A 53,768-nucleotide genomic window follows, 5' to 3' on the forward strand; every position below is an offset into this window, starting at 1 on the left:
TAGGGGTTCATGTGCTTGTTTTTAAACTATCAGCATTTTTATTAGAGCAAATGTGCTTTTTAAAACACCAAAAATACGCCGAATGCTTAGTATCTATGTGAAGAAAAAATCAAAACCACTATACCATTTATTCAAACTCGGGGTAATATTCGTGATTCTTGGCAGCACTGCAGAGTGAAGTATTGTAAAATTGTAGAGAATATTTTTTTGAATGGTTCATGGAATAATTCAATTTTTTAGCTTCATGAAATAACGCATCGGATCTGCAGTTAAAGTGCAAAAGATGAGAAAAATCAGCTCATACCCACAGCTAATTAATCACCTGTTCATCCATTGTGACGTCAGCGCGCAGAGTGTAAACTATGCGCAGATCATAATGCGCACAAACATAACTGTGCAATGTCCTTAAATTGCCTTTTCATATTCGATGAGTTTTTACCTTAATGGCCCTGCATATTTCTTTACATGGAGGGACCCTTCCCAGTCTACGGTTATTGTCAATATTTTTTGACCAAAAATTTTACATGATTTAATAGAGCGTTGTGTTTTATATTGTCTCTAACACCAAGTAATACTGCAAGCCATTGTACATCAAGGAATTAAAAATATGTATATTTGTTTTCTATTTCAGTCTAAATCTTATACACTTCAGCATATCAAAGAACTGGGAATTAGAAACGCCCTCTATCTTTTACGTGTGACGCATGCGCAGTTCATAAATTCCTCTATCTTCGTCGTCGTCTTGGTGAATTGAAAGACGCGTTTACCGTGCAACGTCTGCTATCGAATTTTGTCGTTTCTTTCATTTTACAAGGGAAAATAACATTGCGCATTCTGTGTGAAGATGGCAGCACAAAACATAAAAGATGGAGAGTATACAGCAACAGTATATACGATGGTAAGAACTGCAAATGTGTAGTCTGGACTCTGGAGTGGAGAGCACGACAGCTGACTTCGGCCGCTGGCCGCTGCCCCGGGTCGAAGGCATTGAGCGCAGCTCGGGCACCGCTGCATTAGCCGCGCTCAAGTCAAGTCAATGATCATGCGCATACTGATGATACTGCTGTTGATGATGATTGATGCTTCGTTAGATCTAATCGTAGTCTGAAATTGAACAATTTCTTTGACAATGGCTGGTGATGTGTCATTGTGTGTGTGTGTGTATTTATTAATTGACGGCATTATCGTGGTCAATGTCAAAGACATGACTAAAATTAGGGCCTAACTTTAACGTTAGTCCATTCACTGCCGTTTAACGTTAGGTTTATTCGTCAACGACAACGGCGGTGACTTCTTTCAACTCCCGTTGACTTTGTACACAACGAGCGCATACACAAAAGAAGAGAGGTGAAAAATTTCACGATAAGGTCGATTAAGACATGTCATAGGATGGGGGGTCGGGTGTCTGGGCCGGACACTTTATATTTTTGAAGCCTTCTTTTTTGTCTATGGATTACACTACTATTAATATGAATTCAATATTTGTAGCCATCTTCTATTTTGTTCTTTATAATATTTCCTAACATTTTGTACTAAAAATTGCTCAAACTTCGCATGTAAATTTGTCCAAATGACTTTCTAAAATTGATCGTCCGGACACACAACCCGTCCGGACACACAACAACTGGGTAGGGGAGACCGGGGTTAGTTGGAACATTTTTGACAAAAATGGCTGTAAAATCCAAATAGATTTTATTCGAGAAACAATCAATATATCAGCTTGAAGCATATATCTAAGGGCTTCAAATGTACCCCATAAAATTTTTTACTCTATTATGGTTACTGAAAAAATCCACCTTGAACAAGACCATCGCAAACGTTCCAACTTACCCCAATACGGGGTAAGTTGGAACATGGTATGGGGTAAGTTGGAACACTGCATGGTCAATTAAGAATTATACTAAAACTACTTAAAACTGTAATATTACATGGTTTTAGCCTATTTGCTTTATTTTATTCAAGTTCAAAATATTTAAGTGTGGATTCATTGAACTTTATGTTTTCTATTATACAGCCACTCACGCAAGCAGACTGTGTAGTAGAATTCCACATATTTGGGTGCGTTTGATTTTACATGCAATTAATTGTATATGTCAGCAATTTCATGTACTTCTGCATCAAATTTATAAGACAAAAATTAATTGTTTATACTTTTTTCATTAATTATGCAAATAAGCATATGAAATTTGCCCTTTAACTCTATTTATTAAGCTAGTAGAATGCTAATTTTTGGTTAGAGTATCATTTTTCACATTTATAACAAATATCCACAAAAAATTGAAAAAAATATAATTATTATTTTATGTTTTTTGTTTTTTCGAACCTTTGTTTTTTCTGATGAACTTTGTCGGGACTCTTTTCCGATCATAAATAGCATAAAATGAATCTATTTGAACCAACAAAAGTAAAAGAATAATCATACATTTATGACTTTTGGTTGAAAAACACAATTTGCATTGACATTGTACATGGAATCACGTTTTTTAAACAATTTTGGGTCCGAACATGCACATACAAAATGTTGCGTAATTTCAAAATCGCACTCACGGGCATCGCAAATTTGGTCTCAAATGATGCGCAAGACTTGAAAGTAAAAAGTCAGCGAGCAGTGTAGTCAAAACATTTCGTGCAACGGCGTAGTGACAATTTTCTCGGGGGGGGTGCTCAAATTGACCCCCCCAGTTTGATAAGGGTTAATATTGCATCAGGGGCCTACAATAGGCCTTAAATGCACACTCAGACCTAACTGATAAACAAAACAAGCATGGTATACAATACATGTTCAGAAGAGTGTGAAATACTTTATATATTTTTTTCTCATATCCAATGTTTTTATTCATAATTATGTTTGGGGTAAGTTGGAACATGTTCCAACTAGCCCCTTCAATTTTGTTCCAACTAACCCCGGAGGCCCATTTGACGTTTATAAGCTTACAGCTCAAAAAAGGGACTTCACCATGGCATATTAATAACCTCATTTTGTAGCTTGGTATAAGTGTCTATTATACCCCTAAACTGGCCAACTTGATCTATAAACTTCTCTGAGATAATCAAACATTTCTGAAAGAGAAAAAAATTACTCAGAAGGTCAAAAAACAAAAATTCCTTTCTAACTTCACCAGGCTTGTTGCACATGTGTTGTCTGTAATATGGTGGATGGCTGTTGATAATGACAATAAATTGAGGGCAGTATTGCAGAAATTTATTTAAAGACGTTAAAGAAAATTACAATGTTTCAACTTACCCCATGTTCCAACAAACCCCGGTCTCCCCTATACATAACTCTAGTGTTAGCCCTACGTTTCTAGAAATTCTACTTGAATTTCTAGACTCTGTATTAATGTCAATGTGCGCGTAGACCCTAATAGATCCACTCAAGGGTTCATAACATGCTGCCGCTCACGGAAAAATCAAGCCATAGAAGTTGTGTGTTGTGGACGCCAGAAGTGGCGTCGCAGCACGTGAGACGCAGAAACACACTAATTAAAAATCCACTGCGAAACGCGTTTCTGTGTGTGAGGTAGTACTATACTATAGTAGGTAACGTTAATAGTTTTGTGTACTAACCTTGCACTAATGTGAGTGGACAAGATGATAAGGTCTAACATGAGAGTAAAAAGTTAGAGTACCTAGGTAGAACAACAAAATGTAGAAAGCTCGTAGTCTTATTTTGTCATTAAAAAACACAGTTGGACCATGGTCTAAGTAAAACCCAACTTTAGAACTTTGGTCGATATGTTTTGATTGATATCTTTTCAGATCAAAGAAGGGAAGTATATAGATGCTATCCACATCCTCTCTCAGGAATTACAGAATCATCCAAGGGTAAGAATAAGATTCTATCCTCTTATTTTTCTTCCTCCTTTTTCATCTTTCACTTATATTCTATTCCCTTTTCTCTTTCTTTTTATGTTCACTTTTCATCTTTTTGCTTTTCAATTTTCTTCTCCATTCATCTTCTCTTTAATTTTCTTTTAAAATATTTTTTTTCCTTTTGTCCATTCCTGTTCCTTTTTCTTATTCTTTTACCTTTCCTCTGCCTCTTACTTTCCTAGTTCCTTTCCATTTTTCTTTGTCTCTTCCCCTTTCCCTTTTTATCCTTTAGAAATTCCCCTTTTGTTTGTTCCTCCTACCTCCCCCCTCCCCATCTCAAGAGGTTTGTTCAGTTTGATATTTATGCCCAAGGTCCAAGTAACTAATAATTATTAATTCCAATCATCTCACCTAGAATACATTACAATGTAGTTATTATAAATATATTATCAGTAGGGAATAATGTTGCTTAACAAAATTCATTTGATTCACATTTTTCTTTTGTTATAAAATAAAAGCTTTCCAGGGGCCACAGAATCGGTTTGGGAGGGGGCGGGGGGCTGACCATGCAAAAATCACAATCATCAATCATATGGTCAATTTTTAGTTTTTATACACGGATTTGATAAATAAAGGGGGCTTCTCCCCTCCTGGTTGTTTTCGCGGCCTCTTTATGTGTATTTTTTTTTTCTTTACATAGGACAGCATGAAAATATGGAGCAAATTGCTATGCAATATCAGGAAAATTATTCCTTGATCAGTACAAAGGACAATCAATTTTACTTTTTGGTTCAAATAGTATTTACTGACATAACTTTGCCTCGACTCTTATAAGAAAATGAAAAAACTATGACACTTATCATCAATTTTTTCTTCCTTCGTTTGCAGTCCCGTGCAGCTCTGTCTTTGCTGGGCTATTGCTATTTTCATGTCCAAGACTATGCCAATGCAGCTGAATGCTATGAGCAGCTGAGTCAGTTTTTCCCAGAGGTTGATAACTACCGGCTGTACTACGCCCAGGCCCTCTATCATGCCTGTGCCTATCCGGAGGCCATGAAGGCCACGTTTCAAGTGGAAAACCAGGAGTACCAGCCTAAGGTGAATTTAGGGACTAACTGGGTGTTGCAAAAAAACGTGCAATTGATTGCAAGAAATGTGCAATTGATCACAAGTCAAGTTTAGGTCCCATAATCAGTTGAGAGTAAAGCATTTCATTGCAAATTTTAAATGAATTGATAGTCTGTTTCTTGCATGCATAAACAAGTATAAATTGATTTGATTTAGTTAAGATTTATATCTCAATTGTAATTACCCCTGTTTTTATTTATGGTGTAACTATTGATAGCCACGCGTGACTTTACTCTCAGACAGTGCATGGTGGATTTATCAGTGTTATTTTTCTAAAAACTAGGCCTGAAAATATTAGAATAAATGGATTATTGAGAAAGCTTACCATTAATAAGAAATAGAGCATCACTTTATTTTCTAATTGAGTATTTTAGGAACAGGAACTAAATATAACTGGATACATATATAGCAAGGTTTTGACAAATGACTAGACATGCATTAAACCATTCATGGTATTGAATTGGAAGTTTAAGATATGTTGCAGGTCCATATTCTCTGTGTTATATGCAACCTACTCATCAGCTAATTGTTACAATCAAGTTTTATTTTATTTTAGAGCGACAGAAAATGTGATAATATCCTCTTTTTGTATTACTTTTTAAATTGATTCCTCTTTTTTTTATAGTAAATTTGTGTTTTTGTTATTTATATTTTCAACTTGGATTGTACATTTATTCCTTTGATTTAACCAGATCACCAAGCTACAAGCTGCTATAAAGTATGGAGAAGAAGATCTGCCGGGAGCTAAGGTATATACCTAGTTCATGATAACTTAAATGAAGCAATGGTAACACTTTCAATATGAGTTTTTACAAAATCCACTAAAATGTTCACCCAAGTGTATGCATGTATGGATAAAAATGTGCCCTGAAGGATTCTGGAAGACATTGTGATATTGCTGAGAAATTAGCAAAATAACATAGCATTCCAGCCAGATTTCAGTTCTTTTCCAATGAATAATGCACTCACTAACTTTCGCACAAGTGTAGGTCATGATAACAATGGCAATGTACAATGTAGTATCTTTTCCTATATAGCCAAAGATAAACTAGGTCTCTGATGGGCGACACCAGCAGAAAATCATTTGAAAATTTAATCAAAATCTCATTCTAAATGCTACCATATATTACATTATTTAAATTCCATTCCAGTACATGTATATTATATTTGCTGATACCATTTGTTGAGATATTTTAAAGTTATACAGGTAGCTGTGGTAAACATTTATGTTCAAATGCATTTTGTTTTCTTTATGACATCAGAGTCTTGTTGAGCAGTGTCCTAGCGATGACCCCGACACAGAGGTTAACCTTGGTTGTCTACTCTTCAAAGAAGGTCGCTATGAGCAAGCATGTCAGAAGTTTACTGCAGCCATGCAGATACTTGGTTATAGAGCTGGTGAGTCAATTGGTCTAGATGCTTTACAAGCAGTTGATCTATTTTCAGTTAGTCTTATACTACATGGGCTAAACCCATTTGGTCTACTATTAATATTGTCTCATTGTCATTTGGTCTACACTTCACTTTTTTTGTCTAATACCCACTGGGATTCCACTTTACAGACTGAAGTCTGAATGAAGTCTGAATTAAGACTTCTACATATTTTTTGCCATAGAAAACAATCTTTCCATGCAGCAAAGAGATTATTATACTGTAGATGATTTTCAGACTTTTTAATCCATTATAAGTGGCATCCTTGCTCATATTGTAATTCAACTTTAGTCTTATGCCCAAATGTTTTAATTTCCACTTCTACTAATTACTTTTTTTTTCTTCAAATGATGATTTGATTCATATACATTTGTGTAACCATATACATGTAGAATAAAATGTATTAGACCAAGTGGATATGAGACAAAATTGTTAATGTGCTAAACGGTGATATTTAATGTCTATGATAATCATGAAATGGAGAGGTTGCACCAGAATTGCAGGATTTTGGAGAATATTTGCTTTTCTCAGTTGTAAATGTATCATGTATCTTTTTCAAGCAAAAAAAATATTTGTTCATGTCCATGTAAAAATCTGTGAAACTGCGAGATTTTTGGTATTATCCTACATGTATGTTTCGATAAGATTAGTTTTGTTTTTATTAAGTGTTTAATCTTTAACTTCTTTCATTTTCATTTGGATAGAGTGTATTGGTAAGTTCGTTAATGACTTAAAACTTCTTTGCATCCTTCTCATTATACACTTGGTAGTAACTTGAGTGGATCATTTAACAGGGGTCTGTTTCACAAAGACATCACCATGATAACAGGGCTCAGCAGCCAATCAGAATGATGGCTAGTCTGTAGTCACCATAGTGGCAAAGTTACATTATCATAAGTTCTTTGTGAAAGTTGCCCCTGATGTGGCTACGTACTTGTTTCTCTATCTGGGAATACTTTTTTCCTTCTTTGATTTATAAAGGAATTTAGTGTGATTGGTGAATTGATTCTGCAGTTATTTTGATTAACAAATTACAGGGACGTCACCAACATGAAATAGCTTGGACTTGCCAAACTCTGATTGTATTGAGATTGCACTAAGATTGCATAGAGATGCACTGAGGAAATCTTCATGTGATGGTGCTAGTTAAGGTCAAAGGTCATATGAGGTCATACGTTACCATTTATCTGAATGATATTCTTATTTATCCCCAATAAGAATAAGATGTGATTTAAGAAGGTATCAAAGTAAAGGAGTCTGGATCTGTATTTCTTAAAGTGGAGGAGACATATGGCTAATACACCTGTGTACCTTGCTTTACACATGTATACATGAATATGCAAAAAATGGTTCATTATCGATGGTTTGCTGACCTCTTGACCTTTTTAAAGTGTGACCTTTCTTGATGCTATCAAAAGCTGTTTTCATATATGTTTATTACATCCCATGACTATCAATGACATTCAGTGGCTATTTTTACAAGTGAATGTAACTTCTAAAAGTATTTTGATTATTAACTAAACTTCATGAAACAGCCAACAGAGGTGATTCAGCTTTGAATCAAGTATGTGTACTTGTACAACCAGTAAATAATGCACTGTTATAACAGTGTCCATGTACATGTAAGTAAGTACATTAGAGAAATTATCCATAATTTTGTTCTTTTATAAAATTGCTGCCAAACCATCATTAATTTGTTTCTCAATTTTTTATATATCTTATTTGAATCAATTTGTTTTCATAACTGGTCAGATTACTATTATTATTATTGTAATGGGGGGGGGGGGATAATCTTGAAATGAAAATCATCACTACTTATACTTTTCTGGTGCCATTGGCTTTGCCCCTGTGAATATACATGTATGGATATAATGACAAATTTTTCCCTTTTTCTTTCTTGATAACCAGATTTGGCATACAATATTGCCCTGTGTTACTACAGTATGAAGCAGTATGCTCCAGCCCTCCGTAACATTGCAGAGATCATTGAACGCGGTATACGAGAACATCCAGGTGAGGGGTCATAATTTTTTTTCCTTTCAGAAAGTAATGAGATAATTGTGTAAGTCCTGTTTTGTACATTACTAATCTCATGTTACTGGGTAATTCCATAAAATGATCAATCTCTTTGTACATCTGACCCCCATTTTTCTCAAGTTTTAATTCACTTCATAAACTGACCAATTCATGGTCATTTGAGAGCAATACAGACTGTCAAAAGAACCAGAAATCTGAACCAGAAATTTTCATGAAGGTTCTACATATAGGGGGTGTGACATTCATGTTTTATGGAATTGCCCTACAGTATGAGTGATAGTCTTGATGTTTATACCTGAGTGGGAAATTCTATCCAATAATCAGCGATTTCATTCCTTTATATTTCTGACCCCTTCTTCCTCCATTCCTATTTCCTTCCATTTAGGTTTCCTCAGGAGCTTTTTATAAGCAGCCTTATTGATATGTTTAAAATATTCACTTTGAATTTTTTGTATTCCTTGGTTCTTTATTCCATCTATCTGAACATGATAATGAGACAATATGAAAATTCATATTCAGTAAGTCGACACACACCCTTCAATGAAATGTTTGATTTGTTGATTTGTACAGAGTTGAGTGTGGGAATGACCACTGAAGGTATTGATGTACGTAGTGTTGGCAACACCCTGGTACTACACGAGACCGCTCTCATAGAAGCTTTCAATCTCAAGGCTGCTATTGAGTACCAACTTAAGAACCGTGAGTATACTTATCAGACTATTTATTTGAAAGGCTCTGTTACATATTGTTGTGTAACATCTGCATATTGACAGTGAGCTGCAAAGTGCATGTCTTAAGTATTCACATCCACAAGTATAATACAGCCTGCTGAAAAACACGTTTTAAAAAGTCAAATAATCATACTAGTGCTGAGTCATAACATTTAAATGCTGTTCAAACGAATGTAAAAATCAGAGACGTTTTCCTAGTATTTTGACAACCATTTACCTAGGGGGAAAAAAACTCCTTGAAGTGATGCTGAAATTTCACATTTTACATCTTTTATGTTCAAGAAATGGCAATTTATTTTCCATATTTGCGTGAGATTGTTTTTATTTAGTTGGAAACTACTCCAAAAATGAAGAATGTTCACCTCTTTCTGTACGCTGAAAGATTGTTCTATGTTACACTCGGTACATATTGGAATCCCACATGATGACTTTCATGATGACAATAAGAATAATAAAGTGATCAATGATCGTTTTCAGTTGATGTTAGACTCTTGTTTTTAATGATTTATTGCTTCATTTACAGTGGATGCATCCCAAGAAGCACTGACAGATATGCCACCGAGAGCAGAAGAGGTATTCATATCACTCTTTAAAGTTATTGAAACCCAGTTGATATTGTTCAATCTATAGATTGTTTCATGCAGCAAATAGTAGGTGATTTTCAGTGACTAATTTTCTTCTTAGCCAATCAGATGCATGGATTTCCGTAGCTTATAACAATTGTCAGTAAAAGTCACCGACTATTAAGCTTCATGAAATGCTCCCCAGATGACTAGTAGTGTGTCTTAACAATCCATTTTTGGCACGTCACATGGATGCTGAGATCTGTTTTTTAAAAACTACTCTTCGCTATCTCCTGTAATGAATTAGAGCTCACTGGGTTTATCTTGCAACCTTGAAGGTATATTCTAAATCAATTTTCCATGATTATTTTGGAGTTTTTTATGTTTATTTGGCTCTAAGGGGGTTTGACTTCTAAGAATAGGGTTCTGGTAATAAGGCCACCCTGGAAGAGATCGCTTCAGTAGAGTACACTGTCTCCCTTCAGTTTAAACATGACATGTGATTGTGCAAGTGGCTTGTCTGAGCGCACACCATTTAGCAGTGAGAACAAGCTGTTAGTTTCTAATTGAGTATATCACAAGACTCTGGAGCTCATTCACATGTACGTCTTCTGATCTTAACAAATGCCGTAATCTGCAAGATGGATAAAGTGTACGTTGTCTGAAATTCATCCAATTTTATTCAGGCTGGGAATCAAATTGAACTCTTCATCTAACCTGAATTATATTTCTTTCTTTTCCTGTTTGCCATTTACATTTTATTCATTAAAATGGTCATTAAAAAGGAAAATACCTGCAAATAATGCCTAAATCTACTTACTTCCAAGATAAACACCAAGTTGATCCAATATGTATTGTATTATTATTTTTTCCCTCATAACAGGAGCTTGACCCTGTAACCTTACACAACCAGGCCCTCATGAACATGGAAGCTCAACCAACACAAGGATTTGAAAAACTTCAATTCCTTCTTCAGCAAAACCCATTCCCACCAGAGACATTCGGCAACTTGCTTCTTCTTTATGTGAAGTATGAGGTAAATAAATTCTTTCATGTTTTTTTTCATAATTTATTATCTGATGGATGAAATTTGCTAAAAGCGCTGACAAGTAATTTAAACTTTGCTCTACACTCGATGACACGACATATTGTATGCTTTGCGTCATTTGCTCCTGTCTTAATATCTCAGAGGGCATAGGGTTAGAGTTAGGATTGTAATAGAATTAGTAATAATGTAAAGATACGTATTAGGGTTTATTTAGGTTTGGAGAATTGGTTTTATGTTTGGCATAATGTTCAGATTTTCTATCGCAGCAATTGTCATGTAACCTTACACTATCCATACTTGTCAAAAAAGTGAAATGTTATGAGATGTATCGTACACAAAATGCACAAAGTGATGATTCTATATCTTGTGACTCAATGATTGAACACAGAATTTTAAACAACAGTTGCAGTAAACTGTTGTAGATTGATATGGTGGCTTGTGGAATATAAATAAATTTCTTACTTCAAGGCTTTTATATACCACACACACGCACTATTTATTTATTGTGAATTAATTTTACTGATAATTCCACCTAATGTAAAAACTATTGACCTTAATAGGCAATTATGATATATACAAACTCTTTTCATATAGAGATAACTACTGCATATAAAATGCAATCAAAGATGTTTTAGAAATACGTGTTGAAAGTCAACAGTAATTTTTTTAAACCATGAAAAGAACAAAAGAGTTGTACATTTCAGAATCCATTTTTACCACATTTCATTAAATAAAATGACAGAAATAAAAGGATGTGTTTGTAATTCCTCGCATCTATTGTTAGAATTGATTGATTAAGTGATGTATTTATAGGCACTGTATAAAAGCATGCTATCATTACTGTAACTATATATTGTTATTTTTCTTGACTTTCTCCATTCATGCAGTACTATGACCTGGCTGCTGATGTACTAGCCGAGAATGCTCATCTGACCTTCAAATACCTCACTCAATACCTCTATGATTTCCTGGACGCTGTCATCACCATGCAAACATCCAAGGAAGAGGCGTATCGCAAGCTAGACGAGATGGCAACGAAACACACCGAACAGCTGCGTAAGCTCACCAAACAGGTTCAGGAATCTCGCCAGGTGAGGGACGATGATTCCGTCAAGAAGACTGTCATAGAGTATGATGAAGGGTTGGAGAGGTAGGTGGATTTTCAATGCGTTTTCTAGCTTGATAGTGATCATGGTAACACTGTACTTTGCAATTCATGGGACACCAAAGATGAAAATTGAATTAAAAAAGACAAGTAATTTTTTTAATGAATTTGAAAACAATTAAAATTTGTTTAACTTTGATTGCTCTTACCTCCATTCATCTAAAGGCAAATTAAGGATAGTGATAGGTTTTATACATTTATTTAGTTTGGTTTAATCTGCATTTTCTCCACAGAGCAATTGAGTGTCATAGATTTGTATATTTCATGTAACATACATTGTCCCTCATTGGATATTTTTGAATTCTTGAAAAGTGTTTCACTTTGGTGTTCGGTTCCAGTTGGAACCCTCCAGATCTCTTGAAAAAATATTTCACTTTGGTAGTCGGTGGCGATTGGAACCTTTCGTCACTCAAACTTTCCAACCGTCACTCAAGCAATCGCACACCTGCCTGTCTGTTACAGATTTCCCCACTGAAAAGACACTGATGAAAAAGTAATTTCCCATGTTTAGTCCTAAAAACCAACCAGACTGATTTCCCCCGAACCCTTTTGCAAGGTGTTAGGCAATAGAATTTGCACCATTAAAAAGTGCTTGGTGACGACCCTACTCAAGAACCAAACTATTTCCTCTCTTCCTGTCAGATACATCCCAGTTCTAATGCAGCAAGCGAAGATCTACTGGGATATGGAGAACTATACTCAGGTGGAGAAGATCTTCCGCAAGTCTGTGGAGTTCTGCAACGAGCACGAGATCTGGAAGCTCAATGTCTCCCATGTACTCTTCATGCAAGGCAAGTACAAGGAGGCCATTGGATTCTATGAGCCAATCGTCAAGAAGAACTACGACAATGTGAGTATTTATCAGTACACCATGTGTAAAGTCCAGGAGGGACTGAGATAAAAGTGGATAGAAATAGAGGTGAAATGGAAAGGTGAGAAAGTAGAGGTTTGGAAGTAGAGTATTCTTTTCGAAATGAGTGTAGTCCTTAAAAGGACTAAACCAGAAGGAGTGGAAAGCTTACTAGTAGGCAGGGTGAGAGGCTTGAGTAGATGAGAGAAGGCTGGCTTGAGTCTGTGAATGAAGTAATAGCAGTAGCATGAGAGTATTGTTTTGTGAGACCTTTTTTTCCATGAATGGACCTTGAACATCGAACAGTGCAAAGATTTCCATTTCCGGGCCCTGTCTCATAATTTATGACATCAGTATTAAGTTTTAAGAATTCAATGACAGCTTTGCTCCTAGCTATTCAAATTGCAGCAGTCAAACAACACTATCTCATTTCATTTCATTTAACTTACATTAAAAACCATACAGATAAATTACAGAAAATCACAAACTTACAAATACAAAAGTGTTACATGTACATATAAAAGAAGTGAACATACATGTTCATAGTTACAGCATAATTAAGTTACACTGGTAAAGTAACTTGCCATTCATGTATGGCCCGGATATTGTTTGGCTTTTGTGGTTTTTTATCATGATGTAGAAAGAAAAATCAATAATATACAAATGTTCATTTCTTAGAACTATTTTAGGGGGTTTGACATTCAAAGAAGGGGGATATTTATTGAGCAACCAGAGGTATGATTCAATAAGTGAAATTGAAAATGGAATGTTCTTTGTATGGGCAACGTTTTGTAATGCATCTATCAGAATGTACAAACAGTGTTACTCCAAAGTTAGTGAACCCCACCAGAAAATGAACATCTTTAAAGTTCTGCCATGTTTGAGATATTTCATGATGAAGACCTGTGATTAAATATTACATTCGATAAAGTTTGTTTCTCTGAACTCACTAAACATTGCAGTGTTGTTGACTACATTCAACACTCGGCATGAAGGAATTGTCTTTTGTGGTGGGATTCACTAACTTTTGAGCACAACTGTACATATGGTTTATTTTTATATACAATGATATTCTTATTTTTTAAATTATTTTGTCTGTCACTGATATGTGCATTTCCTTTCAATATTTTAGATACTGAGTGTGAGTGCAATTGTTCTCGCCAACATCTGCGTCTCCTACATCATGAACACAACAAATGAAGAGGTTAGTTTTAACAATTATGATGGTGTTGCAGGAAACTCATGATCAATTGCAAGTCAATTAGGGGTTCTCAAACCTATCATATCTTGAAACAAATTGCAAATTTGTGATTGATTGCTCATCTGCATTTTTCAACAAGAAGTTTAAACTGATTTGCTGCAGTTATTAATCTCTCAATTGTAAAATTCCAACAGAAATTTACAATTGATTGGAAACAGTTTCTTGCAGCATCCTCAGTGTAAATCTGTTGCTTTTCTCAGATAATTGATTTTTACTACTAATGGTGCACACAAAAATGATTATGAAGAAACAGCCCTGTAACACTTGGATGGTTTGTAATCAATTGCATAATGACACTTGCCATTCAAGATTGCTGTTGCATCAATATGTTGTTTATCATATTCACCTTGAACCAATCAGAGTTGTTGTTTGCAATTGAATGCAGATCTTTATGTCACTGGAGTATGGTTCTCAAAACTGCTTTAATGTAACCCTAACTCAGCAAGACTATTAAATCAAAATGCTCTCTCTATTCAAGGAATAGTCAAGCAAAATTTTGGTTCTCCTATCATCCCACATGTCATTTATTTGTTATACATACATTGTATTTGTTATTGCCTTATGAGCAAATCTTCCTCTCTGTTGCAGAGGGGGTTGCATTTAATAAACTCTTAACAATCAAATCTTATCTGCAAATGTGTTATTGATTGCAAAATGAAATACTAATGAGCATACTTTCTGTTGACTATGTGAAATACATTGGATTTTGTTAAGGGTTTCCTGGTAGTAATTTGAATGAACATTTTTATCCATAAAATTTTTGGTAAAATGAGAGCTACTTCAACCACAAAATTGTATCTCTTTCTTTCTAAAACAGAATTGATATATCTGTACTAGTGTATAGTAAACCCTGCAATATCCTGATTTTCAGCAACTGCCTTCCCATGTGTCCCGCTTACTTGGGTTAGGGATGCCACTATTCAGACTCAAGTCTGAATTCAGAATGTTTAGACTTATTTTCAGTCATAGAAAACACATTTTGTGTATGAAATTGCTAAATTCCAGTTCATTTTCAGAATTAAAAGAAAATCAATTCTAAATGGCATCCCTGTTGGGTTTTCGTGGTTGGCAGGTATGATGAAAAAGAAACTGACAATTACACCCTTTTGCTGACTCTCTTACAGGCTGAAGAGCTGATGAGGAAGATAGAGAAAGAGGAAGAGCAGATAGCTTATGATGAACCTGATAAGAAGATCTACCATCTTTGTATCGTAAACCTTGTGATAGGAACCCTGTACTGTGCCAAGGGAAACTATGAGTTTGGCATCTCAAGGGTTATGAAGAGCTTGGAACCTTACCAGAAGAAGGTACGGAAGCAAGAAATCTTTGAGACAGTCAAAACTCTATCGATAGAGGCCACCCAAGGAAATTGGCAACTATTGATAGGTGGCCTCTAAAGACAAGTTCTTTAACACATATTCCTTTCAAATAGGAGACATTTTTGTTGTCACTAAAACCCCCATTCCACAGAGAACAAGACCGCTGAAAGACCTTTGAAAGACCATGAATCTTGGTCTCCGTTCTGTGGTATGGGGGCCTAAAGAAAGGTTTTCTCTAAAGAGATGCAGCTACTATGATAGGTTTGATTTTTTTGGTTTTTAGAGCTCTAGTTGGTCCACAACCACAGCTTGGCTGTGGCATGTGACATTTACTCATTGAAAATGTCTGAAACATAAACAATTATGATTTAAATATGTCTTGGTATAAAAATTGGTGTAAGTTTGAATCCACATTGACCGACTATTTCAGGAACAGCTATCGGATCAAGCTTGTACTTGTTAAATAATTTCATCAAATCTTGAGAGGCCAAAAATGTGCTGAGGTCTGACACCAAATCATTTCCCTTTTTTTGTCGTGGTGAAATTATAAGAAGCCACATGAAAAGTATTCTCCTAGTGATATATTCTTCTTTCTTTTCAGTTGGGTACAGACACCTGGTTCTATGCCAAGCGTTGTTTCCTGAGTCTCCTAGAGAACATGGCCAAGCATATGATCATGTTGAGGGATGCTGTCATTGAGGAATGCATTCACTTCCTGGAACACTGTGAAGGTAAGAACATTCCCTTTCCCAAAATAAATAAATCAGAATTGGGTTTTGTTCATGAAGGCATAATTGCAAAATTTATCTTATTGGGTCATGAAAGTTTGTAATTATTTAGGAGTTAAGTGTAATATCTTTCTGATCTGACATTGGTAGAAGCAAATTTTTTACTGCGCCAAGTTCATTTAATTTTGTTTAACCCCGCCAACAAAGATTGAAGGGGGTATATAAGAATCCGCATCTGGTCGGTTACAAATCTTGCAGGTTGAACTACCTCCTTAGTTTTTAATCAATTCTCGGGAAATTTGGCTCACACATTGGTCTTGCGCTAAAGATTTGCCAAACATATTTTTTGCATGTGTCGAAAATCGCGTTGCCATGTTAACAACATATTATATGGTGAAAATTAGGTCTTGCGATTCGAACTACTTCACCAGTTTTCAACAAATTCTCATGCAATTTGGTTCACACATTGAATAGGCCATGTGTTGGGAACTGTGTTGCCATGGTAACAATTACACTTAATGAGTAATTATCATGCGGATTGAATTACTTCTTCATTTTATGGCTCTATCTAATGTATTCTGCATATTCATGAACCAATGCTGAGATTAATCTCTTTATGTTTCGCATTGAAGAATCAAGATTAAATGAAAAAATTCTTGTTTCTTTTATATTTTCATTAACCAGTGTATGGAAGAGATGTAGTGGCAATTGTTGAGCAGCCCCTTGAGGAAGACCCTCTACATGAAGGAAAGAACACGGTCACATATGAGGCAAGGCTTCTCAAACACTTACTTCAAGAGGTCATTTAGATTAGAATGTCAAGGTGGTGTTTCGTAAAGCTATTTATGAAATACGAACGACTTTACACACGACTTTCTTGGGTGCTGAATCAGATTATCGATTGTTTTGATTGCAATCATCTTCAGTTGAAATCCTATCTTCCCAGAATTCAGATCGTTGTCAGCAAACATGTGAATGCAGCAAAATTTACCTGTCAAAGAGCGCAATGCACTCTTCTGGGGCCTGGTGGAACAAATTGAACCTGATATGGGGGATTTCCCTGCTTGTAAAAGAGCGATTTGACTGATTAAGATGACAGAGATTTTATTCTTTGTTGAAATACCAGGGGCCCGTCTTACAAAGAGTTACGATTGATCCGATCAGTCGCAACTATGGAAAGCCAGCAAAGTCAACATATAAAATGCATGTTCAAAAGTTTTTCTAGTTATGAATGTATATCCATAAATTCATTGACTTCTTGACAACTTGGTGTGTTCTCCTTTGTTTACAAAGGACATTTTGCAAATTTCCTGTAGAAATAATTATGACACTGATGGATTTCCATATATTTACGATTAATTGGATCAATCGTAACACTTTGTAAGACGGGGTCCAGGGGAAGCTAGGAATGTCACTGGTTGTTCATGAGATGTTCATGAGTGGTTAAAAGGGGATCAACCTGACCAACATTGTGTATGGTCTCTCATCGACTTGTTTGTTATGGATAGCTACTCTTAAACTGTACCCTTTGAGATAACTATTCATACAGAAAATAAATTATCCTAAAATTTTATCTGTAAAGAGAGGTTTACTGATATTCTTGCATTATACTAACAGCATATAAGGTCAGTAATGTTCACTTAGGTATATTGTACATCTAGTGAATGACTTCTGTTATTATAATTGAGTATATGATTATTGATATAAGATGAACATGATTTTGAAATGTTACCATAAATCACAGGTTTGATGATAAAAGCTCACAGAGGTCTGGCTGATTTTGATATGTATGAAAAAGGTAATTTAAATGTATTATTTTAATTGGACAAACGGCCATTAAAGAAGGAAGTAAAGAATTATTGATATCCAAACATTTAATATTTGGGACTTTTCAATGCATATTCACTAATGGACTGCTATGTTAGTGCATCATATATGTTTTGTGTTTGCAGCGTACATCTATATATTTTGACCAAAATAATTTCCATTGTGAACAATTCAATCATAATCCTGATATTTTTTATAGCAGTTGGAATGTGTTCTATCAAATGGGGTTATTCTTCACTTATTTTGGGGTTAAATTTTAATGAAATTCTTAAAAAGTATGTTAAATGTGTGTAGATGTACTAAATTAGTGATCAGGGTCCTGTAACACAAAGGTTAGCGATTAATCATAAGTTTGATTTTCACGATTAGTTGTACATCAATCGTAGAAACATTTTCACCAATTTTGTAAATTTTGTCTTAGTGGATTAGAAAAATGTAAAACAAAAGAAAAGAATGTTCTTAATCCATTTATTTTATAGAGCTTTAAAATACACTACCTTGAATCGTTATATTATTGATATATCATGGATATATGGAATAAATATACAAAGCCACAATGCAATACAGATGGTAGCAGTTTCCTTTCAGTTTGTCCGATTCAAGATATGAATAGTTGAAAATACATCTTAAGAAAATTTTAAACAAAATTTAAGTTAATTGATTAATGATATTGTCCATAATTGTGAGGGGGGGGGGTGTAATAGAGAAGGAGAAATAATGGCAGCAGGAGATATAGGGAGGAGAAAACTGGGCAGAAGGGATTATTTAATCATATTATTCAAATAGTAACCAAAACATTTGGGAACATGCAAAATAATATATCATTGTAAGAAGCTCACTGACCTTAATTGTTGATATAAAACGAACATGATAATAATCAAGTTCATTATTAACATAATATTTTTCTGTGTTGCATTCCTCAGTCTATGCAGAATGAATAATACTCGATGCAGTACATGTAGTTTGATTTGATTTGATTTCCACATTTCATTCGCAAAGTACTAGTATAATCAGTTTTTAGCATTTAATAACAATAAACGTAATGAAAATGTAATAAAATAGTTGTACTGTTCTAAGCAAGATATAAATTATACATGGAAAATTTCATCTTAAAAAAATGTTGAAACATGTCTGAAACAATACATATAATATCGTTAATTGAAATGTTGGAGACCGCCATTTTAAGCTTGGAGCCTCTAAAGGAAAGGTGAGAGAAAACCAGACTATATACAGCGCAATGGTTCACTGTTATTACTTCACAATGCTTATGTCGCTATTCTTACATAGATTTAATTTCATTTGAACTTTGCAATATTTTCCATGATAAAAGTTTTAATGTATGTTGCAAAATAATGAGTATGACATTGGCTCTTCTTTTGTCATACATGCATTGCATCACATTTCATTTATGAAAATTGCACTTGTCTACGATTATTGAAATATTTGCAAGCTCAATGCAAAACATCTACTCTGCCAGTCCAAGGCACCCAATAAATTTTACATCTTTCAAATATGTATTCACTCTGAAAACAAATTCGACCCGAAATCGGGTAAAAAGGTAATGTGCATATTTGATGGGTAATGCACCAAGTCCTGTGTAGAATTTTCAAAAGTTGTTCAGATTGTATTCAAGGTTTATACATTTCAAAAACTTACATGTATACAATAATGTTACATATACTGAGGCCAAGGGCTGAAAGGTATGTGTTTACAAATTACATGGGTACATACATAAACAAGATGACAAGAATTAAAAAAAACACTGACATGCATTTTCAACAAAAGGCCGCATCAGTGGCACTATGGAGTTGTCCCCATCCTCATTGCCCTGTGAAGAAGGTCCGGGGGGGGGGGGGTGGATTTCTGGGGGTGAAGCACACCATTAAGATTTGTCAAGGGGGTGTTGCATATGTTATATATACCATATGCAACACCTCTTGGAAATCAGGTTGGTGTAATTCTACTACTACTAATAATTGTATGTAATATGCATGTATATAGCGCCATTTATTTAGAAATGATCTATTCTGAGCGCGCATTGTTAGCTCGAGCTGCCTTTCAACCATTCAATAAATTAATCCTGTCGGGTACCCATTATCACCTCACCTGGGTTGAGTGCAGCACAATGTGGGATAATTTCTTGCTGAAGGAAAACACGCCTCTTCAAAAATCTTTCCCAGGCCCCTGCCTCCGCTTCTACGCTTCTTCTCTTTCACTCTTCCGTTTAAAGTAGCCTATTTTATGGCTTTGCTTGCCTAGTGCATCAAACGTGATCAAGCTAAATAACATTTCGTCAATGTGTGTTTTTATTGGTAACAAAACTTAAAGAGAAAAGAAAGGGGTATCACTGAATTTTTAATGCTGTATCTAATATCTATAAATCAGTCGCCATCAATAATTACGGCCGTGGTCACAGATACCATGGACCTACTACTAGGTTCATGGTGATACAGATAATTTGTCATGTATTTTTCTGAGATTCATTTACTTGGATTTCCCCATCACTTTCCGGGCCCACCTGGAAATACCAGCGTTCCCAGGAAAATTGGCAATCGTGACATTCACATACTTCGACGATTGGTGATTATTAGGCACGTTGTCGTAGCTTTGATCACGTCGATTAGATTCTGGAGTCGGTGTTGAATGAAGTATAATTTCTTCGTACTGATGACTTGACACTGTTACTGCTGTCCTCTCTCGCGTGCTGGGATCGTGATATTCGTGGTGGATACCATCGGGATTTCCCGCTTCTAGATTTGAAGAATTATCAGAATTGCCGGCCATCTCCATCGTATTATTAGCTTTCTTCAACTTATTATTCCTGTTCATATGAATAATAACATAAAAAATAGGGGTGGGCAAGTGACAATTTTTTTCGAAACGGGTGGATTCTATGGTGATTTTGACTGCTGAACACAAAATACGACAACCATTTTTACCTACGATGTTGTTTTATATTGGTTCCCGCCAGTAATTTCGTGAAAAATGGCAGGAAAATATGGCATTTTTTGCCCCCTTTCACATCAAACAAAATGAAAAGGGGTGTGCAATATGTCATTTTATATATTGTCAAGGGTGCTGAGTTCAAATATTAGCATATCTAAGAGAATAGAAGCACTTCATTATAAAAAACTTTTTTTTTAAGGAAAAATCATACAGACTACTTTGAGCCTATAGCATGAACGTAAATGATGATCATTATTTACTTTTATGAATTAAAATTATGCACAAAAGAGCAATGATTTATTTATCTGCAAGCCAGCTACATTATCATCTGATATTGTATTAATAATGCAAAATATTTTTACCTTTTCCTTCTTCAAGCCAAGTAGTAATAAAAATGCCTTATGGAATGAAAAGTTATGTTAGAACACAGCTTTATTACATAAACGTGATATACATGTGCTTAAAGAATTTTTACTTTTAACGTAGACCCAAAGCATATGCTTTTAACTTATCTTTAGAAAGATATTTTTGTTACAGATATTCTCTGTCTTCAGAAGGGGCATCATCTCCCCCTTAAAGGCCATAGATTTAATCCTTCCAGGGTTAAATCCTGGGGAGCGTTTCATCAACATTCTCATCCGACAAGTTGTTTAATAGGGTTCCTAGCCAATAGATTAGTACTTACTTATGAATTTCTGTTGCCATTGTTACGACATGATTCAACCAAATTGTCATCAATTTTGTTACTGACATGTACATGTATATATCAACAAAATCACAGTCTCTATATTTATTCTGAATTAATGTTTCTCATGCTGTTTTTATAATCAACACAATGATGTGCTATCTCGTCATATTCACCTGATAATGATGATAGAACTGCTGGGCATCAATGGAAATGGGTGATCAGGATACGAGACAAAATAATGAATAAGAATGAAGATTTTCATTGTTTTTTATTTTGTTGAGTTTAAGAAGATATAGATATAATGTATGCAGGCTCATATATATAAGAGATTGATTTGCTGCTTTAAAAAAAGAATAATATTGATGCAGTAAAGAGGCAGATGCCCAAAAGTATGTCAGACAATGATCATGACAATGGTTTAGGCTTGATTTTCGTTTTGTTAATCATGGTCAATCTTGGGAAATGTGTAAAGAAGCAAGTATTCAATGATATATGAAATGTAAACCCACTTCAAATGATAAAAACTTCGCAAAAGAATGTTGGAGATGTCTGATATAAACTTTCGTTTACATTCAGTTATGTCCTCAGAATCAGATCCATCTGGCACAAAAAAGTAAGGTTGTGCTTACAAAGGGTTAAAATGTAAATTTGGGTGGCAAAGTTGTTACAAAATGTTTCTGTTTTATTTCAAGTGGCTAGAAAGAGAAATCATGAGAAATGTTCCTCTCGGTCAGTATGTTTTCGCCCTTTTTTCCTTGACACAGCGTGAAAATGAGCATTTCTGCGAGCTTTACAAAAAAATGGACAGTGCTCACTCAAGCGTAACATTCTGTCATTTTTTTTAACTTTCATATGATAGATGAGACCCAAGTCCAAGAATATATGTGAAAAATTATTCCCGTAATTCATAATTTTCAATTCCCAGGACTTTTTCAAAGTGTAAACTTTTTATCGATACGCACTGTAGAATCAGAATTTCTTGCAACTGTTCTTTTGAACACGTTCTAACGAAATAGCACTGAACAAGAAGGAGGAAAATCTATAAGAATCTGATCATTTGGCTCACTGACTATGAAATTTGTTTTTCCTAAATTGTACAACATTAAATATGTACATTAGTCCTCGGATATTTTACATTATTATTCATTTTGTCTCTGAAGCACTGAAAATATCAATATATATACAGCAATTATAGCAATAGTTGCAAGAACTGTATGCGTCTGAGATCCTGCATAGAAAGGATTTTTTTTTTTTGGGGGGAGGGAATATTTATTAAATACAGATTCTTTTAATTCAGACAGTACAACTGATATATTTCCAACTGTCTATCACCCCCCCCCCCCAAAAAAAAAGGGTAGACAAATTACAAGCAGTAGTTGCATGAATATTTGCAGTCCATTTTCAGTCATTTTTTAAAAAAAATACAGAAAATGTTATTTTTCACTGAAAATAGACACTACTAAAGTCCAAACATGTCTGTTTTATCTATAGTTGGACTCAGTGGCCATGAAAACATATATTTAGACATATAACAAACTACAGATGAATGATTAAGGTACTTTTATGTACAAAAAAGTTGGGGGCAAAAAGGAAAAAAAAATGACCCCAAAATGTTGTTTTTCACACAGTCCTCTGGCCGTATCTCGCCCGAAAATTCCACGAACATTAGGTATGGATGTGGGCTTTTTAAAAATCTGACTGACAGGGGTGGATGTCATGGGTTAGTAGAAAGGTGTACAGTTGAATTTTATATTATTTTGTAAGGTGATCACGGTAAAAGAATAGAAAATGAAAGTGCTCTCATGGAAAGGCAAGATATTATCTAATCTATTTGGTATTTTATTATTAATAGGAGAACCATGGGCGGAAATCCCAGGGGGACGCGTCCCCCTACCCAAAATAGTAGGGGGGGACACAATATCAAATGTCCCCCTACTATTTTTGGCCTTTTATGATGGAAAGAAATGCGTCATTCAAAATCGAAATAAAACATGTATTTTGGACGATATGAGCTTTCATTAACCTTTTTTTTTTGGCTTTTCAAATTTCTATTTAGAAATGACTTTACATTTGGGGTGATGTCCTTTTTTTTTGCTTGTCAAATTTATTTTGGTCGAAATGACCTTACACTTGGGGTGATAACCTTTCTTTCTGCTTGTCAGCCCCTGGTCCCCCTACCTTTGGGGAGAGATTTCCGCCCTTGAGGAGAACCGTCCTTTTTCTTTGGGTTACGAGTATAGGACCCTATATTCCAGTATGATTAGAGAGAGCATTTCGGATATGCTCTCTCTAATCATGCAGGGTTAAAATGATTCCTCACCTCGCTTCTCTTGATTTTACACCTACAGACCTTTTCTACTGCATATTAACATTTTTTTGAAATATATTCTTGTCAAGTTATGCTCATTCTTGTGTTCATCATTCTTCTCAATAATTGCTAACATACTTCAAGATACAAAAAGGATAGAAAACTCACTTGATGTGTAGCCTGAATATATACCCAAATAGAGCGACAATTAGCGAAACAATGACAGCAAAAGCGATGCCAATATATGGTAAAACTGAAAAGTAAATCATAAGATATATTGCGCTTGTTACAATAACTTTTCATTTGAAGAAAGTCAATAAATTCGAAGGCACAAAAATTACTCTTAACTAATCTAAGGTCAGTAATATTAGTATTAATGCTATCACAAATACCGTTTTCAATTCCAGACATATTCTAGCCCCGAAACATGCCACCTGTAGTCATGATTCAAACAATTCAATATGATCATAAAAATTACAGAAATTGCACAATAATTTATACTTTCAGGCAGGTTTATCCTCCCGATTTATCATTACTTTGAGAAAAAAATGTGATTATTTTTATCATTATAATTTTCTTATTGGCGGTGGTGAGGGTCTTTTTCTATAGTTTTAATTTGAATACACTATAGAGAGATAAATTATCTACGAGCATTCATTTTAGTGAACAATGTTAAACATTAGAAGAATGAAATCTCCAATAAACATGGGAAATTGATATTTTGTTTGGAGCAAATTTTACGATTGTACCATTTAAATACTTAACAGTTTGGGGAAGGGGATTCCGTAATCCTTGAAAAAGATTCTGATGTCATCACACCTGGAAAATAAATAACAAAAGAGCACATTAATTCACGAAAAAGTTGACTTAAACCGGCTAAAAACCCCTTTAGCAGATAGCGAAAACGAATTCATAACAATACATTGCTCGAGAAAATTGTCATTATAAGCTCTATTACTCATTCCATCTAAATAAAAGAATAATGAGTCATTTTTGCACGTTCAATTTGATCACTTATCTGTTAAATTGTATATCTGTTCAATGAAAAGTATTACTTTTGGGGACTGACATATTTTATGCAATAACTACGTTTCCATTAATTAAGTGAAACCAACAATTCCGGCCTTATGGTTAGTGAGATTTCTTCAAATGTAAAGTTTCTACATTTTATAAATTCATTATGAAGAATATGATTAAAATCACACAAATCTTACCATATATAAATGTATATAAAAATAATGAATAACTAGTATGAATGTAAATAATCACACAACTTGCATTCATGCAACAAATCTGGTTCGGTAAAGATTGAATAAATCATATTTGTTTATAAAATCAAATATTTCATTTGATCTTTAAGTTTTAATCGAGATATCCAACTATCAATTATTAAACATCCCCGAATTCGAATTCGATAAGAAAATTCAACAACATCTATTTTATGATCATCAGAGCATCGGAAAACAATATCTATATGACCCCCTCCCCACACACACACACACCCTCATGTACACCACTAATTACATTTCTTTAAGACAATAATACTCAACTGCTTGGAGTCGAAGGGTTTGGATCAGTTGAAAATGTAACCGAGGTAGACGATTCTATCAACGAGAGAATATAAAATACAATAATAAAAGGATTTTAAAAGAAGCATGTTCTGATTTTTGCATGTTCGATTGTACATAAAATTTGATCAAATAGCTGTAAAATTTATTGTCAATACTATTTTGGACTCAGACATGTTTTATGTAATAATGTTATTAAATGAAACAAACAATCCCTGCCTTTAGGTGAGTGAGATTTCTTTAGAATAGATACACTTTCTATATCTTAAAATAATTACAAACTTGAAATATTACAATAAAATTCACATTATCAAACTATTACAATAATAATTATTAATAAACATTAATTCAATAACAACTATCTTGTGGATGAAACCTTAATTATTACAGCTTCTAAATCAGGTTCCCAAAATATTGAATTATCACATTTTCTCATAAAACAAAATATTTCATTTGATCTTGAGGTATTAATCAAGGAATCCAATTATTGACCATTAAACTTCCCCTAATTCGACTTCTATAAAAAAAAAAGTGAACAATATCTTTTTTATGATTATTAGAGCATCGAAAAACAATATCTAGTACGACCCCCCCCCCCACACACACACACAGAAACACAATCATACCCGCATCATCTATTACGTTTTGTAAATAAAATGATTTATACTCAACTGCTTGGAGTCGAAGGGTTTGATTCAGTTGCGGATGGAGATGAATCTACCAGCAAGGGAATTAAAAAAATAAGAAAGAATGCAACAAAAAAGCACTTTCTGTTAATTTTTGCACAGTTGATTATTTGATCTCAGAATTGTAAAATTGTATATTATTTTTTGTTCAATAATTTTCAATACTATTAGGGACTCAAACATTTTTTATGTAATACCTTTTTCCTATTGATTAGGTGAAACAAACAATCCTGGTATATATTAACATAATAGTATGAACAATGTTCTCCAAATACGACTTCAAAAAATCTATAGCCCCCCCCCCCATTTAACAATCCTCGATCCGCCACTGACTTATATAAAGAAATCATATTTGGATGCGGTTTCTATTCTTTGCACTGGCGTTCAGATGGTGGGCATGGGGCCATGCAGCCCTCCAAAATAGTTACTCGACCAAGAAAAAAAGGAGAAAAGGAAAAAAAAAAAGAATGATACCTTTCTCTTGATATTACGTCGAAATCTAGCCCAAATTCGATAATTGTATTTTTAAAAAGTCACAAAAATTTACTCGCTCGCTTCGCTCCCTTGTATTTTTGCAGAAATCGGCTGAATTGTCTGACCCCCTCAATTTTTTTTTTTTTTTTTGGGGGGGCTGATTACGCTACCGATTCTTTTGTATAATAATACTTAACTGCTTGGAGTCGAAGGGTTTGGGTCAGTTGAAAATGCAACCGAGTTAGACGATTCTATCAACGAGAGAATAAAAAATATAATAATAAAAAGATTTTCAAAGAAGCATTTTCTGATTTTTTGCATGGTCGATTGTACATAAAATTTGATCAAATAGCTGTAAAATTGTGTATTTTGTCAATAATAATATTGTCAATACTATTTCGGACTCAAACATGTTTTATGTAATAATGTTTTCCTATTCATTAAATGAAACAAACAATCCCTGCCTTGAGTTAAGTGAGATTTCTTTAAAACAGATACACTTTCTATATCTTATAGATAAACATTAATTCATTAACAACTATGAACTATCTTGTAGATGAAACCTTAAATAATACAGCTTCTAAATCAGGTTCCCAAAATATTGAATTGTCACATTTTCTCATAAAACAAAATATTTAATTTGATCTTGAGGTATTAATCAAGGAATCTAAATATTGACCATTAAACTTCCCCGAATTCGAGTTCGATAAGAAAAGTGAACAATTTTTTTAATGATCATTAGAGCATCGAAAAACAATATATACTATGACCCCTCCCCAAACACACACACACCCTCACCCTCATGCACACCACTAATTATGTTTCTTTAAGACAATAATATGCGATCCCATGCGACGCCATTTTTGTATCGCCTGCATAGCAGAGCGAGACTATAGGCGCCGCTTTTCCGACGGCGGCGGCGGCGTCAACATCAAATCTTAACCTAAGGTTAAGTTTTTGAAATGACATCATAACTTAGAAATTATATAGACCTACTTCATGAAACTTGGACATAAGGTTAATAAAGTATTAATGAACATCCTGCCTGAGTTTCAGGTCACATGACCAAGGTCAAAGGTCATTTAGGGTCAATGAACTTAGACCATGTTGGGAAAATTATTTTCAAAATCTTAACCGTAGGTTAAGTTTTTGAAATGACATCATAACTTAGAAAGTATATGGACCTAGCTCATGAAACTTGGGCATAAGGTTAATCAAGTATTAGTGGACATTCTGATTGAGTTTCAGGTCACGTGACTAAGGTCAAAGGTCATTTAGGGTCAATGAACTTTGGTCAAGTTGGGGGTATTTGTTGAATTACTATCATAACTTTGAAAATTTATGGATCTAGTCCATGAAACTTGGACATAAGGTTAATCAAGTATTAGTGAACATCCTGCCTGAGTTTCAGGTCACATGACCATGGTCAAAGGTCATTAAAGGTCAATGAACTTTGGCCGTGTTGGGGGTATTTGTTTTATTACTATCCTAACTGTGAAAGTTTATGGATCTAGTTCATAAAACTTGGGATATAAGAGTAATCAAGCCTCACTGAACATCCCCTGTGAGTTTCAGGTCACAAAACCAAGTCAAAGGTCAGTTAAGGTCAATAAACTTAGGCCATGTTGGGGTAATTGTTGAAGTGCCATCATAACTTTGAAAGTTTATGGATAGAGTGAATGAAATGTGGACATGGGTGTAGTTGACAGTCTTAAGTCTCCGTTCAAATGTCATTTATGGTCAATGAACGTGGTATTATGTCATTATATGAATGATGTTTTTTGTGAATGATTTGTTTATAGTAGTTTTCAAAGTTAGCACTGCTGCTATATTAAATTGCGTAATGCAGGCGAGACTGCCAGAGGCGTTCCACTTGTTTTAAATTTAAATAAATTGCATGTTGCATTTAAAACATGTGTCATGAAGTTCGGCATGCCCTATGTTTGGAGTAAAGTCCAATTCGGCTTCAAGCGATGATGATGTCATTACGATTTGAAATTGATTTGCTTTTATTCTACCATGTCTACAGGGAGGCTGTGAATTCAGATAGGAGTCCTATCACAATTCTACATGGTTGGAAAGTTCATGTCAAATCATTGCAATTTCTTTGAAATTCGGATTGCAACGAATCGCATCGTGAGTGATATTACATGGGTTTACCTTTACATGAGGGCGTAGTGGATGGATTCCAGGTCCCGCTTGATTCACAAACGGCCTCATCTGGGCCTTCCAATGAGTACCCGTCGTCGCAGGCGTAGTTGATTCGCGTATAGAGGTCATATTGAGACTGAGTCGGAATGAGACTGCCGTCAGTTGGTACCGTTGGTTGGGCGCATGAGGTAATAGCTATACAAAACAAAGCCGGATAATGGGAAAGGTCAAGGTGTGTAAGATTTCGGGGATGTCGGGGGCGCCACATGGTGCTAACCACTAGCGTACCTAAGGGGGTGCAGGGGGCAGACTGCCCCCCTGACGAGTCACAAGCACACAAAAAAAGAAGCGAAAAAAGGGAAAGAAAAAGAAAAGAAGAAAAAGGAAAGAGAGAAAAAGGGGGAAGGGGAAAAAGAAGAAAGAGTTGAAGAGAAAGAGGAAAACAAAAACTGGACTGCAGACTGTCGGAAAAAAATATAAACTGTCGGGCACACGGGGCTGTTTCAACTGATTCGGTTTATTAGTTCCGCCATCTTTGTCTGTAAATGTCAATTAAACTGTACACTTTTATCGGTAAATTGTGATTTTTACGCAATGCGACTTTTAGAGCTCTCTGTATACCGATAGTGAGGACGGACTGGGCTGACCAGGGACAGGAAAAAGTTAGAGAACAACTTTAAGGTAACATAATTATAACAATAAAATTTCGCGCGTAGCGCTCGCATAATTTTTTTAGTTGGTTAGCTAAGATAAATGTCTAGTTTTCAGGTGGAAATATCAAAAAATTTCAGCTCGCACTTCGCGCTCGCGTCAATTGATTAGTTAGAAACCAATTTAGTCACGGTTACAAAAAGTGCTTATAATATCCAGTTCTTAGGCCGGAATATCAAAAATTTCAGCTCGCGCTTCGTGCTCATATATAACTGTTCAGATATATCCATCCTGTTCATAGTTAAATGAAGTGCTTAGAATGTCCGGTTTTCAAGTCGGAATATAAAAAATATATCATTAGAAACCAATTTGTTCAGGGTTACAAAAATTGCTTAGAATATCAAGTTCTTAGGTCGGAATATCAAAAATTTCAGCTCGAGCTTCGCACTCGCATAAAATTCCATCCTGTTCATAATTAAATGAAGTGCTCAGAATGTAAAAATTTGTTCACGGTTACAAAAATTGCTTAGAATATCAAGTTCTTAGGTCGGAATATCAAAAATTTCAGCTCGAACTTCGCACTCGCATAAAATTCCATCCTGTTCATAATTAAATGAAGTGCTCTGAATGTAAAAATTTTGGGTCGAAATATATAACAAAGAATTAGCTCGCGCTTCGCGCTCACACCAATTAATTGTTAGAATGTCCACTTTTCAGGGGGGAATATTTCGAACTTTCAGCTCGCTCTTCGCGCTCGCATCAATTAATTATTCAGTTAGAGACCACTTTGTTCATGGTTACTAAAAGTCCTTTGAATGTCCAATTCTTAAGTCGGAATATCAAAAGTTTTAGCTTGCGCTTCGTGCCCGCACGACTGTTCAGAAACCCATCCTGTAACTGCTTAAAATGTCTAGTGTCCAGTTAGGAATATCAAAATTGTTAGCTCGCGCTTCGCGCTCGCATGATTAATTAAGGAAGATACCCATCCTATTCATAATCAAGTGCACAAAATATATCGTTTTAGGTCAAATTTTTTTTAAAAAATTCAGCTCGCGCTTCGCGCTTGCAATTATTAGTTTTATATTATTATTCTTAACTGATTTCAATGTCAAATACCTCTTTTACAACGTCTCCAAATGAGCAGAATTGGGTACATAATGTAAACACCTTTAAAGAGGAATAAAAGAAGTATTTTAATATAAACATTGCAATTACCACTTGATTAGAAATATATTGATCACGATCCAATACATTTCGGAGGTGCCGTGGCCGAGTGGTCTAAGGCGCCTGGCTATACATGAAAAAAGTCCGGGGTTCGATCCCCGGCCGCGGCAGCTATGCCCGTGAGCAAGGCTTTTAATCTACAATGCTCTTTTATCCTACTTTCAAATAAATGGAAATGCTATATGCATTATTGGTAACTAGGTGTGAACTTGTTTAAAAAAAAAAAAAAATCATTTCTGGAATGATATACAAAATTTTTTTTTTTCTACAATAAAGTGCAATCGCCCGATAGCAAATATCAGTAGAAGCAAGGTCCAGACTGTTTTATTGTGGGCACCCCCTGGGTAACTTTTCCCACCTTCAGTGCCACTGCCAGACCTACACATCTAAACGTGTATGGGGGGGGGGGGGTGGGCTGCAAAATGCAGGACAACGAGGTGCCCAAATATCCTCGAGTATTGGTAATTTCATGACCGAATTTATAATTTCTGCACGTTTCACATCATGTAAAAAGGCTAAATAATAATTGAAAACAAATTCGCTCGCTTCGCTCGTTTGAAAATTAAAAACTGTAAATTTGGTATTTGGGCAATGATTATCAGCCCCCCTTGAAATGTTTTGCCTACATACGTCCATGCCTACTACCTCCCCCCACCTTGCTCATCCTTGTCGCTTGCACCCCCCCCCCCCCCCTGACGAAATATGCCAGGTAAGCCACTGGTGCTAACATTGCATGGCCAGCCCGATGGCCAGCTGGGCCTGCTCGTCCACATCACGGAAAGCGAAAATTGTCAACCCCGTGTGCACGAAATTATTGTAAAAGTCATGAACTGGGATCATGAACATGTAAATGCATTATGGCATTACGTAGTTGCTGCTCCTTGTGACCATTATATAGATTAATGGAATTGTTGTTAGGCTATTTTTACCCCCATCGTGGTGCATTCATAAATTAGTTCGAAATTCCCTTCAGTTCAATTTTCGTCCGATTTCAATCAGTGGCGTAAAGCAGTTATATTTGGGGGGGGGGCGGCAGCTAGGTAAGGCTGAAGGATATATTTTTACTAAATACACGTTTTACAAAAAAAAAGTTTTCTTGTATGTAGGCCTATGTACGTTTGTATGTGAGTGTGTGTGTGAGGGTGTATGTTGGGGTATGCAGAGGTGCCGTGGCCGAGTGGTCTAAGGCGCCTGGCTATATACATGAAAAAGTCCGGGGTTCGATCCCCGGCTGCGGCAGCTATGCCCGTGAGCAAGGCATTTAATCTACAATGCTCTTTTATCCTGCTTTCAAATAAATGGAAAATGCTATATGCATTATTGGTAACTAGGTGTGAACTTGTTTTAAAAAAAAATGTATGTATGTCTCTCTCTCTGAGTGCCATATCCTGAGACGTAGGCGATCATGGCATACCACAAATCTTTGTTTCCTTGCTGTTTGAATCAGCTCCACCTCCTGTGACCCTCACCTCTCTCTCTGTAATCCATGCATTCCAACAGACTGGTCATCCAATTCAATTATTCCTTCCTCGACCCTTCCTATCTTTTATCTTCCCCATCAATGCTAAATTTTCAAGACTGTCCTTTCAAATAACATGTCCTACAAAACTCATTTGCCTTATTCTTACATCTATCATTGTCTATAATGAGCTTTCAACACCAGCTCTTCTTGGGACCTTTCATTGGTTACTCTGTCAGTCCATGGAATACTCATCGTGGAACCATACTCACCATGCGTCGGAGGAATCACGTTTCACATCTCTCCAAACGCTTTCTCATTTCTGATGTTATTGACCATGCTTCACTTCCATTCATCAGCACGGGGTATAGATGTAACAAATTAGTACTCGCAATTGGGTCTCCATTTTGAGTACCCTGTTTCTAAGGATTTTCTCCAACTTTGAGAAAGCTAATTTTGCTAGGGCAATTCTACTTTTAGTCTCCCTTGCACTTATGGAGTCGTCTGTTATGGTACTACCAAGATAATCGAAAGCAGATCCCTGTTTGATGTTGTTGTCCCTTAATATTTTTTGGAACTTCCTTCTTCTTTGACGTAACCATACATTCTGTATTTCTTAAAATGTCTAAATCAATGAAATAGGGCCTATCAGTGGTGGATCCAGGGGGGGGGGGGGCATCCGGCCCGTATGTGCCCCCCCCCCCTTTGAGAGCCATGATAAAAACATTAATGAAAATACTCAAGTGCCCCCCCCCCCCTTTGAAAAAACTGGATCCGCCCATTGGGGCCTATGACAGTGAAATATTAAGAATCAGAAGACAAATACAGTTATGAGTCGAGAATAAAAGAAGAATGAATTAACCCATTGCCAACTAGAACATGATGATACCTGTACAAAGTCTATGTGAATTCCAGAATTCAGTATTCAAAGGGTTAATCAATTAACTAAATAGAATACATACCTTCGCAAGTTGGGGCAAATGGGTAACTCCACACCCCGTTGTTGCAAATTTGGTTTGGGGGACCTCTTAGATTCCCTGGGCATGTATAGTTTACTGTCATTCCACTTGGATAACAGTCTTGTATCAAGCTTATTCCACCTCCTTCGCCGAGTGCCTTGGGTATATCATCGTAACAGCATGCTTAATGAAGATAAAGTTGTAAGCCGACACGTAAGAAATGCAAATGATTTAATAATAATAATAATGATAATAATAATGGTGGTTAATTATATAGCGCACAGGTCCACCTTTCGGTGCTCATGGCGCTTCAAGGAAAATAAACACAAAACACAACAACAATAGAAAACAAAAAGAATAGAATTTGAATTATCCTGAATAAACACAATATTAAACTGTTAATGGGAGATTAAATAAGTTTTCAACTGGGACTTGAATGTTTCTGTTGATGAAATTTGGCGTAATTGGATAGGCAGTTGATTCCATAGCTTTGGTCCTATAACAGAGAATGCATGGCCCCCCTTTTGTGTTTGTTCTGGGTGTCTGGAGCAATATAGCATCAGATGATGAGCGAAGACTACGTGAAGGCTGATATTTTGAGATAGAGCTGCTGAGATATGTGGGGAAGAGAGAATAAATTGAATGATGTATTAATAAAATAATTTTGAAGGTGATTCTTTTACCAACAGGCAGCCAATGTAAGGACTGGAGGATTGGCGAAATGGAGTCATACTTTTTAGTGTAGGTTAGGAGACGGGCAGCAGAGTTTTGTAGACGTTGAAGTTTTGTCAAATCTTTTTGTGGGAGGTTACAGAACAATGAGTTTGAAAAATTTAAACGGGAGGAAATTAAAGCATGGATAAGTATCTCGTCTGCAGGTTTAGACAGTGACTTTCTGATGAAACTCAAATTACGTAGTTGATATCTGACATTTTGTTGGACTTGAGTGATATGGTTGTGAAAAGTCATTTCCTGATCAAATATAATCCCAAGATTACGGGCTGTTTTAGACGGAGTGATACAAGAGCTACCAAGATGGACATGACATGACTGAAAGTCAATTTTACTGTCATTCCACTTGGATAACAGTCTTGTATCAAGCTTATTCCACCTCCTTCGCCGAGTGCATTGGGTATATCATCGTAACAGCATGCTTAATGGAGTTATAAGCCGACCCGTAGGAAATGCAAATGATTTCACTTGTGTTAATAACATTATTTGAATGAAATAAGCAAATTGAGAAAACACAATTTTGAAAGTTTAAAAGATGATGATACAAGAAGACATGCATATCTGTTTGAAACACGGTATCACTCAGAGTGAGACTATGTTAATCACTAATTTGTAATTTGGTGAGTTGATTATTTATAAACACTGATGGACGCGTGATACGAATATGAGTGATTTTCCATCTTTTAATTGACCACGCACACTACATGTATCATATTTTTAAAATGCGATAATAAAAGACTTTTGAATACTAAAATACGGTTGGTATATTCATAAAAGATTGGTAACATTTAAATGAAAACTTTCAAAAATAATGACATTTTTATAAATTTTTCCTCAGTAAATGATATGGAGTTGTAATAAAAAAAAACGCCAAAACATGAATATCATAAAATCAGTTAACTGATATGAGCGGCTTTCAAAAGCATTATTGCAGTGACCGTGTTAATATATATTGAAATTGTCATTTAAAGTCACTTACAATATTTTGAACGTCAATAACAAAATCATGAAAACATTTGGTTCTCATTACCTATTTCATCGCAGTGATGACTCCCCCTCCTCCTTACCCCTTATCCCACCCATCCAAATATAAAAAGGAGGAGTTCTACATCTTTGAAATTGATAGAAATAATATATAATGATAATAATATTAAGCAGTTATTGAATAGCGCATATCAAATTATGATTATATCCTTAACCAAAAACGACATTCAGTTTTTTTTATTTGTAAAGTCAGAAGAAACAAAACGAATAAAAATGATCGATTACTTACCCGATCCTGTACATGTTGATCCATCGTCTTATTCATTGAATAAAGAAAACACAAACGGAATAACATAAAGGAATGTTTTTTTTTTCTTCATTTATTTGGGTTGATATATTTAGGAAATAAACTTTTGAATCCCTTGGTGTTGTATGAAACATGACACTTTTCGTATAAACTGCAATGGTTGATATCAAAAGTTAATTCAATTCCAATATTGATTAAACTTTGCAGCCTACGTTTACAATGTTTTATTTGGCAATGCGGAACTATGTATATGCTGTATAAGTTATCATTAAAATAGTGTCAAAAATATAATCAATGGAAATTATAGACCTACCTAGTTAAAAGGAAATATGTTTTTTTTTATAATTCAGGTAGAAATTAAGTTACAGCGGATAGGATTGTTACCAGTTTATTCAGCCCCACCACATTGAAACAAAATATTTCAAATCGATTTATTCAAAACAAAATTACTTGAATTAATACTCACTGTTAGTGCAATCACCAATGACAGCTATAAAAAATGACAAAATGCTTAAAACACTTAAAATACGTGAACATTCCATGCTGTAACAAAGATTTTTAGAGGTGCTTAGCTTGAAGAAAAAATATACCCTGCAAAGGCCTGCATGTGAGCAAAAGGCCGGTTAAGAGTCAGGGATGTGCCCCTCTCAGTGTTTTTTTTTAATTTGGCAGAGGTTTAACTTTTGATAAATTGTAAATCCATGCATATTTCCATCATACTTTCTCATATTTCCATATTTTCTACTGTCTTACAATCACAAATTATGTTATCCAAATACTGTTCATCTGGTAATTTGCATTTGTTTGTAATTGTATCATGCTTGCATGGAAATGGAAATGAATTCTTTCAAACTTAAATTATTGAGCAATCGAGTAAAGCGAGCGAGCGAATTTGATTGTAAAAAAAAATCTTTAAAATGGAGGATATTTCACTTCTTTCATTTATCTTAATAAGGTAAACTCACGTAAGCGGTCTAGTTATTCTTCAATAAGTTCGTGTCTTATAAAGAACAAAAAAAAAAAAAAACCCCAGAAAACAATTGATTGTTGAATAACAAAATCAATTCATTAGAGAAAATAAAAATCGAAATAGTGAAATAAACTTATGATATCACAAGGTATACATGCCTTTGTATATACAAGAACAAAAATGTACAGACAAAATTATTACAAATAAAATAATAAGTAACTTCAATAACAATTCTAAAAAGAAAAAAATGTAATTGTCACATATTATTAGTCACCCGTAGGTGAAAAAGGAGACGATGACGAAGAAGAAGGGAATACAGAGGAAGAAGAAGAAGAAGGAGAAGAAGAAGAAGAAGAAAAGAAAGAGAAAAAATGAATGGTTAAAAAAATGAGCAACCAGAACAACAGAAAATGAACTGCGTGGAAAAGATTGTAGTCCATATACCATATAGAAATTATCACCTCGTTGAAAAACAATAGGATAATTTACATCATAGAACTTACCGCAACTGAACCAAACAATGACCAGGACGGACGTTCCAAATAAAACCCGTAACTTGGCCATGATTCCTTAAAAGTCCTTATTTCATTACCGTATATTCAACATACCTCCTGAATTTGGCTGGCTAATTGAATTCAATTTGAACAAAACAATAAGAAATGAGAAAATGTAGACCTAGTTTTCTAAATAATGAATAAAAACAAAGGGCAAAAGAGAGAAGGCACTCTTGACAGTGATAGACGTAATGAACGGCAATGGGGAAGTTGTCTACTTATTAATATGCGTTTCGTTTTTTAGGGGAAACCCTGAGTAAATGATTTATGATCATTTACATCAAACAAATGAATTTTATTAGATCAAAATGGTCACAAATCTCTTTAATTTCGCCCTTTATCATAAATGGTCTATAACGAGCCTACGTGCACAGGATCAAAACATAGTATTATGATGGTTATCAACAAACAAACTGTGATTGATAAGACCAATTGCAACTTGCTAATGGAGACGTAGAATGTAGATAATATAATAAACTTTCAAGGGGGGGGGGGTGGTGTTTCATTACAAATTATAATACACCGATCAAAAATAACGACTACATGGTGAATCTACAATGTTTTAAGTTCAAGTATTTTCGTATGGAATAATGAATGCTCTTAAATTGCTGTACCGAGAACTAGATATTAATAGTTTTATAGTGTTTTCCGATGCTTTTTTCAAACTTATTTTGCATTGCATATTATATTTCTAAAGTAATCAAAGCCCAGAAGGAAAAGCCAGTAAAACCAGTAATAATTTTTACTGGTTTCCAGTAGAATTTGACTGGTTTCCAGTATATTTTTACTGGGCCAGTTGATTTTTACCTGGACCAGTAAAAATCAACTGGAGACCAGTTCCAACAATTGCATTCCAGTTGAAACAAAGTAGTAATACCAGTTAAATTGTTTTTCATCAAACTGGTGTTCCTGGACCAATAAATGGTTTCCAGTAGATTTTTACTGGTTTCCAGTATATGTTTACTGGACCATTTGATTTTTAACTGGACCAGTAAAAATCAACTGGAGACCAGTTCAAACTATTGCATTCCAGTTGAAGCAAAGTAGTAATACCAAACTGGCGTTACTTGTCCAATAAATAATGACTTTATTTCAAGTCATATCATTTGACGAATCATGGAAAATGAATCTTGCAATTCAGAGAAAGTTATTAACGTTATCATTTATCATTGTTATCATCATTCTGCTTATAATTATCATTATTATTATTATAATTACTATTATTATTATCATGATGATCATTGTTGTTATCATTCTTATTACTGTTATAATTGTTATTGATATCGCGTTTATGTCACACAAATTTGTTAATGAATTTATTTTTGTAATATGAATTTCATGTTTATTTGATATATCTGGACCCCTCGGCAGAACAGTTGTGCTATAATGGCTCAGCTGAGTAGGGCGATCCATCCAATGTTATTTTTATCATGTATTATATTTTGTTGTAATTTTATATGTATTGTTTTTTTATATTGGTAAATAAAATAAAATAAAATCAAATATTGTAATTATTATTATTATCACAATTATCTTCAAAGTATTAACATTATTATTAAAATAATTATTTCCTTTAATTATGATTAAGATCAAAGCAAGATATATTCTTCTGATATTGTCAACTGGTCTAAAGTAATTCATTGTTTGAAATTGAACTGGTCAAGACCAGTAATACCAGTAATTCTGATCACGTGGTTTACCTCATTTGCATTTTTCTTATTTGTAAAAGAAAAATCAGGATTTAGAATAGAATATCCTTGCAATGGCATTCATTGTTTAAAAACTTTCTTAATAAGTGTGTGAACTAATTCACAATGAAAATGTGTAATTTCATTTATCACATTTAAAATAACAACAGAAAGATTAATTTACTAACCATCTTTTCCATCACATTTCACTGACCATGGTATATAACAAACCAAATGCATGTAATAAATTGATTTAGTAAGACCAATACGAGGACCAGTTCGAGGACCAGTCAGACCAGTAGAAAATACCAGTAAAGACCAGCTTGAATTGGATACCAGTTGGAGACCAGTGAGACCAGTAACAACCACCAGAAACAAGACCAGTATAAAATTCCAGTAATCCAAGACCAGTTTAATTTTTAACTGGACCAGTACAATTTTAACTAGACCAGTATGACCAGTTAGACCAGTAAACCGATGTTCCAATTTCCAGAGTTACCAGTTAAAATTCTGGTTTTTCCTTCTGGGAGGTATTGCATGGGGGATCAATATGGACCCCCAATAGTTTCATGGTGGCAATTATCCCCAGCCCCCAGGGTCGACGCCTCTAATAAGAAAATACTCTATTGTGTAGACTAATGTGTTAAACAGAGAAGCGATCCCAGTCTCATGTTCATTGTAGATCAAAAGGTTATTCTCAAACATTATCAAGCATTTTGAGTATGTGATTTTTTTTTCTCGGTCACTCCGCTCCCTCGCATGATAATATAATTTTTTGGGGGCAGGGTGCGGGGGACTGCTTGGTCAGTATAGCCTTCCACGTAGCTTACACTATCCTGCCCATGATAAGACATTTTCATGTTTTAAAATAAAATTACGTTGGAAAAGAAAAGCACCTTACCCCTTTACTTCCTAACTCCCTGATTGATTTTTTTTACGATGCCGTGTTAAGGGATAGAAGGCCCATCTCTGTTGCTACGATAGCCCCATTGTGTGAATGGACACCATGCATTCTGGCATTGGCCTGATCATGATTGCGAATGGTATCCTTCCGTGCTTACACTCTAAAACACTATTGGGTAGAAAGGGAACATGCTTGTTTGCTGGGTATTTTTTTTTAATCCCATATTGGGCTATTCCAACGCAACATTGCGTAAAATTTACAAAATATTGGGTACAGTGGCGTACCGTGAGTCACGGCATTGGGGGCGCACCAGCAAAATTTTTGAGTCACTTAATGAGCGCGCGAAGCGCGCTCAGTTGCCCGGTATACTGACCTAATAGGGACATTTTAAGGACAGTGCCATTAAACGGATATGTATCTCACTGCTCAAATAATGCGAGCGCAAAGCGCGAGCTGAAAATTTTTGATATGCAGACCAAAAAAGGACATTATAAGCAAATATTTGTAATCATGATACATAATGCGAGCGCGAAGCGCGAGCTGAAATTTTTGTAAATATTGACCCCAAACAAGGATTGTTAAGAACTATATTTTAGGAATCCATTAAAGGGATGGTCCGGGCTGAAAATATTTATATCTTAATACATAGAGTAGAATTCACTGAGCAAAATGCCGAAAATTTCATCAAAATCGGATAACAAATAATAAAGTTATTGAAGTTTAAAGTTTAGCAATATTTTGTGAAAACAGTCGTCATGAATATTCATTAGGTGGGCTGATGATGTCACATCTCCACTTTCCGTTTTCTTATGTTATTACATAAAATCGTATTTTTTTCATTATTTCATCCTTGTGTGAATAATATGTCTCTCTTATAATGAAATAAGTTGCAGCAATAAAAATCTAATGCACTAAATCAATTGTCAATCCAATTTTTCTAGTTCTTAGAGGAAAAAATTTGAACAAGTGGAGATGTGACATCATCAGCCCACCTAATGAATATTCATGACGACTGTTTTCACAAAATATTGCTTAACTTTAAAATTCAATAACTTTGTTATTTGTTATCCGATTTTGATGAAATTTTCGGCATTTTGCTCAGTGAATTCTACTTTATTTGTTAAGCTATAAATACTTTCAGCCCGGACCATCCCTTTAAGAGTATACATATCTCACCATAGTCATCTAATGCGAGTGCAAAGCGCTTGCTGATTTTGCTACATCTAAACACAAAGTCATGAAGCACTTTTTGTGGTCATTGTAATCATAATACGCATCTCACTCATCAAATATTGCGAGCGCGAAGCGCGAGCTGAAAATTTAGGATATTCAGACCTGAAGAGAGGCATTCTAAGACCTGTTTGTAAGAATTCACTAAGACCATACGATACGTATTTCACTAACCAAATGATGCGAGCGCGAAGCGCGAGCTGAAAATATTTGATATTCGGATCAGAAAAAGGGACATTTTAAGGACTGATTTTTAGGAATTCATGAAGAGCAGACATATCTCACCAATCTACTAGTGCGAACGTAAGCACGGACAGGAAATGTTTTATATTAACACTTTAAAATGGGGCAGTCACTTTAAGTAGTCATGAAAAAGAACCATATGTCACTACATAAAACAATAATACGTCGAAGTGCAAGGAAATATATTTGGTGTATATTGACTTAAAAACGTTAAACAGACAATGCAAGTACCGGGAACAACGAAGACATCTAGGCCTGAGCAAAATAAAGTTGTGAAAAAATGTTTCTTATGTATTATAACATAACATAATTATAATATAACATTGTAATGAACAATAATGTCTTCATTCCCACTACGTTTCTCTTCCTTTCTCCCTCTTTTTCTCCTCTTCCCCCTTTTTTTTGGCCAGCCGATTGGGGGGGGGGGGGGGCACGTGCCCCCCATGCCCCCCGTAGTTACGCCACTGATTGGGTATATATATATATATATATTTACCTAACCAACATTCATGTTCCCATTTTAACCAATATTGGGTATACAGTTTATTACCAGAACACTGAAAATAAACAGAAAGACAATGTGACTCTAATGGATTGTGATTCATGTAAGGGTATAAAGAATTCCAACTTTATCAGTTGTATCCTAGGGAGTTAGACAAAACAAACAAGGAGGTTATATATTATCATTTGCATCATGTATTTATACTATTTGATAAAGTGTGATAAAAATCATTTTACTGACCTCTTTGTGCTACATGACATACAAATGCTTAGGGCCTATAGGCTATGATCGTTGGTGTCGATCGCAGCTTTTTAAAATAATTTAGGCCCCCTAAAATATTTATATTTGATAGTAATCATTGTGTAATAAACTTTTTAAGGCCTTTAAACTCACATGTATCTTTTTATTTTCCTTCATCCTTTAAATCTTGTTATCATTGTGTGTCTGCCTCACTCCCCTCTCTCTCCCTCTGCTGCTTCTTGTCTGTCCTTATTTTCGTTAATCATGATCTCTCTTCAGTGTAATAGAATTTCGGTTTAATACAGATTAAACCATTGCAATATACATGTGGGGAGAATATCGAATAATGTTATTGTATCCTATATCATGATGGACACTGTCATTCTTAGCACGGATTGCGATTTTCCAAGTATTATATAAAGTCCAAAGTCCAGGACGCCGCTGCTGTTTTGATTCATCGATTTTCGACAAAGACTGCTTTGTTATGAAGGGCTTTTGACAAAAGATTATCTGCGTTATAGAACGCGTCTGCGAAGTGATTGTTAACATGCCCTATTATCTCGAAGTGACACCATGCATACACTGTGATCTTTGCAGCTGTCGAGTACTAGTATGTGAACTCTTGCTCTTCGGGATACAAGAGCACCACCTCGTAATACTGAACGGAAGCTCGCACCAATTGGCCCATATTCAGAAAGTCTGGTTTCTAATTAAAATGCGGTCTAGAGTTGTGTGAATAATTTAACTGATTGTGACACAAATCACTGACAGTAAACTAAAAACACTGTTTGAAATTTTATACAAATGCTGTTTTCTATATTAGCTTTATAATAGTTGTTCAACATTTTAACAACCATCCTTGATTTATTGATAATTAAATATTAAACATTAAATTTTGTTGTTTAAGATTATAAACACTTTAATCTTTTAGACAACTACTGTAAAATTCTTATAGTAACCAGAGATGTATAAAGCATTTCTACTTTGCAGGCTCGAATCATTACCTAATCTGTTACTCGCGATCATTTTGTAACCGTTGGGGGAATTTTTTTTTTCTTCGTATAGCGTGATGTACAGTGATCATACAATGTTAAGATTTGACACTTTTTGGCTTCCTCATGATTTCAACTCAGAGTTAGACCATGGTCAAAGTTAAAATGGACCAAATTTTTTTACCTTTTAATACAAAATCTTATTCTATGACAGATTTCTGCATACTATTCAGAAAAAGAATCGTATTTCAGCTTTTCCCTTCCCCCTTTTCTTGGTCCCTTTTCCCTTTACTTTTTCTAGGTCGCGAAACTTTTTTCGGGGGAGGGGGTGGGGGGGGGGGTTGCAGAGCCCAAGCCCCAAATTCAGGCCAAGTGGCCTGAATCATGTCTTAGTTTGCTCAAGATCATTCTAAATTTGATCACAGATGACATTGAAGGAGGGTTACTATTATTTTTTGGAATACACATATGTACTTTGGTCATAAGATGAATAAACGACATCATCGTCTTAATTCATGGGAGGTGGAGATATTTTGGCCGGGTATATATATCTATATATATATATATATATTTATATATATATTCGATTCCCGGCAGAGATATTTTTCGGCATTACCAATTTTTCCAAAGGGCAGATAGCTCTGGGGAACCTTTATTTAAGCTACGCCTACCATTGTTCTCTTCATCCATTTCTTTCACAATATATGTATATATATATATATATATATTATTTGTATTGACATGTCTCCACGGCTTTATTTTAAATAATTGTATGCAAAAACAACACAGAAACATGATTCACATTTGTTTAATACCTAGCTCATAATTTCTATTATTTGATGATATTTCAAAAAGATATTCTGATCGCTTTCCACAAGCTTACTCCAAAATATTCTATTGGATTGTTGAAATAAATGAAATTGATTTGGAAATCAATATTTGCTGAGAATGAGGTAATAAAATTCGGTAAAATATAGAAAGGCAAATCTGCAACACTATCTTGGTAATGAAGCTTATTTTAAATCGTTTTCACGGAATTTGATAATATTGATCATGTTCATTAAAGCATTTTTATTTCAATCAAATTTTCATACAATCACCAATATGACAGAAATGCCTGAAAGAATCATACAATACGAAATCAGTGATCCTTTGATACCTTGTTTATTTCGGATATCTTATAAGATTATATACAGGTTTCATACCATCAGAGCTTCAAGTCTTTAAATCCGTCCCCGACTTTCTCCAAATTATACCATTTCGGTGGAGAAATATAAAACTCGGTAAATGCCAACTAGAATAAAAAAAATACATCATCATAAAATCATTTTTAATTCTATATGATTATTTTAATACCTATTGACAAATTAAAAAGTAATTGGAGATTGTCAAGATACAATTGTGTATTATTCTTCATCCGGTATATCTGCAAGATCTATAAATATCCCGGTAATCAAACGACGCCCTCATTCTCTTCCGATGATTTGCTTTTTCATATACTTGCAATAATAAACAAGTCCAAGTTTTATACAAGTGACAACGTGTACATAAATCAAAATACCATAAACTCATGCATACAAATGTGTAATATTTTGATATCTTTGGGTGATATATACATCAAGATACATACAAAGTTGGCACATTCTTTTTAAATAAAAACCTACATATATATTGAAAAAATATCGTCCAAGTGTTTATTTCCAAATTCATTAAAACGAACAATGAGAACAAGCTTATAAACAAAGGAAAAAATAACAAAACATTTCAACAGAACATCAGCAATAAAAATAGAGTTATTAGTAAAATGAAAAAAACTGGCACATAGTTTTGACAATAGACATAAAAAAAATAATGATAATGGGGCATGCACTCAGATGCCATTAGGTAAGTCGAAACGCGCGTACCTCAGAAAAATTGATCGTTAGAAATATTTAGTGTATATTGTGGATGTGACAAATACCAAAGAATAAATAGAAATAAAAATCATTATTGATTAAAGCAAATAACAATATCAAACTAACGTGAAACAATTTCTAAAGTAGAGTAGATATATAAAATATGGTGAGATATATATAAATAAACAAAAATAAACAAACCATGCTAATAAAAATCAGTAAATGCTAAGTATTTTTTTATAGTTCTTATATTTACTTTTAGAATTATTCTTTTTATTAAAAAACCTACATAAATATTGGAAAAATATTATCCAAATGTTTATTTCCAAATTCATTAAAAGAACAATGAGTACAAACTTATAAACAAAGAAAAAAATAACAAAACATTTCAACAGAACATCAGCAATAAAAAGAACAATGAGAACAAACTTATAACAATTTCTTAAGTAGAGTAGAGATATAAAAACAAACAAACAAATAATAAACAAAACCATGCTAATAAATATCAATAAATGCTAAGTAATTTCTTGAGTTCTTATATTTACTTTTAAAAGTATACTTATTAAATTGTATAAGCCCTATTAATGTGCATAGTTTCAACAAATAATAAAACCTCTGAAGAAAAAAAAATGATTGAAAAATTGAAAAAAAGGGAAATAGCATCAGCGGGAAGTTTTTTTTTTTTTTTTTTTTTTTTTGGGGGGGGGGGGGGTGTTGAAAACAATCCTCAAAGCGCCACAACTGTAATACCTAATCTGTTTGTAAGGAGAAAACATTTCATTACCCTTATTTCCATAATGAAATACATACGTCCTCGGTGGTTCGTTTATCATAAGACACAAGTGAATTGGATACAACAAAGATCAAAGAACTGAACGAAGAGTGTTACATGCTGGTAATGTGGGCTGGGGTTAAAAGCCGTGTAGAGTGCAGTCCAATAAAAATAGTTCTAAAATGAAATTATACAAATAAGTTATGAAACACTGTACGAAACGATAGGAAGGCCATAAAATTTAGTTTAAAAAAGAAACAAAGAAAAAGGAAGAAAAATATACTTTTTTGGGGGAATATACCCACATATACGACATCTTTTTTAAAGTAATGTTTTATTTCTCACCAAAATAAAAAAAACATATATTATAGTACAATCAACAAAACACTTTCATTTTTCATATAAAAAGAAATACATCATTGATAATTGTTTAAACATAATGAACATGCAACATAATTTAACTGAAGGTCTGAGAGAGGTTTAATCGGTCCCACTGACCGATATGTACCCCAAAACCCCCATTATTTTCAAATAGAAAATTGTTGTTGCAAGAATCTTTGCGTTCCAATACTGTAAAATGAATACCCTTTCGTGAAGATTAACTTGCAGAATTGAATTGATATTTCATGAATGGATATAAGTCATTATGATAAAACAATATTCATAGGCCTACTCAGTCATCGCCCAACACTGAGTAGAAAAGTAAGCCTACCCCTTCCATGTATTCAGCAGTGATTGAACCAGGGTCATCGCACACATCAAACAATGTTCTTACAGCTTTGGCCACAGACCGTTTGCTTCAGCCAGCAAATCAGAAAAGACTAAAGGGGGATGATCGTGTCAGAGTGTAATACCTGAAGCAGGGCACATATATTTCTTGTAATTGTTTCATCACTGATATCTATTTTTGTTTATATATCTTTTATTTCATTTTCATTTTTTTTTTTGGGGGGGTGGGGTCGAGGCAATCTTTTTCCTTGGCCAGAGTACACTATTGAAATTTCCAAAGGGGATCCACCCGTTCCCTCGGCCTCCCCCGTGATCACAGCTATGGGAGACCAATACGCCTTCTAGCATCTGCATTTTTTACTTGAGAAAGAGAGAGAGAAACTAAGCATTTTTCCGGGTGCATATTTTATTGAAAAAACCGGTCACGGGGGCTCAGTGGTAGAGCGTCCGCCTCATGAACGGGAGGTCGTGGGTTCGATCCTCGGCCGAGTCATACCAAAGACTTACAAAAATGGGACCTTCTGCCTTCTTGCTATAGGCGCTCAGCATTTAGATTGGAGAAGGGTAATAATAACATTATTATGTTATGCAGGGCCCGCTGGTAGAGCAGTTTCCTAACTGAAGTGGCTACCCTGGGTAAATAAAACGTTATCATTATTATTTATTTTATCGATGAATATGTATTATCATCATAATTCTAAAGATAAACTAAGTTGGATGGAAATTCTTATTGGTCTCGCGGAAACAACTGAAAAAACCCAATTACTTAATCATATCATTTCAATAATCAAGTAATATCAGGGAGATGGAAGTCTTTTGTCTGTTTTTTTTTTCTTTCTCGCTCTCTCTCTCTCTCTCCTTTATGTGTATATTTTTTCTGCATTTCTCATTGTTGTTGTTTGTGTAGCTTCGGGGTCTCATTATATAGCGGGGGGGGGGGGGGGGGGGGCGGGGGTGGAGTCATGGAACGGGAGAATGCACATTAATACATTTATTCATTCAGTTTGCTTAGCTTTTACGTTATGTCATATTGTCCAATTGCTTTAGCTGCATGCTTATATGTTTATTTTTCCAATTGTCTATAATGTCATTTGATTTGTGTATTCATAGATGCAATTAATTTGTTATATTATTTTGTATGATATTTTATATATCGTGTATATATGAATTTCATTTGAAGTGAATGAATAATAAAGATTACTAAAAAGATAACGGACTTTATCATGGAATCACGTGACTCAATTCCAACTAAGGCATAATGGATGCATGCAGTTATTCATTGATATGGAGCGGCCTATTGTGACTCGTTCTGCTCCGTCACCTATGACCCATCCGGAATGTTTTCAGGGGGTGATCACGTGGTTAAAAGGGCGCCAGATTTATAAACGGTTGTTTTTTGTTTCAGTTTCGTGTTTCAAGTTCACGTACGTTGATGACTACATTCCAAAAGCATGTTTCTCAAGTCAGCACGGTCAAGGGAATCATTCTTGTAGCAGTTCGATGTAAGTGGTGCTTAACGCCTTTTTTCATGATTTATCGTAATTTGCTATTGAGGCTTAGTGGATCGATAAAGAAGTGGACATGTTTAAAAAAATATTTCTTTAAATAAAAACACCGGCAGCATTTTTTTGGCAGATAGTGCCATAAAATTTGAAAGCGGATAATTTCAATGAAATGTGTGGTACTAGATCTAGGCCTATACATTATAAAAGCTTCATTCATTTATTTTGAATAGCTCATGTTTTCTGTAGTCTCCATGTGTTCTGGTGGTTCTGACTATTGCCTTTGTTTGAAAAAGAGAGTCATGGGTTCGAATCCCAGGCCTGCCAAGGCGTGGTTTCCTTCAGTAAGAAATTGATCCACATTGTGCTGCACTCAACCCAGATGAGATATCCAGCAGGCGATTCCTCGAATGCAACAATTAAGCACCAGTCCTTTAGCAGTTCGACGCCGTCATTATAGGCCACTAGGCCTACTTATAATCGGCGCCTTATAAGTTATATAAATGCCTTATTTTGCAAATTCAGTGCAATGTAGAAATAGCAAACACACCTCATTTCATGATTTGTAACTATACTGTACAGTTCAGGTCTATGCAAAAATGTGTTATGAATGATAAGAGATCAAGGAAAGAAGCAGAGTTAGCAAACGCCCCCGACGTGGCGCCCTTTACAGGACCGTGGCCAGAGCTGAGTTCAATTGTGTCTTTTCAATATTTATTTATTTATTTATTTATTATTTTTTTTTTTTTGGGGGGGGGGGACATAGCCATACATGTAGGCTAATTGATAAACTTCCTCGTGGGATTATTGCCAACAAAAAGCTGATTTGAATAGAAAGAGAAAAATCAAACAAGCATAACACTGAAAACTTCATCAAAATCGGATGTAAAATAAGAAAGTTATGACATTTTAAAGTTTCGCTTATTTTTCACAAAACAGGGCTGTTGTATGCACATGCTGGTAGGTATGCAAATGAGGAAACCGATGACATCTCTCACTATTTATTTTGTATTTTATTATATGAAATATGAAACATTTTTATTTTCTCGTCACTGTCATGTGAAACAAAGTTTCATTCCTCCCTGAACACATGGAATTCCATTATTTCAACATTTTGTGGTTCAAGCAAGTGGGTCCTAATTGTCAAATTCGTAAAATTGAAATAGTGTATAATTCAAACAATAAAAAAAAAAAGAAACAGTGAGTGAGTGACACCATCGACTCTCTCATTTGCATATCACTGTCTGAGTTGATCATAGAACTGTTTTGTGAAAAATAAGCGGAACTTTAAAATGTCATAACTTTCTTATTTTACATCCAATTTTGATGAAGTTTTCAGCGTTATTCATGTTTGATTTTTCTCTATTTATTTAATTCAACTTTTTTCTGGGGTGGACTTTACCTTTAAATACTTTATCTCATTCATCAAGAATTTCAGCCAAAATGTGCTGTACTCAACCCAGGTGAAGCGAACGGGTACCTGGTTATATGTATTCCTTCATTTTTACCGCCTTTAGGAATCCCAGTCATACCGGGTGGGGGGAGGTAATACTCTTATACTTTTTAAACGCATACATATATACCGACACATAGATAATGCGCCATGAGCAATTACAAAACAATAAATAAAAGGGAAAACCAACCACACAAATCGAAGTATACAGTGCGTCCCATAAAAAGGAAGAAAGTGTGAAATCTTATAAGACCAACACTATAGCTTATCAAAACATTCACGCGTGCATGCAGATTACAAACAATAATATTGAGGCCTGTCAGAAACGATTTGTGCAGAAACTCACTTGTTAATATTATTTTTGTAATATGAATTTCATGTTGTTTTTTAATATAGCTGGACCCCTCGGCAGAACAGTTGTGCTGTAATGGCTCAGCTGAGTAGGGCGATCCATCCAATTTTATTTTATCATGTATTATATTATGTTGTAATTTTTTATGTATTGTTTTTATATTGGTAAATAAAATAGAATAAAATCAAATCAAATCTGAATCCACTCTCATTTCAGGGATCTGTGAGAGAAACTTAACAAAGAATACACAATAAATGCTAATGAGCCAATCGTCGAATAAGCACGGTTGTCGTATCACGAACCAATCTTGTTCATATTTTCTGCGCATTCTGATTTCGACATTAAAATTTCAAACTCGTCTCGCTCGTTAATTATGCGTGAAGTGTTCGTCACATATTAGGTATCAAAATAGTAGAGGAATAATTGATCTGTATGATAATGTAAACGAAATGTCATAATTTGCCTTTGACGAAAACAGTTCGGAGTCCGGTTTCTTTTTTTTCTGGGACGCACTGTATCGTACATTCAAAGGGAAATTAATAATAACATATAAAAGAGAGGGGTGATCCGATGTACTTTATTCTTGATCGAGCAGAGAAATATTGGTTATTCTGGAATGTCTCCTTTGTGTTCTCCGATTTCTCTTGCTGCTCCTGCGAGAATATACATAAAATAAATAACATGAAATATTAATCAAATGATTTTCAATCTTTGAAGTCCTAGTGGGCTTAGTGGCCATTCATTCATATACCTTTTTTGAAGACAGAATATGATCATTTGTTTGTTTTTAAAAAGTAGAGCAATGAAAGAAACCTCGATGAACTTCTGGCTAAAATTCATGATTCATCAAGATTCAGCGAGTATGATTAACATTGCGTTTTTTAAACTAGACGTTTAAAAACGTCTAGTCGTCATTAACCATATAAGCATCAATACACAGGCCTACCATTTCATTGCTCGCTCGCTAGCTCTTCTAATTCCATGCCATCTTGTGAGTCAGTAGTAGGCGTCCCCGGCCGCTGTCCAGTCGGTGAACGGGACCGACGATGTATCCCGATGACCACGCCTACTCCGAGTGTGACTAATGATACCGAGGCGACGATGATTAGGATGTTTGTGTGGTTTTCCTCATTACGAGAAGGGTCTGTAAGGTCGACATCGATGTCGTTTTGGTGACGTTCTTCGTGATCATTTATCACCACATTGCGGTCAGGTAAACTGAGCCTGATAGATCTTATTGGGTCGACTGTCACACGCTCTGGCTCCGGTCGGTTTCGGGTAGTAATCAAAGTTTTGACACCCCATTCCGTCGTTGTTTTCGAAGGCCTGAAAACACCTGGATTTAGACAACACATGATGGCATACAATCATGTTCGTAACAAAGTTATAGCTTTCTATAATGTATTTTCTTCTCCCAAATTATGAATCATTAATATGGGTGTCATGCTGCATTTCGGTATTTCAAGATTATCGAGGTCTAAAGAACATTTCTTTGTATGACAACTTGTCAGATCTGACAGCTTTCCTTGATTTTGATTGGCCGACAAGCACAGTTTATATGGCAATTGCCAAGAAAAAAAAATCCGACAAGCCCTTCCTTGAAACATTAATCCCTTGGTCGAAACTGACATGAATCTTTAAATATATTATTGCTGATGAGACCATGAAACTAGTGCAGCATACAGAGAATTAGAGAGCCTTCATTTTGTTGTATTTGTATCACCAGGGCACTGGGAACGATTTTTTTAAGAGGGGGTGCTGATGTAAATTTGAAAAGCGAAAAAATAAAGGGGGGGGTGGTAAAATGGAAGTGAAATTGGTCCCGAGAAATTTGAAAAAAAGGGTGTTACTCTAAAATGAAGTTACATTTTTTCAATTTTTACACATCTACCAGAATACCTGGGGGTGCTGCCTGTGGAAAATAATACGCGCAGCTCCCCCAAGGACATTTTTTGGGGTGCTTCCCAGGGCCATGTGTATCACCAAGAATTATCGCTGAAAATTATCAAATAAATTATTGAACACAATAAAATCAAGATAACATCCAAAAATAAAATGGGCTTATATAATAAAAAATAATTTTAATATACTATGCTTATGAAAGGTGAGTTCTTTAATTGGAGCTTCACAATTTGGATTTCGCACCTGGAAAAGGTTTATTGCTGCAGTCACGCGACTGAAACAATCAGTTCGATATAATCGCGATATAATCGCATCGCATAGTATTGATCGATATCGAATCGGTTTTATTGATGTGAGTGGGTCATGGGTAATACCACTTACCATTGCACTTTGGGTTGTCTTTGGCAGAATGGCATGGGGTACATACGCCATTAAAACTGTCGCAGTAGTAGCTGGGGTAGACGTCACATTTGCCCAGGCAATTATCAACCGGAACACCCGCAATCATGGCAATCGGAATCACGAACACCAATGCGATGAACAACCCTAATTTCGGCATTTCGTGTCCTCTTGCTCTGTGCATAATTAAGTTTTGAATAAAAGAGATTAATCTTTTCTACTTGTTAATCAATTCAAATCAATTTCAATACAATTCATTATTTTCCCTTTCGATCTTTTCATATTTACAATGATACAATCCATGAATACGAAAGGAAAGGTCGCCGACTAAAAAGCGGTGCTTGAAGGGCGCCAGGCTCTCTTTACTAAGAAAAATATGATGAAATAAATAATTGAAATAGGCTTAAATGCACCAGAGTAATTTCTTATCTATGGCAACGTAATAGAACTTACACGCAGTGATCTTGTTATGAATACATTCCCATTTTCATAGGCATATGAAATGACGTTTGAATCGTGGCATTGCCAATAAATGTCTGAATCGGGGTTTCCCCAACGAAGCATAAATATGTGATTGTTAATCCACTGGTTCCTAAGCAACAGCTCCTCACCGTGCCTCATGCGACGGACCCCTTAAGTTGACCCCCAAAGTTTCATGTGTAAAAAAAAATATGAGGGGTAAATATCGATGGTTGATGCAGGAGAGCACCCCATGGGTGATCCGTCAATATCTTGTATGTATAATAAAAGCCACCCCCTGCAACACATAAATAGGGGAGGGGGGTTCCGAGGAGAGAGAGAATAATCTGGCCATTTTCGTAGCGAAAAGCCTCTGTTATAGTTACGTTCAACCCCTTGCTTGTCAATATAAACTGAGGTTTTCGTTTAGAGATAATTTCTTTTTACAAATACTTTTTGGAAAAGAAATTGCCAAACTAAAAAAAAATCCCCTATTGAAATTTGCGAAATTGTGGATATTAAGCCTCATGGTCATTGTTTGATCATTAAACGAATCATTGTATGATATCATTTTTTCAAGATACATTAACATATTTGATATGTTACCCATCATACGGACCTTCGAAATCATTTCTAGACAAACTAGTGTTTCCACGTGCCTCTCAACTCTTAATCGGAGCTTTCGGAGTTATCCTAAAAATATTAAATTTTGTCAATTGTTGTAACCCCCTCCCCCCTACAAAATGCATATACAAGAAACTGCTAAAGATGTATAGAGCATGCTCATATTTAGTAAATATTACTAAAATGCCTGCATTAAATCGTAATAAAGAAAAAATAACCACGCATAACTGATTACAAAATCACAACACCACTTAATATTAATCATAATATATGCAAGAAGTAGGTTTTAAAGAGAATATGCTTGGACACTGGATTTAGCCTACATATTAATCTAATTCATACAACCAAGGATTATACACAAAGATAATTATCACTAACGATTCAAAGAAAAATATCAGGATATGACTAGCAAAATATAGCCAAAATGGAAATAAAATAATGGAGAGAACTGTCAGCGCGAGTTTGTAAACTATGGCAGCTAGCCTAAAACTTTCTTAAGTGCATTAAAATACATAATGATTATGGAATATCACGTGTAGAATATAGCAGCGAAAAAAAAAAAGGAGGACCGGAACGTCGAGTTGCATTGTTGTAATGTATAGGCCTGCGTAGGCCTGTCTCTATAAGAAACTTTATTTTTTTAGTATAGATTTCAATTTTATTGTTTGAGTATAGATTTTAATCTACTCACCTAATATATTCACTGTTTATCCAAGTCCTGAAGAATAAAATCTGTAATATAAATATTCAAGTTGCATTTGAAGTTTTAGAAAGTAAAAGCTGGAAACCGTCTCTTAAGACTGAGTGTTGAGTTGTGGCACAGCAGACGAGAAATCGCCGAGAAATCATGGAAATGGGAGCGAGTTTTCAATTCGCAGTTCTTGTACTGCTGCGATGAAAATGCGACGTCATGTGACGTCATTGTGAATATTCATCGGGTTTGATGTTGACTTTCTTGCATTACATCTCTACAGCTTTGCTCAAGTCCAGTCGCAGGATAGGCCTATCGGTTTACTCAGAAAATTGAAGGAATTTTCCTTTCCTGTGATTCACGCGCGCGAGGCCATGTGATATAAAAATTATCTGTAATGAATATTCATGTGGTAGGTCCATGTTATGATTGATGTTTGTTTTGATTCTGGAAATACTTGCAAAATAACTTCTCGACCTTCGCACACTCAGGAGAGAAAATCGTCGGCGGTTTAACTTTGCGAAATATATATGTTATATTTAGTGTATAGAGATAGTTATGCAGGGACAGGGCTACAGAAGGGGGGGGGGGTGGGGTGGCTGGGCGACCGTCCTGGCCCAAAATTATTT

At 35.0% G+C, this 53,768-nt stretch overlaps 2 protein-coding genes and 1 long non-coding RNA gene across 6 annotated transcripts; 1 reads left to right on the forward strand and 2 right to left on the reverse strand.

Annotated features, from left to right (window-relative positions):
* The first annotated feature begins 688 nt into the window (after positions 1-688).
* LOC129269575 (intraflagellar transport protein 70A-like) lies at positions 689-20,553 on the forward strand. 4 transcript variants are annotated; one of them, XR_010294954.1, is made up of 16 exons: positions 689-898; positions 3,760-3,825; positions 4,702-4,911; positions 5,634-5,690; positions 6,204-6,339; positions 8,281-8,385; positions 8,980-9,108; positions 9,664-9,713; positions 10,587-10,739; positions 11,639-11,901; positions 12,559-12,766; positions 13,899-13,970; positions 15,152-15,334; positions 15,948-16,077; positions 16,759-17,202; positions 17,471-18,462. XR_010294954.1 is itself a non-coding variant. In XM_054907088.2 (15 exons), the coding sequence occupies exons 1-15, from the start codon at positions 845-847 to the stop codon at positions 16,881-16,883; spliced, it is 1,941 nt and encodes a 646-aa protein (XP_054763063.2). In that variant the 5' UTR covers positions 689-844; the 3' UTR covers positions 16,884-20,553. The 4 variants fall into 4 exon arrangements, 2 of the variants coding, with proteins under 2 accessions (XP_054763063.2, XP_063962057.1); XR_010294953.1 differs by having other exon boundaries at positions 728-898; positions 6,204-6,351; XM_054907088.2 differs by having other exon boundaries at positions 16,759-20,553.
* On the reverse strand, positions 18,353-36,755 carry LOC135155766 (uncharacterized). Its single transcript, XM_064105988.1, has 10 exons — positions 36,512-36,755; positions 35,505-35,528; positions 35,021-35,047; positions 33,019-33,198; positions 28,732-28,917; positions 26,084-26,128; positions 25,394-25,447; positions 24,609-24,662; positions 24,012-24,096; positions 18,353-20,722 (listed from the first exon to the last, which is right to left on the reverse strand). The coding sequence occupies exons 1-10, from the start codon at positions 36,570-36,572 to the stop codon at positions 20,386-20,388; spliced, it is 1,053 nt and encodes a 350-aa protein (XP_063962058.1). The 5' UTR covers positions 36,573-36,755; the 3' UTR covers positions 18,353-20,385.
* Positions 36,756-48,008: 11,253 nt separating this feature from the next.
* On the reverse strand, positions 48,009-53,295 carry LOC135155768 (uncharacterized). The gene is made up of 4 exons (XR_010294955.1): positions 53,140-53,295; positions 51,348-51,541; positions 50,011-50,400; positions 48,009-49,717 (listed from the first exon to the last, which is right to left on the reverse strand). It is a non-coding gene; the product is annotated as an uncharacterized LOC135155768 (long non-coding RNA).
* Positions 53,296-53,768: the final 473 nt, after the last annotated feature.

The sequence above is a fragment of the Lytechinus pictus genome, chromosome 10 (genome assembly GCF_037042905.1).
Source record: "Lytechinus pictus isolate F3 Inbred chromosome 10, Lp3.0, whole genome shotgun sequence".
Lineage (NCBI taxonomy): Eukaryota > Metazoa > Echinodermata > Echinoidea > Temnopleuroida > Toxopneustidae > Lytechinus > Lytechinus pictus.

Bases quoted from the DNA above. Each gene is read 5' to 3' on its own strand.
- LOC135155766 (XM_064105988.1), bottom strand. From the start codon at position 36,572: ATGGCCAAGTTACGGGTTTTATTTGGAACGTCCGTCCTGGTCATTGTT. The intron at 25,448-26,083 runs GTTGAGTATAAA...TCTCGTTGATAG, and splicing joins AAACCCTTCGACTCCAAGCA to AATCGTCTACCTCGGTTACA. The intron at 20,723-24,011 runs GTGAGTTTTCTA...TCATATGAACAG, and splicing joins ATATTCAGGCTACACATCAA to GAATAATAAGTTGAAGAAAG.
- LOC129269575 (XM_064105987.1), top strand. From the start codon at position 845: ATGGCAGCACAAAACATAAAAGATGGAGAGTATACAGCAACAGTATAT. The intron at 10,740-11,638 runs GTAAATAAATTC...CCATTCATGCAG, and splicing joins TTCTTTATGTGAAGTATGAG to TACTATGACCTGGCTGCTGA. The intron at 11,902-12,558 runs GTAGGTGGATTT...TCTTCCTGTCAG, and splicing joins TATGATGAAGGGTTGGAGAG to ATACATCCCAGTTCTAATGC.